This window comes from Bidens hawaiensis, unplaced genomic scaffold (genome assembly GCF_021521415.1).
Source record: "Bidens hawaiensis isolate Kalapana, Puna unplaced genomic scaffold, B.hawaiensis_p1.1 tig00006604_1, whole genome shotgun sequence".
In the NCBI taxonomy this organism is placed as follows: Eukaryota; Viridiplantae; Streptophyta; class Magnoliopsida; order Asterales; family Asteraceae; genus Bidens; species Bidens hawaiensis.
In genome coordinates, this window is record NW_027491445.1 from 826,133 (window position 1) to 898,221 (window position 72,089).

The window sequence follows — 72,089 nt, forward strand, 5'->3', positions numbered from 1 at the left end:
ACAAAACGGTCGCAACAACGCAACTGCAACTGTTTTCCGACCGAAAAGGCTGGTCGCAAATGCTTCATTTTCTAGTAGTGAATTGAATGCAGATACTAAGGTGTAATCTATGGTGAGTATAGGGGTGTCACTTGGTTGACATGCTGCCCAAGTACAATTCTAATTCATACGCCCAATGTGACATCTTGCCAATAGTACGTTGCTTTCTGTGCATGCTACTTCCCAGTTCCCAATCATATTTTGTTACAAGATTCTTGTATGAAACCCTCCAAACTATAGTTTTGATCGTCTGTGGGTATGGAGACCACCCTCTGCCCTCATTGCAAAGCTAGGCAGTGTTGCATGTTTCACATGGATGGTAAGCGCCTTTGAGTTTAAGGTGTAGATGCATGCCAAGTCTGAGTCCAAGCCTGAGTAGACACGAGCTTAACTCTGATTTGACTCGCTTATTATTTGTTGATTAATTTACCTAGATTTGTAATTTGTTTTCATATGGACTTTTAATAAAATTTTTATGCATAACAAAATATATGCCATTCGGTTACTTTTATAATAGTTTTACATGTAATAATTTTATTACATAGAAAATATATATCTAACAAATCAAGTAAAAATTCCAATGAGAATTGTAGCATTGTGGTATCGTGAGAGCGTCAAACAAACAAACGATCAATGAGTCTAAAAAAGCGTCAAATTAGAACATACACTATAATTAGTATTAGTGAAAGGACAAATTTATAATGCTCAACGACAATGTAACTCTGCGATCTCAAGACAATAAAGTTATTGTGAGTTCATGATAATGTATGTTACAACACACAATTCGGTCTTCAATCTGCTGTGGTCCACGTCATGTCATTCTCAAAAATCCAATGGCAAACTTCAATACTACCAGGACCCGATCCAAGTGCCACAAAAGCTCCATGACCCGGGCTCCATGATGATGTGTCTATATGGCATATGGCGACACCGGTGTTTATCTTTGCCTTGCTAGACACGTCAAGTATATCCGCCACATAGACCCTCACTTTCGGGACTGAATGACAGTAATAAATTAGATATGGGTAAAGACTTTGATGGCACGACACTGACTTCGTGAGTTTCCCACCGTTGACCCCTTTGACTTCCCCGATCATTACCTTTTTCTTTGACCCTTTAACATTCTCCGTGGTCCTAGCCACTACATCATGACCCAAAACCGAAACCGCAAAATCGACCATGTCCTCAATCGAGCCAACGCATCTCTTGGTCTCACCCGGGCTTGGTGCACGCTCACATTCTGAGAGTGTGTTGGTCAACACACGCTCCAGAACAGAGTGGTCTTGAGCCTGGAAAACTGCCTTAACGTCAGACAGTTTGTCAATGGCAAACGGTAAATTCAACGTGATGGCTCGAGGCAAAAAAGACCGTCTAGGACTCTTGTCAACGATGTCGGGCATCATCATAACCGTCCCTTTCTTTAACATTTTTTCTTTAAAAAACTTGCCTGGTTCAACCCGTTTATTTACTAAACTGCCACCGACCTTCATCGAACCGTCTTTCGAGTTAGGCTTTGTGTATCGACCAAATGTAACACCGGTTTTGCTATACTCTTTGAATGTGGTATTCAAAGCGTATATGCTAAAACCGGTTCTTTGACTTGTTGATCCTTTACCGTACTCCCTAAAGGAGTCAGACCCTTGGTTGAAAGACTTCCCATAGTTAACAAAAATCGTCTTACCCGAATCCGCTTTACTATCGTAGGAAACAAACGTATCGGTACCCGTGTTTGCTTGGTCACGATAACTAACAAACGTATCCAACCCGCCGTTTCTTCCACTGCCACCATACGCTCTAAATTCGTTTGTCGGGTTATTCCCATCGGCTGCATACGCTTTAAAACTATCATTCGCGCCATTACCAAACTCGCTGTAGTGCGAGAAAGTGGACCCAATTACATTCGACTCGTTACCATAGCTAGTGAACCCGACTGGGGTATTGTCCGCGTTCTTGCCATAGGTCGAAAACTGCTCGTTCCCAGAGTTCGTGTCATTGACATAAGTCTTGAACGACATCGGGTGGTCGATCCCATTACTAGAGTAAAACGTGAACCGAAGGTCTGGCACATTGACACTTTGCATGTACGAGGTGAAGTCACCGTTGCCGCCGGTGGCATCGGAGGCGTAGCTAGTGAAGTTGGTGGTAGCCACATTGGTATGGGGGTCATAGGAGGTGAAGCCTTCATGGTGGTCCATTGACTCGCCGCTGTATTTAGTGAAACTGTTACCTGCAAAGGTAGGGTTAAATTTCATCATCAGTTCTTTTATTGCATTAAAAGTCAAACAGACAACAAGCTGCGTCTCTAATAGCCAGGGTTAACTACAAAATTAAGGTTAAATTTCATCATTATTTCTTTTACTGTATCAAAAGTCAAACAAACGGACAACAAGCTGGCTAGTCATTTTGACGAAGCAAGAGTTAACTAAAAAGTTAGCGTTAAATTTTGTCATCAGTTTACATCTAAATAGGCAGCAGGCAAACAGACAACAAACTGCGCCGCTAGCTCTTTTTGCCTTTTTGGTGAAGTTAGGGTTACCTGCAAAGTTAGGGTTGTTTTCTGCATCCGAGTAGGTTTTGAAAGTGTGTTGGCCACCGGTGTGGTTGGTGCCGTAGTTGGAGAATCTTTTGCCGTCGTAAACGGCAAATTTGGCGTCTTTGGATGGGCCGTGATTAGGGATGGTGGGACCGGAGAAGCAGAATAAGTTGGCGGAAGAGCAGAAGGAAGCAAGGTGAGATGAAAGAGTGTGGTTGGAGGCTAGTTTTGTAAACAATGAGAATTGGAGATGCTTTGGATAGAAGAAAATCAGGGATTGGAAGTTTGTTGTAGATTTGGGTCTTCCAGTAACGGATTACATAAGATTTAGGTGAAAAAGGGTTTGTTTTGGTTGATAAATGTTGTGTTGTTTCTGATAAGATAACCTGCAAGTAATAACATGTTAAGATAAATTGCATGAAGATGAAGATGAGGAAGGAGACAATATTATATGGAACTTACAGTTAAGGATGACACAAGTAATAAGAACAAGAAGTAGCAGAGGTTGAGCTTGACTCTTGTGTCCATGTTTGATTTGTGTGTGTGTGTGTGTGTGTGTGTGTGTGGTGGTGAGATTTATGGAGGGAGTTGAAATGCTATAAATTAAGATTTATAAACATAAAATTAATTTCACTAGTATATTGATATAACATACCAAACCATTTCACTCGTTTTAAAATCTAAATAATTTTAAATTTATAAATGGTGTCGTGTAAACTTGACTTTTAGAAAAAAGTTCATATAAAGTCGGTACCACGACTAAAATTGTATGTTTTGTTTGCGAAATATATTGATGTACATACACGTACATCCAGGGAAATAATTTATAGATGATTTTTCTTATTAACTGCAAAGGCATGCCGCTTTCTAACTCAAAATCTTGTAATTAATTTGTTATCAAGCAAATAGCCGGTTTGTGTAAATGCGTGGTGTATATGTACAAAAAAAACTTGTATGTACAAAATTTCCAAATAAACCAAGTATATTTTGGTATCTTAGGAAAAGGTTTGAGTGATTTGGACAACCCATTTTCATTTCAATGTGTAGTTGGGAATTGTATAATATGGCATAGTTATGACTCACTTCCAAGTTTTGAATACAAATTAAAGCTACAAATTAGAGGACCAATAAGGGTGCTTCTTGTGACACTTTATTTCACCTTTCCCTTTTTAACAACACCTTCAAGGACCATGCTTTAGTTTTATATTAACTGACCCTAAAATTAGTTGACAAGTTAACATAGTTACATTACTTATATTTAAGGTTGTTAACAAACCTTACTTTCTTAGATTGTTAGGTGAAAATTGCAAAATTAAAACAAAATAATTTACTTCTTTATCTACGCTTCTTCTCTAATATTATCTCCTCTCTTACATGTTTACAAATACGTATAAGAATGAATGGTAGGTTTTAGTTCATGCGAAAAATGATATTAGTGTGAGAAATGAATATGAAACACTAGCTTTATTTTAGTTTTAAATGTTTAAAAATAAATGAAAAAAAATGTAAATGCATCATATCTTTTCAATTAATGTAACTAATATAACCTTAAAAAATATATCTATCTAATTAAATACCTAACTAATTTAACTATAATAATTAAAAAGATAAAAACACTATTTAGTTTCATAATTTATTTGCCTCCTCTTCATTTTATTTAACAAAAATACAATTTATTCATTTAATACTATTTCTTTATAAAAAAAACAATTTCTTTCCACTCAATTTATTAGTATATATCAACACGTAATTTTTAATAATAAATATCAAAACATATTTTTTTTTCAATTGATACACATAGAAAAATTATTGTGATAAATAATAAAAAAAAATATCATACAAATGTGTCCATTAAATATAAACAATAAATATACGACCTACACAAATTTATATAACCTACATTTGTTTTGAGCAATAAAAGCGTACAACATACAAAAAAGTATACAACTTACATATGCAATTCGACATTAACGATTATATAAACCACACAAAGATGCACATTTCCTATACGTGTGTAGGTTATGTTTTCGTGTGTAGGTTATATATTTTATTATTCTTAGAACAAGTGTAGGTTATATGTTTTTGTACATGTTGTGTATTTTTTATCGACATTTAATACAAACATGTGTAAGATAGTTTTTTTTATTATTCATCATAATGTAACTACGTGTTGATGGGTACTGATATATTGAGTTGGAAGAAATTGGTTTCGGATAGAAAGAAATTTTAATGTATGAATAAATTGTTTTGTGTAGGATAAATTTTCGTGTGTATGTTATATGTTTTTCATGTCTAGGTTATACGTTTTCGTGTACGTGTGTATTTTATTGATGTTGAATTTTGTGTGTAGGTTATATGTTTTTCGTGTATAAGTTATATGTTTTTGTGTAGCTTGTATATTTTTTGTTGTTTTTTAATACAAACACATGTAAGATAGTTTTTGTACTATTAATCACAATATAACTACGTATTGAGGGATATTAATATATTTAGTTTGAAGAAATTGGTTTTGGATATAAAGAAATTTTAATGTATGGATAAATTGTCCTTGAGTAGGATAAAATTTCAAGAGAGAAAAATAAGTTAAAAAATGTAACATCTCGAAAATACCCCATTCAAGTATTGGGCTAAAGTGTCATTTCTGGAACTTTGGGGGGTGAAAAGTAAAATTTTTGGTTTTTCGGACCCATCGCGCGACGCGATGGGCAGATAAACAGGATCAACGCGCTATGCGATGCAGATTCCCAGAAGCTAAGAAAAAGGGGGCGCCGCGCTACGCGACGACCCAGGATCAAGAGGGCATCATGCTACGCGATACCCCATTAAGTAACCAGAGACACGTGGCCAACCACGTGTCACCACGTGGCAGTACCTTAACAATTACGGCGTCCCCAAAACTTCGCCTATAAAAGGGGGCTATGGGATTTAACCCCATTCATCACAATTTCACCACCATAATCACACACTTAACATTGGAGATCGTGCCCGGCTGTCGTGAAGTTCGATTTTCTTGAAGTTCATGCAAGAATAGGAGTTCTGACGCGTCGTAAATCAGTTAAGCGAATAGGAAACAAGGTTCTGCCAATCAAGCCGTCATTCTGTATTAGTATTAACATTTCCGAGTATTTATTAAGGTATGGGTTCTACCTAAATATTATTATTATACTATGTGGCTTAGACCATAGTCAGGGGTATAGCCCAAAACCTTGATCATTATTATGATTATAAATGCAAAGGTTATAGTTAAAATAATGTTTTTTTCATGATTAAGAAACATAAGCTTTTACATACAAGCAGATATAGTAGTTTATTCATAATTAAGAAACGTAAGATTTTACATACCAGGGTTATAGTCAATTCAATGTTTCTTCTTGACGAAGAAACCTATCAATAGATATTTATTTATGAAGAATAAACTTAACATATGATTTGTAAACAAATGAAAAGACTACGAGTTTAAATATATTATTCAAACAAATGATCAGTCAAGATTTATAGCTATCAAAACCAGACTAAAGGTTTGTAGCTGGATCAAGAGACGATCCGGGTATTTATATAAACTTATTTTATTATAGATCAATCATCAATCATTCACAAGGGTTTTCAAACGAGATCACCACATCATTCAGAAAAGACAATCACAATCACAATCACAGATGAATACGTTAAATCTTTTTCAGTCAGTCAGATAAATGGGTCGTTTATCTTAAACAGTCGGTCAAATATGAGATTACGTTATCTCTAATTTTTAAGGGATTACGTGATCCCTAAGTCACAAGGTAGATAATAAAAGCAACTCAGACCGAGTACACATGTGTCTGGATCCAAACATATCTGTTAACCTATCAATCAAGGCTACGTGGCCGTAGGCTAACAGACATAACTAAAGTTCTCCAAGAAGGCATCAGTTCTTGGAGAACCATAATTGTGTGTGTATGGCAGTGGCACAAGTTCCCAGAAATAAGAGGCGTTTATGCTGAGTTAGTTACAAAACTATCTTTTCAGTCAAATGTTTTCAGAGTCAACGATTCACCAGCGTATCGCTAACGTATTTTCCCCCTCATTACTGGAAAGCAGGTATAGCAGATATAGCAAGGAATTAGTGTCATTCTTGAATATAGAAGCTCGCAGATGGAAATGACTCGATTTTAAATAAATAAAATAATGTAAACAAAGGTTTGTAAACCAAAAATACTCACTACAAACAAAATGCCATTTAGTGGCACACGTTTTTAATGACAGTTAGCTTTTGTGCCACTATTTTAGGTTTTAGTGGCACTTGGTGTATGCCACATTTGGTAAGCACACACTTTCAATGGCACATAGTATTTGTGCCACTAATACTTAGGCATTAATGGCACTTAGTGTATGCCATATTTGCTTGGCACTCACTTTTTATGGAACTTGGCATTTGTGACAGTAAATTATAGGATTTAATGGCACTTTGCATATACCACCTTTGCTTGGCACACACTTCCAATGCTACTTAGCACTTGTGTTACTAAAATAATCGGGCTGATTTTACTTGATTCCGAGCAAACCCTAAACTAAAAGCATGAGTTCGGTAATTGTTTTTTTTTTTTTTTGGATTTCTTTCTCGTGGCGACTTCGGCTATCTACCCGTGAAAACATACAAAATTTTATCTAACCTAAGTGTTGGATGTAACATTGCTGGGCATGGGTGGGTATACATTTTTTTTATCCGAGTTCACGAAAACCCACCGAGTAAACCCATAACTCATAGACATAATATAAAGTGAATCCGTAAATGAAAATGATATTTGTTTTAGTGTTACGTTTCTTAGTTTGTCAACAAATAGGTCTTAAGTGAGTTCTCCAAGTAATTTCCTTTTTTATAAAATGTAACTGTATTTTTTGGAATGGAGAACATAATAGAACCGGGGTTTATGGAGTAAGAGTAACGTGATACAACATATCTGGGTTCTGAGGCTGAGTTGTCGGACGCCGCCCACCCTCCGCCGCCGCACCGAGAACACAATATTTAGGTAAATTCTCATCCTCAATTCGTAAATTATGAATCTCCTACTCTATTCGTCAATTATTTTCTCTGTGTGTTTAATATGCATTTTTGAAACCCACTGTTTAATTATTTTAGTTAGGTTGAATGCTAGTAATAATTGATAAGGTGATTGTTGGTGTTGTAAATATTCGATTAATATCAGATACGCATGCTTTGCAACAAGAGAGGGTATTTTCGGTATTATTTCACAGTGTGAAGTCAACCCAAACCATAGAGGACTAAATTACATATCGACTTCTGTGGTTAAACAACCTATTTCCTAACAATCAATGGATGAACAAGGTATTATGAGAATTTGGGGAATTATAGAAACAAAGGTGCTACTAGTGGGTCTTGTATCTATACTTTGGATTTAGTAAACTTTGGAATAGGATCAATGATATTTATAGTTGGGGTAATTTCTTTTTTAAGCTTAATTGGTTTAGCTGTGTTGAATTTCATACTCTGTTTAATGAAGCCATTTAATTGATGGAAGTGTTTATAGTTCATAGACTGAGTTTTGAGATCTTATCTGCAATTGTTTCAATCTTTGATTTGCATTGGTGTAATTTTTAGTGGAGCACCAAACGGTTAATTAATTTCATCTGCACAAGCTAAATCTCAATATCTTGGGCAAGGGCAAATCTGTCATTTGGAGTCTTTCATATTTGAATTTATCAAGTGATGGCTGTAACAAGGAGTAAAATATGAAAAATGGAATGGTTTCGCTTTATAGAGGGCTTGCAGCTATATATTATGCCTTAGTTTTTGCATGCTTTTGGGTGTTGTCAACTCTTGCAGTTATATATTATGCCTCACTATTTGTATAAACAGTCTCAGTTATTAGGTACTCTTGCAGTGGATAACGTGAGGATTTTTTAGTACCATCCTTTTTATTTTTTCAATTTTTAAAATGAATAATGTAAACAACCCCATAATACGGGGATAAAAGCTAGTTAAATATAAAAAGATATAATGTGTATATAGTTTAATTTATAAAAATATACAAATCCCATAATGATCTATAGAAAGACATATAATTTATATGAATAATTAATTGTTCCCTCCTAATTTTTATAGAACAAAAATTAAAATATTAGAATTTCCCACCTTAATTATTTCCCCCCTAAATCCCAGTATATGGCTATATGCAACCCCATAATTCAAGCATCGTATTTTTAGGTTTAATCAAGCATCTGCAATCATCTGATGTCCGCCTGCAATCATCCGACCTGCTACCATCATCATTGAAATTACGTATCTCCTCAATTTTGTCTTTCCGTTGATCTGCAAATCGTTCGGTGATTGGGGAGATCAGAATAAGGTTGGTCGTTGATCATTTGGTCTCATTTACAAGTGAATATGCCAATAACATAAAAAATTTTGTTTACAGTTAACATGTGAACAAAGCTTCAACATGATTTTATTAATTGTTTATTGGGGAGATCGGAATAAGGCCGTTACATTAATTATTGATTTTGTTTTCTACTAACAAGTAAATCTGCCAGTTACATTTAAAATTTTGTTTGTGGGTTGGGGATTTGGTGAATGCTATCCTAAAGAAGAATCTAATTTGCTGTGAATTTTGATATTGTTTGTTAATGGTTTATGAAGTTGAGCATGTTTTATGTCATGTACACCAAGTGTTTGATAGAATGTTTGAGCGAAAGCCACCAGAACATGTTTTCTTCAAACTGTTTCGGTACAAGCCATAATCACAATTTTGGTACTTTGGCGTTTTATTCTAAGTGTCTCCTTGTCACTTTGTCACAAAATAGTTATTTTGGAAACTTATAATCAATGATCGAACATGGAAATTTATTATAATTTTATGATCCAAAAGTAGGATCATGCTCTCCTAAATAATTTTTCATTGCACCACCTGACAGCCCAGTCTCATTTCTCAACTTGTTTGATGCACCATCAGCCACTGTTATGGCAGGACCGCAGTTGCGATTTAGGTACTGTAGTTTTTTTCTTTTTTTTTTGTTGGTGAATGCATTAGGCTTCCTGTTCTTATGACTTTCAATTAGGATGAACTGGAGCCTGAATGTACGATTTTGAGTCACAATAAGGCCTTAAAGTTTCTATGATGTGGATATTGTCGTTGTTGATGATTACTCTCTTTGACAAAGGTTGAGAAAGCTACATTAGACCATGGAGTAGGCGATAAATAAAAAGGGCAGTAAAGGGCCTCCAATTTGAGTTTTTAGAACAAGATTAGTTGTATGTAATCTGAACCTATTTCTTGAAATTGAGTTTTACTTTTTAGCTTGTGGTGTAGGAGCATTAGACCAGTTGATTTTTAGGGTTTTTAATGCCTATGTTTACTTCAGTTGAACCAATTGTATGTAAAATTATTCTACTACCGAGTAGGAGGCTTTAGTTCTTCTAAATTTGGATAATCTTTATTTTATTATTGCGATTGTCTTTATTATGGTTATGAGATACGAATGATTAGAGTTCTTTTGTATCTATAAAGATAATTTATGGTACTTAACACCTTATGAGGATTTCATTATTCCATGGATTATAGAAACTAATAATTAGAGTAAACTATGAGGATTTCTTTTGGTAATAAAACTTTATTTTATTTTTAAAAAAATAATCGAAGTTTTATATAATTTACTATAAAACGATTACAATAAAGTGGCAGGCAAACGGGCAACAAGCTGCGCCGCAACCCCCTTTTGAACAGCAAAGCCAATCCTGCTAAAAACGAAGCTTTGGGACCTAGAAGCTGAAGAGGTTCCGTGTACGACGCGCTAAACCCTACTCAAAAATTTCACAGCCTCTGGAGCCAGAAAACCAAATGTATCAAAGGCAAATGGTAGAAAGACATGTTGATTATATAAACAAACTTTCTCGTGTTTAACAACTTTGCCCGATTCAGCCTTCAACGCAGCCTGACCCACAACAAACCCACGGTCCCTGAGCCCAACAAGAGGAGACACTCCTGTAAGATCCACACAGGCGTGTTTCCCCCCTGCCCACCCGAACACAAGAATATCAGCTGGTCGTAAAGTAGACATCCCTTCAATAGGATTCGTGAGAAAGTTAACAGGGGCCTCCTTTTTAGCAGAAATCCCTGCCCGTTTAAGAACATCACACAGAACATCCCTAACCAGATCATGTCTGTATTTAAAGCCACGCAATTCTTTGCAATGCACCGCATGGTCACCAAAAGAATCCAAACTGACCTTGCGACAAATTGGGCAAGGTTCATCCGTCGGGAACATAGGGATCATTAACCGATACTTAAGGATAGCCCGATACTCCAAACCCGACATACGTTGGCCTAATCCTTCAATGGGGATAGCCGTTAGAAAATCCTGAGCCCGAGGAGCCCGAAGGCATTCAAACACCGCCTTTTGGCGAGGGGATAGATCAAACTTTATTTTATGTTAGTTATAAATCTTGATCCACTAATATGTTCATCACCTCACAGGATTGTCTTGAATTATTGAACAATCTCATTCGTAGTAATGCATCCAACCAGGTTTTGGTTAATTCTTTTTGTCATAATATTTTGATTGGGTTTAAGACTTGTATATATTAATAGTATTATGTCATGTTTAACCATGCTATAGGTGTTGCTAAGGGAGACTATAGGGTTTGACTCTATAATATTCATTTTGAGATAGATACAACTTTTCTCAACAAAAGGTTAGTCTATATTGTTTAATATTTGTTTTGACAAATCTTTTATATTGATGGCTGTTTGATTACTTGTTTTATTTAATATAAACGACGGCAGTAGACGGTATATCAGCTTTGCGTTTTAGATTACTGATAAATGAAGGTCCCAAAGATGATCCCACGAAACAAATTAATAAATCAACTAACAAAACAGTTATTGATTTGTTATATATATATATTTATTTTCACTTTTATCAGTTATTGATTTGTTATATATATATATTTATTTCTATAGTTTTACGTATTTCGTTTCTAATAATGCAGATAAACGTTTTGGACCATCTGCTAATGCTAGGAGTTGAAAGTCAATGGGCTTTGATTGTTGTTCATTGCGCAGTAAGTTAATGAAGTTAAAATATCTTTTTGCTTTATCTTACTTGAAGACATGAATGATATTAATATGTATTTCTTGTATTACATTTTTAGGCTTCTAGATGCATTGGTGGTTTTCTTTTTGGGCATCACCAGAACCTAGACACACTTGCAAGCAAATTTGTTGGTGACGAGCTACAAGTGAGCCCGATCTGAACTCGCTTTTGAGAATTATTTTATAGACTTCTAGCATGCAAGAATTCATTGCAGCTGATTATGTTTTTAAAAGCTTTTGTGAGGTTCTTATTTTAAAGATCATATGTGAACACTACTATTTTTATTGTATATATACTGATTTTGTAGGATGCTAAAATGAATTCATTTGCTACATTTTGGTTGAACAAGGAAATGCACATGGTCAGAAGATGCTAACATCCACCTTAATTCCTTAACGTTTGCCAATGACAGCGACTTGGCACCCTAAGATAAACAAACTATCCACGTTTGATTTATTTGTCTTAATATTGAATTGTCTTGTTCAGTTAATATACCTTTTCTATTCAATCATATGATATTATTATATGTTATATATATCTGTTTTAGTTTAATGATTGAGTGACTGGAAATTTAACAAAATTAAAGGTTTTTATATGATTTTCAACACCCCCTTTGTGCTTTTGAGTTAAAAGGTTTCAGTTTATGTAAAAAAAAAAGGAAAAGTGTGTTTCAAGACTATGTTTCTTGAATTTGACACCTGATCTCAAGAAATTGGTGGTTTCCATTAAAATCCACAATTTTTATTTTGTGTTTCAGTATTTGTCATTAAACTGAACATAATATTGTTTCATATGACATGGATTATTGTTATTTTGGGTAAAAGAAAAATTGTTGTTCAAGATTAGAAGTTTCGTTTTCTTTAATTTTACACTTCATTTTAAAGAAAATGTTGTGTTCAACTTTTCTTCTTTGGGTTTCATTATTGATTCATTGTTGATCAATCTGACACGGTTTGCTCTAATGCATTATGCGTTCTTTTAATTTTGTATAAAAAATTTATCTTTATACGTTAATCATGTTACAGGTTGATTTAAAACAGGATACATTAACACTGCTATAACTTTTGGTTTGTTGCTTGCAAGAAGGCTATCTTTGACCAAGGCAATGTTCTACACTGTTATGCAGACCCTTGAAGCCATATGTGTTGCGGGTGTGGTCAAGGGTTTCATGGGATCCGGTTCAACACATTTGGACAATTGATCTTTAAAATTTTGTAGACTTGCATTTAAGGTAATATGTTGGTTTTTTGTCTAATTGTTACGTGTTCGGGCCATTTTCTTACACATGTTTTTCTTTCGAATCAAGAACAATAACTTCTATTAAAAACAAACTTTTAGATTTTTTTTTAAATCAATGCTAACAATTGTTTATATGGTGATGATGGCAGGAGAAATATCATGAGAAGCTTTGGAGTTAAGTTTTTTGAAAGTGAAATTCCCACCCAAAAGAAAGTTTAGACTTATCGTGTAAACAATTGAAATTTGGAATATATTACTTGTTACATAGTTTTTTTCAAGCACTTGGAATATGTTTATGACTGAACTTATTATTGAAGTTATAATATTATGATTTCTACATTTATAATTTTATCGAAATTTTATTCTTACATTTCATATCGTAAACACTGTGATTTATATGGAAAAATTATATGCAAATTAAAATAATTTATTTAAATAGAAACAATTTTTAGTGACACAAGATTTGTGACATAAAAGTTGTTTTTAGATTGTGGCAAAAAGAAAGTGCCACTAAAACTAATACGAATACGTATCCAGGTCTGTTTTATAAAGGCACAAAATTGTGTCACAAAAGTCTTTCTTTATATTGTGGCAAAAAAAATGTCACTAAAAGCTCAAAAACTTTATGCGGCACATTGAGAAAGTAACACTAAAATGCTTTAGCGTCACCACTTCTAGTAGCACTTATTTTGTGTGCCGCACATTCTTGCAGGAGTCTTTAGTGGCACTTTTTTGCTTTATAGTAGCAATTTTTTTATGTCACAATATGACATTTTTTTGTAGTGACTTGGATATTATTTATCCAAAAGATTTCACAATAAATTAATATTTTATTTAACCAAAGACTTCCGCTAATAACCCGCAACTCTGATATATTTTCAAAACAGGTACCAACTACGGGGGTCACGCTTAGGCCCTAAGTCAGGGTGTGACATAAAAATAAATGAGTTATTAATATTTTCCAATTATAATAGTTTGATTAGTTATATTAATTGAATAGATAATTACTATGATTTAGAAAAGACAAAATAGCAAAACTAGTCTTTTATGTTTGTACCTTTTTTCAATAGACGTCATTTAGCAAACTTAAAAGCATAAAACATTCTTTATATTCAAAAATTTTTTCACATTTTGTCCTTTGACCCTAACCTAGTTAAGTTTTCTTGTTAAATCTGGTCATAAAGATATTTAAAAATAAAATCTCTCTCTCTCTCTCTCTCAATCTTCATCCTCATCTCCATAACACTTACAAAATTTTATTCTCCCACCTTTCAACCACCGCTCCTCCGGACAACACCTCCAGCATCCACCCTAACACCACAAGCGGACGTTGGCAATGTGGCCGGCCACCACCATCGCCCAACCCAAAACCGTAACCCTAGCCGCTACACCACAACCTCCATCAGCCACCAAATAACACCTTACTTTCTTCATCCGTCATCAACCACCTACAACCAGCCTCGAATCACAACCTCAAACACTGCATCACAATCTTAGATAAAGCCATCTAAGAAATTGAAGCGAGGGTCAATTTCTTCATCGATTTCCGCCGCCATCAAGTCTTTGTTTCTACCAGTTAATTGAATAAAATGAAACCCTAGAACTTGAATCGGAGATTGAAGGTTTTGATATATGTTAATCTTAATTTTGAATTGAAACCCTAGGTGGCTCTTACTCGCCACAACTTGTATCCGGCATTGTTGCGGTGGTGGTTTAGTCATCTAGCGGTGACGGTGATGGTCAGGGTGGCCGGATTTAATGGTAGCCGGAGATGGGGGTTTGGGGGATGGATTTGATGGCTTGCAGTGGCCATGGTGACACATGTTGGCAGTGATAAGCGGTGGTGGTGTTAGGGTGAGTGGTAGAGGTGATCGCCAGAGGAGTGACGGAAGAAATGATTGTATGTGTGTTAGAGATGAAGATGAAGATTGGTGGGTTAAAAAAGAGAGAGGGAGAGAGAGAGAGATTTTATTTTTAAATATCTTTATGTTTTTATTTTATTATTAAGTAAATTTACAAAACTACCCTCATATGTAATGTACATGACCAGATTTAACGAGAAAACTTAACTGGAAAGGTCAAAGGACAAAACGTGATAGAGTTTTTGAATATAAAGGATGTTTTATGCCATCAGGTTTGCTAAAGGACGTCTATTGAAAAAACGTGCAAACATAAAGAACTAGTTTTGTTATTTTGTCTATAATTTATTAATTATATTAATTAAAGAGGGAGAATGCATTTATATTTTTTTTATTTATCTTTAATCATTTAAAACCTAAAATAAAACTAGTAGCCCATATTCATTTCTCGCATTTCTCGCAGTAATATCATTTCTTGCCTGAACCATCCCTGAATATGTAAATATTAACTTTTTTTTAAATAAAAATGTTATATTTTAATGAATGAGAAAGAACAAACATATAATAAAAATGGATATTATGTGCATTTTAAATTAAATATTTGAGTTGGAGGTGGTCAAAGATGTTGTGGTTGCGGATCGGCGTAGGGGGATTGACGGGAGGGCTAAAGTGAACTTGAGTTAGAAACGGAATTCGTTGTTACCGGCTGAGTTGAACGAGATGCATTTGTGTCAAAATTTGGTGCGTGATGTACCGACTATAGGCCGACCTAATGTTTAGAGATGCGTGGTGAGCGGGATGGGGGTTTCTTGGTTAAATGTGTTCGGAAGTTGTTTTAACTACCTGGGCCCATCAAATGAGCGGTTAGTGATTCCATAGAACAAGTCACTTCCAAGAAAGGTTAACATTTTTTTTTGTTGGAAGGCTTATTTGAATAGGCACCCTACTAAGGATGCCTTCCAGCGAAGAAATGTGTCAGTAGGACTAATTCTAACTCAGGAAATGTTATATATACCCCCAACTTTAAGTGTATTTTCCTCCGGCAATATAATGTTGATCGATGTCGAAACTTCAATCAAAAATATTTATAAAAATTACCTTTACTAGCTAAGGCAAGTAAGGTGTCGAATCTACAGGGAATCAGTGGAAAGCGCCAATCAAGTTCATTGTTTATTTATTAATTAACTAACGCGGACAGACGATGTCAAGCAGTTTAATGAATTGTTTTAATGAAAATACGGTCACTTCTTAGTTGTAAAGCAATATCTGAAAAGTGTGACTACACTTTATGTTCAGGTAATGCAAAGAACTGTATAATTGTAACCCCTATCTCATAGATAACCACATAGACATAGTTCGTTAATTAATTTTGATAAATAATTACCAGACACATTGGTTTGGCTATGATGATTCACGGAACTTAATCCGACGAATTGACACAACTAAACACGGTATGTCTAATTACCAGTTTATTAGTATAGGAACCCATATAAATTAGTGATCAAAGGTAGATGGTTCAATTACTATAAGAACTTAAAAATATTGATGAACACAAACCAATTGATTGATAAGAAACAGAAATTCCAGAAAAACAACTGTTTAATCAATTTAAATAAACGCAAAGCTATATTAACCGAATGATTATATCAAAACTTAATCCAATCATAGACAGAAGTCACAAAAACCATTAGTTCACATAAACCCGACACCTAAAGTGGTCACGAGAGGGTTAACCTTGCCTCTGCATCATGACAAAAATCCTCCCAGAGTTGTAGAGAGAAACCTTCTTATGAGAACTCTGCATTGCCATCAAAAGATAACCTCTAAAACCATACTTGTCATCACCTTTTGGGTATGTTTAGCAAAACTAGCAGGTAGCTGTACTTGGAAGCTGGTGGCTGGTGGCTGGAAGCTGGTAGCTGTAGCTTTTTAGATATATTTAAATGTTTGGCAGAGTAGCTGGAGCTTTCAATAAAATGTATAAAATGACCAAAATGGGCATAACTAAAAATAATAATATTAAATATACTTATTTGGAAGGTTATTTAAAAAGTAAAATACTAAAAACTTGTAGCTCTTTCTAAACACTACTAGTTGGAGCTTCAAGCTTTAAACTTTTTTTCATGACCTAAAAGCTTCAAGCTCCTTTAACCAAACAAGTCTTTTAATTGAGTGTGAGCTTTTTTTTAAAGTTTGAAGTTTGAAGCCCCTAAAAGCTCCTTGCCAAACATACCCTTTATCTATAATTCCTAACGAGGCCTTAGGCTGCAATCTGAGTTTCTTGTGGGCCAATCTCATAACATTTATGTAAGGCCCCGTTCCCAGAAGCCTTACTTTGGTGTTGGATTTACTCATAAACACAGTTCTAAATATCAGAGTTAATTAAAACTTCACGGAATAATTTAAAACTTCAAACATCACATTACAAAACATTCTTTTTTGTCTTAAAATACAATTTGTCTTTCATAAACATTAATTAAAACAGTCATGGCACTTCATCGTGGATGCCAGTCTCTTCAGTTCATGCCATGTGTCCCTCCTCAAGCCAGCTGCCTCAACCTTTTGCTTGCGTGCATACTAAAAGTCAGCTACGCTGAGTAAGTTCTAGTTAATCAATTAACATGCATTACATTCATATTCTCACCCATACACATCTGAAGATACGTATTCATATCTTACTTACTATTACTTCCTTCATGCATACTTTACATTCATGCATACGTACCTACATACTTTCTTTCATAAAACCCTATGGTATACCATAAGCTATTCTATCCTAAACATCACAGATATTATAAGGGTCTGGTCCCTAACATCTCAGATATTGTAAGGGTCTGGTCCCTATCATCTCAGATATTATGAGGGTCTCGTCCCTAACATCTCAGATATTGTAAGGGTCTGGTCCCTAACATCTCAGATATTCTAAGGGTCTGGTCCCTATCATCTCAGATATTATGAGGGTCTGGTCCATATCATCTCAGATATTATAAGGGTCTGGTCCCTTCTGTCTCGAATATCCCTACATTTATGATACGTGCATACTTTACGTATCTTCTAGTTATAAATACATACATACTCGTTCATACAATCATTATGTAATAATACATTCAATACAACCACACACGTATCATACACTTGCCAATCAAGTTAGTGTATTATCTATCACATAGGAGTATGCACACAGCCCCGAAAACATAACAGATAAAGGGGGCTAGAACTCACCTGGAGTCGGTTTCTCTCGCCGTTAATGGTAATGCCCTTCCTTAGTTGTGCACGGCTAACTGTACAATACATTATGCGTGTCAACTATCCATTACTACTACTTCCTACATCTAAGTTAATGAAACCCTCAGCTAACGGGGGTCCGGGAATAGCGCCCCTAGTAGCGGGGTCTAGGGGCGGCAGCCCCTAGCAGGGTCCAAGGGGCAAAGCCCCTGGCCAGGGTTGAGCTGCCAGGTTAGTTTGAAAAAATTTTATTTTCATTAACAATCCTTTAACAAAAATGCATCAGAAAATGGATTTTAATGAAATTTCGCCTACCCTTTTCGCATGGAATTTCACTTGGAATTTCGCATGGAATTTTGCTTCGCATGGGAAGGTTTCGCTTCGCATGGCCATTTCACTTAGCATGGCCATTTCGCTTCGCATGCTTATTTCGCTTCGCATGGCGTGCGATGCGAAATTCTTGGATTTCGCATGGCATGCGATGCGAAGCCCTATTTCATGCGGAAAACCCCTTTTTACTTCGTTTTTACCATTTTAAGGCCATTTTCCTCCGAGATTCTTCCTTAGGACCCGATTCTACTCTTTTTATGGGTTTTGGGTTATACCAACTTTGTATACCCGTGTTTTCAAGGTCCGGATAACACCTTTTGTTCTAAAACACACCCGTGAGGCTAAAACTCACCAAGTTTATGTTTTTCTTACATTTCACAACCCGATCTATCATTATATCGGCTTGCATATCGATTCTAACCATAAAATTTAACCCTTTGGCCGAAGCTTACCTTTTGCTCCAGGTTCGGTTCAGATCTGGACAACCCGAAGATCTGGACGTGTTTCTTGGTGTTTGATGACGTTTACTATAAGGCCCCGTTCCCAGTGACCCTACTTTGGTGTTGGATTTACTCATAAACACAGTTCTAAAATCAGAGTTAATAAAAACTTTCGCGGAATAATTAGAACTTCATGCATTACATTACAAAACATCAAATCATGTCTTGACATACAAGTTGTCTTTTCATAAACATTAACATAAAATAGTCATGACACTTCTTCATAGATGCCAGTCTCTTTAGCTCGTGCCATGTGTCCCTCCTCAAGCCAGCTGCCTCAACCTATTTGCCTGCGTGCATACTAAAAGTCAGCTACGCTGAGTGAGTTCTAGTTAATCAATTAACATACATTACATCCATACCTTATTTACTATCACTTATTTCATACGTACTTTACATACATGCATACGTTCTTACATACCTTCTTTCATAAAACCCTATGGTATACCATAAGCTATTCTACATTAAACATCACAGATATTGTAAGGGTCTGGTCCCTAACATCACAGATATTATAAGGGTCTGGTCCTTAACATCACAGATGTTATAAGGGTCTGGTCCCTTCTGCCTCGAATAACCATATAACCATACCTGTCTCGTCAATCATCCATACATTTATCATACATGCATACTTTACCAATCTTATGTATATAATATATATATATATGCTCATTCATACAATCATCATATAGTAATAACATTCAATACATAGTCATACGTGTATCATACACTTATCAATTAAGTAAATGTAATAACTATCACATAGGAGTATGCACACAGCCCCGAAAGCATAACAGATAAATGGGCTAGAACTCACTTGGAGTCGGTTTCTCTCGCCGTTAATGGTAATGCCCTTCCTTAGTTGCGCACGGCTAACTGTACAATACCTTACGTGTGTCAATTATCCATTACTACTACTTCCTACATCTAAGTTGATGAAACCCTCAGCTAACGGGGGTCCGGAGGCAACGCCCCTGGTAGCGGGGTCTAGGGGCGGCAGCCCTAGCAGGGTCCAAGGGGCAGAAAATGGATTTCATGAAATTTCGCATGGAAGAATTTCGCTTCGCATGGAATTTCGCTTCGCATGACTTTTTCGCTTCGCATGACTGTGCGATGCGAAATATTGATTTCGATTCGCATGGCTGTGCGATGCGAAATCGACTTATGCGAAAATACCTCCTTTTCTTCATTTTTTGCCATTTTAAGCCAAATTACTCAGTGACTCTTCCTTAGGACCCGATTTTACCCTTTTTATGGGTTATGGGTTGTACCAACTTTATATACCCGTGTTTTATGAGGTCCAACCATCACCTTTTGTCCTATAACATACCCGTGGGTTATAACTCACCAAGTTTATGTTTTTCTTACATTTCACAGTCCGGTCTATCATCCTATTAGTTTGCATGTCGAAACTGACTAAAAACTTAACCTTTTAAACCGAAACCTACCTTTTGCTTCGGGTTTGGTTCGGATCCGAGACGACTCGAGGATCTGGACGCGATTCTTGGGGTTTGATGACGTTCACACACGAGGTCCTTTCTTCTTTTAGTTCGGGATTGGTTTCGGGTGTTAGAGAGAAAGTGTGTGTGTTTCTTGAGTGTGGGAGTTGTGTAAAGAAATGAAATGGAGAAGAAGATGGGATATATATAGGGGGTCTAAGGGCCCCACCACCCACTTCCCATTCCAACCAAATCTTATTCCAAACCTAAACACGCACATAATTAAACTAACGACACACAGTTAATAATAAACTTTATGTTATTTATTATTTAACAGAAGTTGGATGTTACATTTACACACGAGGTTCTTCCTTCTTTTGGCTCGGGATTGGATTCGGGTGATAGAGAGAAAGTGTGTGTGTGTTCTTGAGTGTGTGTGATGGTGGAAAGAAATGGAATGGAGAAGATGTTTGGGGTATGAAGAAACGTGGATCTACTCACTGGTAGCAGATCTACTTTCCTCGGGTGTGATTAAACTATTTCACCGATGGTTCTTCTGGATCCGAGTTCTTCCACCTACAAAATGAACAGCGCCGTTACTTACCCCTCAGAAAGGGACAGAGGGGTCCTCTTTGGGGTAACCCTCCGGCGTGAGAATCAGTATCTTTTGGAGAAGATAATAATGTTTGTAGGTAAGTCAATCTCAAGAGTATTGCTGAATCGCTGAATACCCTTGATGATGTGACTGTGTGTTTTTCTGTAACTGACTGTGAGTGAATATAATTCAATATGATTGAATGTGATATCACTGCTTGTAACTGTCAATGATTGAGTGTGAATGAATGTGTCATCAAAGTGGAGTTGATGCTGTATTTATAGTGCTAGGGTTTCCACTGGTTGGGCTCAGCCTCGTTGGCCTCCTCCAACCGCACTGCGCCATGTGTCCTCTGGGACACCTGGCGCTTTCTCGTTGGTTGTAATCATGTGGTAGCACATGTGTCATGCTGAGTTGTCGACCTTTCATTTGGCAGCTGTCAACATCAGCATATTCTTACTCCTTAAAAAGATGCCTTCTAGAAGATTGTCTGACGTGCACAATCAAGGTTGCCCTAACCCTGATTTGGATAAGGACGAGGTTGATTATGTGCACGTGTGATATGCGCCCATCCTGAGGATGCGCGAAGTCTTCTTTTTATTCTCACGCGCAGATATTTCATGCGCAGGTGTGATATGCACGAGCGTGTGATATGCGCCGCGCGCTGGTGTGCCACGCGCATATGTGACGCGCGAGCATATGTGATGTACAAGAGCATGCGATATGCGCCGCGCGCATATGTGATGCGCGAGCATATGATGCCTGAGCATGTTTTGTATGCGCCATGCGCCTGGGTTTTGGCTTTGTGCCTTCATAATGTCTTTATCTTGTGGGTTGACCCGCCTTGCTTGGTGTTGAGGCGGGTACATACCTCTTCAAGCCCCCCCAGTCTAATGTGTGTCTTATCTCGCGCGAGCGCGGTAAGATAGATATTAGACTCACTGAATTGTCCTTTTGTAGGGGGTTTTGTCGTTTTCTTGGTTGTTTCCATCGTCGCGCGAAGTTCTATCCATTTGGTTGAAAACGAAAGGTCCAAACACGTGGTTGGTTGGTGATGACGTGCGCCGTAAACGTGTCAGACGTTTCGTGTGCTCGAGGTGCTACAGTTGCCTTTCACGTCCCCTCACAGCTGTCTTGAACACGTGTCGCACTCGCATTGGTTTGTACCTGCGAGTGAGGGCGCGTGTCTGTTCCGTGGCAGGTCGGTTACATCTTTTTGTCCCCTCACACAGCTGTTAGGGACACGTGTCGCGCCTTCGTTGGGTTGCCCCTGCGAGTGGGGGCGCGTGGAATCCGATCAGCTGCCACTTTTCTCTCTCCTGGTCCTATAAAAGCAGGCCCTTAGGAAATTTTTATCTTCATCTTCATTGTTTCTAAAATTCAAATTTCTGCTTTCAAATTCTGATTTGAGTGTTTACATCGATTGTAATCCTCGATTATCGGCTATTACAGTTGTATGTCTGATAGTTCATACTCGTCTAGCCCTTCAATCACCTCCGTTGCCTCTCGAAGACGCCGTGTGAAATCTGTGGTGATGTCGACATTGAAGCAAAAAGGAAAGGGGAAGAAGGTTGTTGAAACCACATCGGAGGAAGTAGGGAGGACCAAGGCTACCAAAAGGTGGAATGAAATCCCCTGCAAATTGAAGCAGGCCGATCTCGACAACCTCATCGCCTCTCAGGGCTTTCCCACCCTGTTTGGCTGCATGTTGCCTAGGTCCGGGCAAACGGCGGCGGACCCGCCTGCCGGCTATATATCCCTATATAGCCACTTTTTCACCCACTGCAACCTTCGTCTCCCGATGACAAGGTTTGTGGGTGCACTGTTGAAGTTCTATGGGATTCACATATCCCAAGTCCATCCGTTTGGACTCGTGCGCGTGACTCACTTTGAGTTCATGTGCAAATCCCAGCGCGAGGAACCCACTCCTCGGCGCTTTCAATATTTTTATAAGGCCAAGATCCAAGACAATTGGATCTCTTTTATTCCTCGCAGTCAGAAGGTGAAGTGCTCCACTGCTTCATTCAAGAGCCTTCATGACTGGTCTGAGAGGTTTTTTTACATTAAGGCCGGTGTGATCCCCATCCGTATGACCATGCGCTCTATCACTTCTGCGCCTGCGGATGAGGATGTCCTCAAGAACCCAACTGGCGCATGGGTTAAAAAGCTGACCGCCGAACCATCCCCCGCGAAGAAAATTTGCGAGGAGGCGCTGGTTGGGGTCGGCATGAGCAGGCTCTGGGCCGACAGCGCGCTTGAGCCCGTTATCCAAGTCGACGGGTTGTGTAAGTGTTTTTTTTTTTTTTTTTTTTTTTGTTGCGCGAACATCGTTCTTTTGCTGATATCATTTAACTTGTCTTTGCGCAGTCACCAAGGATTACATCCTTGCCGCTTATGATGAACATGTGGAGGGCGGCTCCGTCGAACTTGGCGTTGGGGAGGTTGGTTTCCCGGATCGCTTCGATGACATGTTCATCCCAGTGGATCTGGATTTTGACTTTGACGGTGACGCGCCTGGTAAGCCTTCGCACTCCTGCTCATTCCTTTAGAATACCCAAGTTTATTAACAGTTCTGTCGCTTGTTTTTGTAGATGCGCTTGAAAACTACGAGCTAGAGCTCGCGGAAGAGGAGGAGGAGGAAGAGGAGGTGCCTCTACTAAAGCGCAAAGCTAAGGGGAGATCTGGCGCAGGGGCCAGTAAGAAACAAAGGAAAGATGACACCCCTGTCGCTCATCCCCATGCTCAAACAAAGGGACCAAAGGAAACCCAGGTGTTTACCACCAAGGTCTCTTTATCTTCCCTCCCTGTGAAAGTGGGCAGGCCTCCTGTCCACTTGAGGTATGGTGCCGTCGCCTCCTCCGTTCGCGCTGCTGAAGAGAGAAGCCGCGCCGCGCCTGCAACAGGTATACTTTGCTTATCTTCATCTGACTGAGTTATTATTAAACCGTTGGTTATTTGAATGATTGCAGAGCCGGCGACGGTAACAGATCAGCCGCAGGCGCCACAAGGTGCTACGGCTGCGCCGGGGACTCCATCGAAGTCCCCTGTTCTACCCTCTGAAAAGGGTAGAATGAATTTTATGGCGATGTTCGACGCGCGAACAGAGTTGCGCCAAGGTAAGTGTTGCACATTTGTCTTCTGAATTTTTCCTTTTGGACTTAGTCATAAACCATTCCTTGTTTATTTGTTCATAGGAGTTGTAGCTGGTACAACAGTTGCTGATGATACTCCTGGCGCAGCTGCCGGCGCCGCTGGTTCTGGTCCTGCTCCTGCTAGTGCTGAGTCTCCCCTTGTTGGGATAACCAAGGAGCAGGAAACCTTACTGCGCGCCGAACTTGCGGCGTCGAGACCTCCTTCGCCTCCTCCCGCGCGAAGCCCTCCCCGCGAGGCTAACTTGGAGCCTTTCAGGTCGCAGGAGAAGAGGCCTGTTGAAGAAGATGAGGGGGACGAGGGGGTTCAAGTTGAAGACTCCTTGGGAGATCGCGCCAGCCCTGCGATGCCGCAAGTGTTTGCAGCGCAGACATCCGGTGGGGCTGGCGCAGACTTTCCTGCTTCATCCCCGCAGGTATGTATTGATTTGTTAGTCCGCTGCGCGTATCTCCATATAAGTATGTTTTATGACTTAGAACTTTTCTTGTGTTTTTGCAGGAAGGTGACCACGTTTACCGCCCGAGATGGAATATTAATGAAGAAAGTTCCTTTCAATCCATGGGCGTATGCGAGGACTTCTGGGCTCATGCCGTGCCTCCTACTGAAAGGAGGTATCAAGAGGAGCGCACTCGCGCGGACTTGCTGAACGACCATGTTTTCGCTGGGTCGGCTTTTTTCGCTGCTTCCCAAGAGCTTCGTCGTGATTATGTTAAAGTACGCGACGCTCTTGTGGAAGCCCAGCGAGAGGCTAAGGTGGCCGCCTGGAACCTGTCTGATGCTCGCGCGCGAGCTGAGAAACTCCAGGCGGAGCTCAGTGAAAACCGAGCAAGTGCCAACACCGCATACATCAAGCGCGGGCATGAGCTCCAGGCTGCACGGGAGAAGCAGCAATTGGCGGAGGCCGAAGTTGCCAAGTACGCGCGCAGAGTGCGTGTCTTGGAACAGCAGGCCGAGGCGCGTGACCAAGCTATCATCCAGAGTATTACTGAGAAATCATCGTTGGAGAGCGAGGTTGCGCGCCTTAAAAGGGATTTGGCGGCCGCGCAGGCCGATAGAGATGAGGCCTTGGCCACGGCGGCGTCCAGCCAGGAAGCACTTGGTGCTGCGCAGGCGGAGAAAGAAAAAATTTTGGCGGCAGCAGCGTCTGACAAGGAGGAACTAAAAAAGGCTAAGGAAACTGTTGAGTTATTAAACTCTCAGGTTCCTGCCCTCGAGACGTCTGTTGCTGGCCTCGCGCAGGATCGCCAATGGCTGGTGTCACAGGGCATGGCTCGCTGCGCTTTGGCGATGAAATATTCCGCCGAGTTTCAAGCCCTTGTGATGGACTGCAATGCCGCCGCGCGTTTGGTGGGCCGAGCTGAAGGGTTTACGGATGGGTATGAGTATGGCATGTTGAGGAAGAACCCATCCGAGTACCCTTACAAGTTCGATGCGTCCTGCGCGGACATGGCCGCGGTGGGGGAAAAGTATATGAATACTCCCATCCCCATCCTTATGCAGGTACCTTGATCTTAATGAGTTTTACTTTACTAACTTTTCTAAGTGTTTTGTACTCATTACTTTTCTAATGATTTGCAGATAGCTGCGCTTGCTGACCAGCCCGACCTCGGCGCGCTAAAGAAGTTGCTTGATGATTGCGAGAGGGCTAGCGGCGATGATGGTGGCGCGGGGGATGTTGCCCCTGCCAGCGGCTCTGGCGCGGCGAAAGAATCTGCTCGTGACACCGTTGTGATCGAAGACTCCAATGAGGAGGAAGAACTCGACTATGGTCAGTTCGGGGATGAGGAGCAGACCGCGCCAGATGCTGCGGGAGATGATGAGGGTGATGAAGCGGCTGACGTCGACGTGGAGACTTGAGAAGCCCTTCATCAAATTTTGTATATGTATTTTTTATACTTGTAATTTGTAACTCATCATACTTGTAAATTTCGATCCAATGAAATGAAACTTGTTCTCTCCTTTTCGTATCTTGCGCATTTCCATTCATCTCTTCATGTTTGGTTGTATAGATATAAGATATGCTTGAACGTTAAAATAAGAACAAGGTTGTAAGGAAATTATTCACTTAACCTCTGTTCTATTTTGTTTGTGGTTCTCGCAGTATGTTGCTCATGCTGACATGCGCGCTAATTTTTCGTTATTTCTTTTTCGCGCGTTGTTGTCATGCGGTATGGAAGTATGAGTTTAGCCATTACATGTCAGCTTGTGTTACTCAGATATCCACTATGGTTCCGCGCGCGGCCTCGACCTGAGACCTTAACATGATATGGCATGTAGTTTGCCTTAAGGATTTTTATGATCAGGCTGCGCGGGGTGTAAGATGGATGTATGTGAGTGTTTTGAGCTAAGGCTCTTTGTTTTGGGCTAAGGCCCTGACGATTTTAGAGTTAAGACTCATTAACGTGTTTGAGCTAAGGCTCGTAATTTTGGGCTAAGGCCCTGACGTTTTAGAGTTAAGACTCGTTAACGCGTTTGAGCTAAGGCTCGCGCATGTATGTTTTACTTCGCTTTATTTTGTTTTGAAGTCAATATAGTGTTGTCATATTGTTCCAATTTAATAAAGGAAGTGTGAAACATGTATGCAAAGGTAAGAGAACCAATATTGAAAGATAGCGCGACAAATATTGAAAGATAGCGCGAATCATCATTAATGATGGCTTAAAAGCCTTGATTACAAATTTGAACTTTTTACATGAAGCATTTTCTAAGTTGTGCCGCGTTCCACGCGCGCGGTATCTTTTTTCCGTTCAAATCTTTTAAAGCGTACGCGCCTTTCCCCAGATCTTCTGAAATTTGATAAGGTCCCTCCCAATTGGGGGACATTTTTCCTGGGGGTATTGCGCGACTAGCTTCATTGTTTCGAAGGACAAAATCATTTTTCTTGAAGTGGCACTCTTTAACGCGCTGATTATAATATTTTTCCAGCTTTTTCTTGTATCTGGCTTCATTAATGATAGCCGCTTCTCTGCGCCCTTCAAGCAAGTTAAGGTCCAACCTTCTTTCGCGGTCGTTATCAGTTTTGCCCATCATGAGTACCCTATGGGATGGGCATCCAATTTCCGCTGGGATCATAGCCTCTGTCCCATAGGTTAGGCTGAACGGGGATTCGCCATTGCTAGTTTTGCTTAATGTCCTGTGCGCCCACAGGACATTAGGTAACTCTTCGACCCAAGAATGGGATTCTCCCTCCAATCTTTTCTTCAGCCCATTTAGCAAACTTTTATTCGCGCGCTCCACTTGGCCATTCCCTTGAGGATGGTAGACGGACGTGAAGATTTGGTTGATGTGCAATTCTTTGAGCCAGCTTGATATCTTCCTGTCAGTGAATTGTTTGCCATTGTCGCTCACAATTTCCAGAGGAAGGCCAAAACGACAAATGATGTGGCTCCAGATAAATTGCTTCATCGCCTCAGCTGTGATTTTTGCTAGTGGCTTGGCTTCAACCCATTTTGTGAAATAGTCTATCGCCACTACCAAAAATTTCACTCGCCCTTGCGCTTGCGGCAGGGGCCCCACAATATCAATGGCCCATTTGTGGAAAGGCCATGCTGAGGTGACTGGAATCAAGTTGTTTTTTGGACGCATGGTGTTTGGCGCGTAGCTCTGACATGCCTTGCATTTTTGGATTTCTTTTAGCGCATCCAAGTACATGCCTGGCCAATAGTAGCCCGAGCTCATCGCCTTGGTAACCACCATGCGCGGACCAGCGTGAATTCCACAGATTCCTTCATGAATCTCCCTAATCACATAGCTTGCTTCTTCCGCATCCAGGCATTTCATGAGCGGTCCAAGATAAGAGCGCCGATACACTGTACCATCAAGTAGTTCATAGTTCTGCGCCTTGTGTCTTATCTTTCTCGCCTGTGCGCGATCATCCGGTAACTTCCCCTCTTTCAGGAATTCCATTATTGGAGTTATCCAGGATGAAGGAGTTGTATGAATTACCAGGACCGATTGCGTTTGCACTGACGGGCTGCTCATTATTTCCACCCTGACATCTTTGCCAAAGTGATCAAAATTAGTTGATGCCATTTTACTCAACGCGTCTGCGGACTTGTTTTCGCTTCGCGAGATGTGTATGATTCTGAAGAAGTCAAACTGCTCAACGAGCTTTTTTGCCTGCTCTAGATACAGAGGCATTGTGTTCTCCTTGGCGTCATATAGGTCGTTGACCTGAGCAGCTACCAAGTAAGAATCAACATGCGCCTCTAGTCTTTTAACCCCAAACTTGCGCGCGATGCGCAGACCAGCCAGCAGGGCTTCATACTCAGCCTCATTGTTGGTACTCTTGAAGTCCAACCTGATAGCATAAGTATATTCATGATTATCAGGGTCCACCAGTTTGAGACCTGCGCCAGACCCTTCGCTGTTGGAGGCTCCATCAGTGAATAGCCTCCAAACATCTTCTTCATCATTTGGTCGCGGAGGGTCTACCTCGCGCTGAGCTTCTTCAATCTTTCCCTCTGGGATTTCCGTGATGAAATCCGCCAAAACTTGACCCTTTATTGCTGGACGGGGCTTATAAGTGATCGTGTGTTCACCTAATTCCAGCGCCCACTTTGTCAGCCTTCCGGAGAGCGCGGGACGTCGCAAGACTTGCTGGATGTTGTAACCAGTCAGTACTTCAATAGGATGACCATTGAAGTATCTATGGAGCTTGCGCGACGCGTGTGTTAGCGACAAAACTAACTTTTCCATGATGGAATAGCGCGTCTCAGGGTCTGTGAGCACCCGACTCACATAGTATATCGGCGTTTGTATCCCCTTGCGATCCACCAATAATACTGCGCCGATCGCGCGGTCTCCAGCTGACAGGTACAATGTAAGGGTCTCGCCAGGAAGTGGAGCTGTGAGCGCTGGCAATTTAATGAGACATTCTTTTATCTCAGTGAAAGCTTGCTCAGCCTCAGGCGTCCACTTGAATTGGCTCTTCTTCAAACAGTTCCTCAAGGTGTTAACGAATGGAGTAGATTTGCTGGCGTGGTTAGCTAGGAACCTGTTGATTGACACCAATCTACCATTCAGCTTCTGAACCTCTTTCATGGTGGCTGGTGAAGGCATGTCAAGGATGGCTTCCACCTTCTCAGGATTCACCTTGAAACCATCCTTAGTGACCATTACACCAAGAAATTTCCCCTCTTCCGCGCCGAAAGTACATTTGCTCGGGTTGAGCTTCATGTTAACTTCCGTTAGGCGCTGAAGAGTTTCCTCGATGTCGTTGAGCATTTGTCTCTCCTCCCTGCTCTTGATCACCAAATCATCAACGTAGACTTCTAGATTCCTTCCGATTTGTTCATTGAAAACAGAATCCATAAGTCTCTGATAGGTGGCGCCCGCATTCTTTAAACCAAAGGGCATTTTTGTGTAACAAAAAACACCCTTGTCGGTTCTGAAGGCCGTCTTGTCTTCATCCTGTGGTGCCATTTGAATCTGGTGATAGCCTTTGTAGGCATCCAAGAAACATTTGAGTTTGAATGGCGCCACGGAGTCCACCTTTGCGTCGATGTTTGGTAGTGGGTAACAGTCTTTCGGACATGCTTTGTTGAGGTCCTTGAAGTCAATACACATCCTCCATGACCCGTTGCTTTTCTTTACCATCACAGGATTGGCTACCCACGTCTGGTATCGGATCGGGCGGATAATGTTTGCGCGCAACAGGTCCTCAACTTGCTCATTCATGGCCTTCGCCTTTTCATCCCCCATGATTCTCTTCTTCTGAGCAATTGGCTCCACCGACTTGAACGTGTTAAGAGAATGTTGCGCCAAGTCTCGCGGTACTCCCGTCATATCGGAGTGTTGCCACGCGAAAACCGACGTGTATTTTGTGAGCAACTTTTTCATTCTCAATCTCGTTTCGTCTGAAATGGTAGCGCCAATTGTGACCGTTTGCTCTGGGAATTTTGGGTTTAAAATCCACTTCTCTGGCGCATTGTCAGCCATTGTAAGTTTCATTCTCCCTTCCCGCGGCGTGCTTGTCACTGCGCACAAATGATCGCGGTAAACAAATGCTACGCCTGTTGGTGTAGGGATCCCCAATGCGCCGTGCGCTGGCGACGGTACAGCATTAAATTGGGCAATCGTTCCCCTACCCAGGATCATATTGTGGCATGACGTGGTGGGCAAGACCAAGAAGTTGACAACTTCGGCTCGCTTGTGCTCATCATCCCCCATAGTTAGTTCAAATTGAATCTGGCCTAGGGGATGTATGATTTCATTTGAGACACCACAGATTGGTGCGTTCACAATTTCGAGCCGAGCTTGGTCTGCCGGGTCTAACTTTCTGAAACACTGCTCATACATAATGTCAGATTCGCTTCCAGTGTCCACCAGGACCTTTGACACTTCGTAATGAGCAATGTGTGTGGTAATAACGAGAGGACTGCTTATTGAAGGGCCTCCCCTGATTCTTGGGAAGATGACTTGCTGCTCGCGCCAATCTCCGTGAATTTGCGCGCTTCTCTTTCTTGACGTCTGCCCTTGTCGTCCCCCCTCAGCCACACAGATTCTTTTGTACTTCTTGCTGGCAGAGGCTCCCTCCGGTTGCTCATCTTCTATTCTTTGGTTTTTTACCAAGTGAGCCAGCCTGCCAGACTTTACATCCTTCTCGATCGCATCCTTTAAATGATGGCATGCGTCGGTGTTGTGGCCCGGGGACCTGTGAAATTCACAATATTTACCACTGTTTTGCGGCCCCTTGTAGTGTAGTTGCTTGGGAGGCTTGAATTGGACATTCTCAGTACTTAACACCTGTGAAGGTGTTTTAGTGAGGGGAGTCCATATTCTTGGCAGAGGTCTGCTAGGATCTCTGCCGCCCTCCCTCTTGTCACCCTCCCCGTGTTTACGAGCATCCTTTTGGGGCTGGGGTGAGCTTGGTTGCGCTTGTTTTTCCGCGGAAGAAAAACTTGTTGGCTGCAACCTGGACCATACAGAGTTCTGTTTGGCCCTCTTCTCTTTGCTGCGCGGTGATTCAGCCTGATGCGCTCTTTCTCTTGCCCTATCTTGGGCAATCTGTTTCTCATTTCTCGCGAAAACTCGCGATGCCTCCATTAACTTGGCCCACGTGGTGGGCATACCATCTTTGCTTACGAGAGCTCGTCGTAACTGATCACTGCGCGCGCCTTGTATAAAGGCCACGCGCAGGAGCTGCTCAGTTATGCCCCCGATTACCAGGGACTCCTGATTGAAACGAGTGATGTAATCTTCAATCGTTTCATCATTCCTGCGGATGCAGTGCATGATGTCATCAGGATCGCGCGTGTGCCTGCGCTGCTGTACGAAGTGGGCCTGGAACTTTTCTAATAGTTCCTCGAACCCATCAATTTGCCCTGTCGGCAAGCTCTCGAACCATACTCGCGCTGCGCCCGTGAGGCAGCGGGCAAACATATGACACCATGTTGGCATCGTCCAGCTCTCTAGGTTTCCCGTGTTATAGAAACCTTGCAAAAAGTCATCTGGATCTGTCGTGCCATCATATTTCCCCAGACCACTTGGCATCTTGGTCTTGTGCTGGATGGGAGCCTGCGCGATGCGCGCAGTAAACTTTGAGTGTTTTACCAGGATGGCTGGTCTGTAGGGTGTGGTTACGTCCACTTGCCCTCTGACCGGTGGGCTGTATGGCATGTGCAGATCCGGATCTGCTCTGGCTCCTGGCGCCATGTTCACAGGCGCGCGAAGCTGCGAGCCTCCTGCATGAGTATCCCTTGTCTTTCTCATGCTATGCACCTCTTCATCACTGAACTCTGTGTGCGCAGTGTGAACAGAATGCCCTTCTTCCGGCGCGCGCGGCCTTTTTGTGGGCTGCTTCTCCATCGCTTGCCTTTGTGTTTGGTCGGCTAGCTTCTTCTGTTTGATCATTTCAGTGTACTTTTCCATCAGACGCCGCTGCTCATTTATGAGCCATTCATTCGGATCGTCTGCTTCATCTTCTGGACCCATTGGTCCCTTCAGCTTCGCGCCGGCCATATTTTGTAACGTGTGATCGTCTGGAGGAGTTTCAGTCTGGCCGTGAGGGGTTGTGACGAAGGGACGGTTGCTGGTGGTACGCGTATAATCACGCGGAACCCTCAGAACCTGCTGTCCGTCGTTAACACCCTCACGTTCAATATCCTCCAGAGCTTGATCAACGTTACGAACTCCAGAAACCATGGTGATTGAATTTTTTAGATCTGGATGAGATCTGATTGCCGTTTGTAACAGTGGATGGCGCCAATGAAGAAACGTGGATCTACTCACTGGTAGCAGATCTACTTTCCTCGGGTGTGATTAAACTATTTCACCGATGGTTCTTCTGGATCCGAGTTCTTCCACCTACAAAATGAACAGCGCCGTTACTTACCCCTCAGAAAGGGACAGAGGGGTCCTCTTTGGGGTAACCCTCCGGCGTGAGAATCAGTATCTTTTGGAGAAGATAATAATGTTTGTAGGTAAGTCAATCTCAAGAGTATTGCTGAATCGCTGAATACCCTTGATGATGTGACTGTGTGTTTTTCTGTAACTGACTGTGAGTGAATATAATTCAATATGATTGAATGTGATATCACTGCTTGTAACTGTCAATGATTGAGTGTGAATGAATGTGTCATCAAAGTGGAGTTGATGCTGTATTTATAGTGCTAGGGTTTCCACTGGTTGGGCTCAGCCTCGTTGGCCTCCTCCAACCGCACTGCGCCATGTGTCCTCTGGGACACCTGGCGCTTTCTCGTTGGTTGTAATCATGTGGTAGCACATGTGTCATGCTGAGTTGTCGACCTTTCATTTGGCAGCTGTCAACATCAGCATATTCTTACTCCTTAAAAAGATGCCTTCTAGAAGATTGTCTGACGTGCACAATCAAGGTTGCCCTAACCCTGATTTGGATAAGGACGAGGTTGATTATGTGCACGTGTGATATGCGCCCATCCTGAGGATGCGCGAAGTCTTCTTTTTATTCTCACGCGCAGATATTTCATGCGCAGGTGTGATATGCACGAGCGTGTGATATGCGCCGCGCGCTGGTGTGCCACGCGCATATGTGACGCGCGAGCATATGTGATGTACAAGAGCATGCGATATGCGCCGCGCGCATATGTGATGCGCGAGCATATGATGCCTGAGCATGTTTTGTATGCGCCATGCGCCTGGGTTTTGGCTTTGTGCCTTCATAATGTCTTTATCTTGTGGGTTGACCCGCCTTGCTTGGTGTTGAGGCGGGTACATACCTCTTCAGGGTATATATATAGGGGTCCAAGGGCCCCACCACCCACTCCCTTTTCCAACCAAACATTATCCAAACATAAACACGCACACAATTAAACTAACACCACACAGTTAATAATAAACTTCTCTTTTATTTATTTATCTCAAAATACGGATGTTACCATTTAACATCCAACCAAACATTATTTATCTCACTAGGATGCCTTTTCTTCCTCTCAAATCCGCCTTCATCCCCCCATCCCTCTTCTGCATCACCCACGAATGACACCAAAACCACACATTTGGTGACGATCTAATACTAAGGAATCATAATAATTATGAAATTAGATGATGATGTTTAACTTGATTACTATGAGTTTCTAAAATGGAAAGTTTTAAAAACATCATTACTTAAACAGATTGGCCCTCATTCCTCTCACAACCAATAATACTCTCCTCCCCTGCTCACAAAATCCATCTAAGGTTATCCTTGGACGGATGTCCATCCCGTCACTCTTTTCAAATTGGTGTTATATCCTAAAAAACATCTTATTTAAAATGCTCTAAAATATTTTAAAAATATTTTATAGTACAAAGTAGAACGTATTTTATGGACCATTACAATCAATATAGATGCATGATTTAGGGGGTGTTTGGGATTGCTTATTTTCACCAACTTATAACTTATTAACTTTTTAAAAAGTAATAAGGTGTTTGGGATTGCTTATATTATGAGAGGAAAAGTTTTATAAGTTACAATGGTGTAACTTATTAACTTAATAAAAAGTTATAAGGAGGTAAAATAAGGAATCCTAAACACCCCCTTAAATTGTTAGATTCTTCATATATGCTATTTTATAACTTAAAAAAAGAAAAAAAAGAAAGAAAAATACAAACCATTCCCATTTTATAATTACGAGGGAACATGATTTATTGAACACTTAAAACTTACCAGTTACAAGCTACCACCTCATTCCATTTAATTCTATCATTTCATAACTAAGGTGTTGTTTGTTTTTCTTAAAAAAAAAAAGTCTGTGCGGGTTCTTTTGTTTATAACGCGCAGACATTGCCATCTGCAGACTGTTTGTACTTTTGAAAACGTTTCATTAAAACGTCTGCGCGAACTCTTCTTAGTACAGACTTGACTCATCCACTTCTAAGATCTGCAGTGTAACATCTCGGATTTTTCGTATTTGTATTTGTTTATGTTTACCCGACTCGGGAATGTTATTCAGATCTTTCGTATTAATTAAATATTGCATTCATTAGTATTTCATTTTTTTTAACTTATTGTATATCCTCATAACATTCAAACTCATCAAACAACTCTTAGAACCCTTAAAATCGCTTATTTTAGCTTAAAAAACGTATTTATAGAAGTATAGGGACTAAAAATGATAAAATTAGAAAATCTGATGAAGCTAACATATTATGAACAACTAGTTTGAGACCCGTGTATTACATGGGGAATTAATGAAAATTACAATATTTAAACGTTAAACAAAATACAATCAATAACACAATTATCATATATTTTTAATACAATTACAACTTTCATTACAATTACAGGAATTACAAAACAAACATTACGCAAGTAGTCTACAAATAAGAAAAAATTTCCTTGTACTCGACATTTGTGGTTGTATTGGTCATATTACTTTGTTTATAAAGAATCAGAATCTTGAGCCCAAACCTGCTTGTAACTCTTGACAAGACGACGTATAGCTGTCCATGTGAAAACACGAGTTCTTTCAAGTACAAACCAACCCTAGATAATTATTAACCTCGGTTTTGTTTATGGTCATCGCAAAACATACCGCAAGGGGAAACTTTAAATATTGGACAAAAAGTGTTTATTTGTTTCAAAATATACGACTCAATAGGACACAAATGTTACTGAAACATGCCTGGAGGGATTCAGAATCGGTTGTCATCAAGTTGGTAATCTTCCCAGATGCAATCTTTTTGCGACTCTCATTAGTTAGCCTTAGTGTCTTCCGGAAAACTGCAGCAATCTTGAAAGAAATCACAGATTCAAACAAAAAAGCAAGAAAGATAGCATTTATAAATAATGATAACAGAAGAAGGGTATGTCAGAATTAAAATGCAACACCTTCCCAAATTATTTTTTTGATATTTTAATTGGAAAATAATGACTCTAATACATATAGAAAGTTATAGAACTTGTACCACTCCAACAAAAATTAAGAATGCATAGATGTAACCAATCTGAGCTAGATCACGTCCTTGCATAGCCTGAAAGTATAAACAGTTAGAACAGAAATTAGGGGAGCTAGTTAAAGATATGAAATGAAATTACAGTAGCTAATAATTTAGATACAGAGATTCAAAAAAACCTAACTCAATTTACATCAGCTAATAATTTAGATACACTGTTTCAAAAACACAAGCTATCTAACTTACCAATAACAGCTTGTTCAAAATCAGTGGCCCAACAAATTGCAAAAGATCATTGCCAATCTGCACAGAAAAACACCATGTATAAGCTCATTGTATTACATTCACAAAACCAAAGAAGAACCATTATTATTTTTATCATATATAATGTTCATTGCTCGGTTCAATGATAAGGACTCGCACGAGACATTGAGTTCAAAAGATGTCCATATTGCACAAAACTCATCAGAGAGCCAAAATTCATGATCTTCAACAAGTTTTTATTTTCGTAGATTTATATTATTAAGTCAACAATAAATATGTTTCTATATATATTAAAAACATATGAGATTCAAGACTATGAAAAGATTCATAGGATACCTTCCAAAAGCCTTCCCACCAAAACCTGTAATCAAACAAACATGAAATATTCAAACGTTCTTGATATTATAAAAAAAATATGTAAAATGGCCTACAAAACTTTGTAGCAAAATGTTATTATAACAACCTTCCTCTAAGACTACGATGTAAAGCCCTTAAAAGCCATGGTTTAGGTTTACGAAGCTCTTCTACCCAATAAATAGCATCAGTTAAAAAAAATGTAAGCAGAAAGCAAACTCGAATAATAATAATAACAACAACAACAACAACAACAACGATTACGATTACCTCAACAGGAGTAGGCTGGAAGTAGATGAAGAAATAATATCCCATCCTAAGTAGTCAATAGCAGTGGGATAACGGTTAGCGGACCTTTGCAAAATAGGGGTGCCAATAGCAGTGCAGAATAGCGGAACCGCTATTAGCGGCGTCATTGCCCGCTATTTGACCGAACTTTTATTCCTAGATAGCGGTATAGCATCGATTTTCAAGGTTGGTATATTTAGGCTAAATTAAGAAAATACCAAAATAGCTCAAACTTCAAATTTGATCTTTTATTTATTTATAACCAGTTTTTTTTATCCAAACCCTATAAAAATCATGTTCTCACTCTTTCGTCTACCAACGATTCCTTGGTTGATGTGGACTCGGAGAAAGATTTCATTGCTTATGATTGATGCATGATATTAAAATTATCGCTTTGTCACCACTATCCCACTGCGATAGCCTATATCTCAAATAGCAGCCCTTGTCTGCTAACCGATATTTTACCGCATTAACTGCATAGATCCCATCAACATTCCAATCGAGACTCCAATTCCAAATCCAAACGTACCGGCAATATTGTAGAAGACGGCAATGGCGATGACGGTAGGCAACGGCGGTGGCGATGACGGTAGGAGACGGCGGCATCATAGGTGGTGATGGCGGCAGAGAAAATACATGGATTGAACAACTGAAAGTAGGAGACGGAGGTGGCGATGGCGGTATCGTAGGTGGCGATGGCGGTATCGTAGGCGGCGGTTGGGTTGAACGGGAATTAGGGTTTGACATCTCTTTTGGTGTTGAATGAAAATATTGAAAGAATAATAAAAATGGATCTAGTTAGTATTATTGGGGCAGGTTAACCCGAAAGAGATACCATTTTATAAAAATTGGTTAAAAATTGTGAGAGTTGATAAGAGGTTGACAAGTGGCATATAGGAGTAATTATTTATTAGAATAGTAAGATGTGAAAGAAATGTTATTAACATGCATGACATTATTTTGAATCGGTTTGTAAACAATGGACATGAAATTACGAGAAAGCATGGTAGCGTGTTACACCCCAAAAATGTTAAAAGTATGAAAAAGGGCTATGAAACTCATTTGACAAAGCGATAGCTAAAAGATAAGAATAACACTTAAGCGAGTGAACCGGACGAGTTCGGTTCTACTAGCGATCCTAAAAAATATATAACATTTATAGGTTCAATGATATGAATCAAGAAAACTACAAGACGAACAAGGAAAAGAAGAGTTCGGTTCATTGTTTGGAGTTTTAAAGAGTTTTTAACAAAAACATATATTTCACGAAAATTAGTTTAGATTTCCGATCGAAATAGTTATAAGTTACTTGTTTTTAGTTTTCGTTAAAAGACGGTATATATTTCACTAAAAACATCGTTTGTGTTTCTTGACATCTAGCCACGGAAACATAAGGAAACATGTAAAGTTATTTTTCGAATGTACTTAATTTTGTTTAATAACTACCACTAAATATAATATGCAACCAAAAATTAAATAAGGGGGTCCCATTCGAGTATGAGAAAGATATCAAACACATATGTTATGTAATGGAGTGAAAGAAAGTATTGGCGTAACGTGTAATTATGTTAGGTATACTGCTCGTGCCTGCTGCGTTCCAGCGAGGCAAAGACACAGAGTTTACGTATATCTTATAGCAATAGTGCCATAGTGGGCCTCTTTTCCTTTTCTTTTACTTTTAATATATAATTTCGATGACAAATTCTACTTTCTTTAAATTAGAAAATTAATTTTTAAATACTAAAACCTATAAATTCTCTAACTGGACAGAATATAAAATAAAATAAATTACCAACTCTTATTACAAATTATTTTATACATTAAAATGTATGTTATTTTAAAATTATGATTATGTATGTATTGATTATTGTTGAATCAATTATCTTACTTATTAACATGTAGGGTATGTTTGGTGGAAGCTGGTATCTAGAAGCTGGTAGCTATTAGCTGTAGCTTTTTAGATATATTTAGGTGTTTAGCAGAGTAGTTGAAGCTTTTTAGATATATTTAGGTATTTGGCTGAGTAGCTGGAGCTTTTAATAAAACTAATTGGGTGCCAGCGCGGTGCGGCGGAGTGCGCGCGCAACCTGAGATCAACCGCATAATCAGTGTCGGTACGTGATTTACTTGATATTAGTGCACGCTTAACCTGAATGCAGACGTGTACTTCGTGCAAAGGCAACAAGCGTGTAATCGTGACGAAAATCAAGAAACAAAGCTAAAATATACAGTAATTTCAAATATATAGTTTTTTAAACCAACCTCTTTTGATTTGAAACCCTTTCCGACCCGACACCGTTTTAATCTGAAACATATTCTGACCTGACCCCTTTCGACCCAAAACCGTACCGACACGAACCGAACTAAATTAACCCTTTTTTATCGACTCGTTCCAACCCTAATTTGGTCTTACACATGACCCGAGCTCGTCTGACTCGACTTGTTGCCAATCATAACCGGTAAAGAAGTATATAAATATCATACTCAGATTAAAGAGAATAAAATGCTCTTTTTTATGATGTAATGTGTTTAAAAAAAATATTAACGTGTGAAAAAGTTATGGACTTTTAAAGAGTCATGGGGGTAGTTAGTTTTGAAAAAGGGTAAAATATATAACTATTATATAAATTAACAAAAGTTGATGAAAGTTCAAGTACCAAAATTGTAAATTTAATTGTAAAAAAGAGCTTTTTCTCTTAATATAAAAGCTTCAAGCCCATGAACCAAACAAGGTTTTTTGTTATGTATGACCTTTTTATTAAAAGCTTGAAGCTTGAAGCCCCTAAAAGCTCATTGTCAAACATACCTATAGAGCCTGTTTTAAAAATCAGATAGCGTTACAAATAATTTAGCTTTTATTATAAGTTTAAAATATAAAGGAAAATATGAATGTTAAAGTAAACAAATATGAAATATGAAGTATAAAATATTGAATGTGAAGAGGTATGTACCCGCCTCAACACCAAGCAAGGCGGGTCAACCCACAAGATAAAGACATTATGAAGGCACAAAGCCAAAACCCAGGCGCATGGCGCATACAAAACATGCTCAGGCATCATATGCTCGCGCATCACATATGCGCGCGGCGCATATCGCATGCTCTTGTACATCACATATGCTCGCGCGTCACATATGCGCGTGGCACACCAGCGCGCGGCGCATATCACACGCTCGTGCATATCACACCTGCGCATGAAATATCTGCGCGTGAGAATAAAAAGAAGACTTCGCGCATCCTCAGGATGGGCGCATATCACACGTGCACATAATCAACCTCGTCCTTATCCAAATCAGGGTTAGGGCAACCTTGATTGTGCACGTCAGACAATCTTCTAGAAGGCATCTTTTTAAGGAGTAAGAATATGCTGATGTTGACAGCTGCCAAATGAAAGGTCGACAACTCAGCATGACACATGTGCTACCACATGATTACAACCAACGAGAAAGCGCCAGGTGTCCCAGAGGACACATGGCGCAGTGCGGTTGGAGGAGGCCAACGAGGCTGAGCCCAACCAGTGGAAACCCTAGCACTATAAATACAGCATCAACTCCACTTTGATGACACATTCATTCACACTCAATCATTGACAGTTACAAGCAGTGATATCACATTCAATCATATTGAATTATATTCACTCACAGTCAGTTACAGAAAAACACACAGTCACATCATCAAGGGTATTCAGCGATTCAGCAATACTCTTGAGATTGACTTACCTACAAACATTATTATCTTCTCCAAAAGATACTGATTCTCACGCCGGAGGGTTACCCCAAAGAGGACCCCTCTGTCCCTTTCTGAGGGGTAAGTAACGGCGCTGTTCATTTTGTAGGTGGAAGAACTCGGATCCAGAAGAACCATCGGTGAAATAGTTTAATCACACCCGAGGAAAGTAGATCTGCTACCAGTGAGTAGATCCACGTTTCTTCATTGGCGCCATCCACTGTTACAAACGGCAATCAGATCTCATCCAGATCTAAAAAATTCAATCACCATGGTTTCTGGAGTTCGTAACGTTGATCAAGCTCTGGAGGATATTGAACGTGAGGGTGTTAACGACGGACAGCAGGTTCTGAGGGTTCCGCGTGATTATACGCGTACCACCAGCAACCGTCCCTTCGTCACAACCCCTCACGGCCAGACTGAAACTCCTCCAGACGATCACACGTTACAAAATATGGCCGGCGCGAAGCTGAAGGGACCAATGGGTCCAGAAGATGAAGCAGACGATCCGAATGAATGGCTCATAAATGAGCAGCGGCGTCTGATGGAAAAGTACACTGAAATGATCAAACAGAAGAAGCTAGCCGACCAAACACAAAGGCAAGCGATGGAGAAGCAGCCCACAAAAAGGCCGCGCGCGCCGGAAGAAGGGCATTCTGTTCACACTGCGCACACAGAGTTCAGTGATGAAGAGGTGCATAGCATGAGAAAGACAAGGGATACTCATGCAGGAGGCTCGCAGCTTCGCGCGCCTGTGAACATGGCGCCAGGAGCCAGAGCAGATCCGGATCTGCACATGCCATACAGCCCACCAGTCAGAGGGCAAGTGGACGTAACCACACCCTACAGACCAGCCATCCTGGTAAAACACTCAAAGTTTACTGCGCGCATCGCGCAGTCTCCCATCCAGCACAAGACCAAGATGCCAAGTGGTCTGGGGAAATATGATGGCACGACAGATCCAGATGACTTTTTGCAAGGTTTCTATAACACGGGAAACCTAGAGAGCTGGACGATGCCAACATGGTGTCATATGTTTGCCCGCTGCCTCACGGGCGCAGCGCGAGTATGGTTCGAGAGCTTGCCGACAGGGCAAATTGATGGGTTCGAGGAACTATTAGAAAAGTTCCAGGCCCACTTCGTACAGCAGCGCAGGCACACGCGCGATCCTGATGACATCATGCACTGCATCCGCAGGAATGATGAAACGATTGAAGATTACATCACTCGTTTCAATCAGGAGTCCCTGGCAATCGGGGGCATAACTGAGCAGCTCCTGCGCGTGGCCTTTATACAAGGCGCGCGCAGTGATCAGTTACGACGAGCTCTCGTAAGCAAAGATGGTATGCCCACCACGTGGGCCAAGTTAATGGAGGCATCGCGAGTTTTCGCGAGAAATGAGAAACAGATTGCCCAAGATAGGGCAAGAGAAAGAGCGCATCAGGCTGAATCACCGCGCAGCAAAGAGAAGAGGGCCAAACAGAACTCTGTATGGTCCAGGTTGCAGCCAACAAGTTTTTCTTCCGCGGAAAAACAAGCGCAACCAAGCTCACCCCAGCCCCAAAAGGATGCTCGTAAACACGGGGAGGGTGACAAGAGGGAGGGCGGTAGAGATCCTAGCAGACCTCTGCCAAGAATATGGACTCCCCTCACTAAAACACCTTCACAGGTGTTAAGTACTGAGAATGTCCAATTCAAGCCTCCCAAGCAACTACACTACAAGGGGCCGCAAAACAGTGGTAAATATTGTGAATTTCACAGGTCCCCGGGCCACAACACCGACGCATGCTGAAGAAACGTGGATCTACTCACTGGTAGCAGATCTACTTTCCTCGGGTGTGATTAAACTATTTCACCGATGGTTCTTCTGGATCCGAGTTCTTCCACCTACAAAATGAACAGCGCCGTTACTTACCCCTCAGAAAGGGACAGAGGGGTCCTCTTTGGGGTAACCCTCCGGCGTGAGAATCAGTATCTTTTGGAGAAGATAATAATGTTTGTAGGTAAGTCAATCTCAAGAGTATTGCTGAATCGCTGAATACCCTTGATGATGTGACTGTGTGTTTTTCTGTAACTGACTGTGAGTGAATATAATTCAATATGATTGAATGTGATATCACTGCTTGTAACTGTCAATGATTGAGTGTGAATGAATGTGTCATCAAAGTGGAGTTGATGCTGTATTTATAGTGCTAGGGTTTCCACTGGTTGGGCTCAGCCTCGTTGGCCTCCTCCAACCGCACTGCGCCATGTGTCCTCTAGGACACCTGGCGCTTTCTCGTTGGTTGTAATCATGTGGTAGCACATGTGTCATGCTGAGTTGTCGACCTTTCATTTGGCAGCTGTCAACATCAGCATATTCTTACTCCTTAAAAAGATGCCTTCTAGAAGATTGTCTGACGTGCACAATCAAGGTTGCCCTAACCCTGATTTGGATAAGGACGAGGTTGATTATGTGCACGTGTGATATGCGCCCATCCTGAGGATGCGCGAAGTCTTCTTTTTATTCTCACGCGCAGATATTTCATGCGCAGGTGTGATATGCACGAGCGTGTGATATGCGCCGCGCGCTGGTGTGCCACGCGCATATGTGACGCGCGAGCATATGTGATGTACAAGAGCATGCGATATGCGCCGCGCGCATATGTGATGCGCGAGCATATGATGCCTGAGCATGTTTTGTATGCGCCATGCGCCTGGGTTTTGGCTTTGTGCCTTCATAATGTCTTTATCTTGTGGGTTGACCCGCCTTGCTTGGTGTTGAGGCGGGTACATACCTCTTCAAGCCCCCCCAGTCTAATGTGTGTCTTATCTCGCGCGAGCGCGGTAAGATAGATATTAGACTCACTGAATTGTCCTTTTGTAGGGGGTTTTGTCGTTTTCTTGGTTGTTTCCATCGTCGCGCGAAGTTCTATCCATTTGGTTGAAAACGAAAGGTCCAAACACGTGGTTGGTTGGTGATGACGTGCGCCGTAAACGTGTCAGACGTTTCGTGTGCTCGAGGTGCTACAGTTGCCTTTCACGTCCCCTCACAGCTGTCTTGAACACGTGTCGCACTCGCATTGGTTTGTACCTGCGAGTGAGGGCGCGTGTCTGTTCCGTGGCAGGTCGGTTACATCTTTTTGTCCCCTCACACAGCTGTTAGGGACACGTGTCGCGCCTTCGTTGGGTTGCCCCTGCGAGTGGGGGCGCGTGGAATCCGATCAGCTGCCACTTTTCTCTCTCCTGGTCCTATAAAAGCAGGCCCTTAGGAAATTTTTATCTTCATCTTCATTGTTTCTAAAATTCAAATTTCTGCTTTCAAATTCTGATTTGAGTGTTTACATCGATTGTAATCCTCGATTATCGGCTATTACAGTTGTATGTCTGATAGTTCATACTCGTCTAGCCCTTCAATCACCTCCGTTGCCTCTCGAAGACGCCGTGTGAAATCTGTGGTGATGTCGACATTGAAGCAAAAAGGAAAGGGGAAGAAGGTTGTTGAAACCACATCGGAGGAAGTAGGGAGGACCAAGGCCACCAAAAGGTGGAATGAAATCCCCTGCAAATTGAAGCAGGCCGATCTCGACAACCTCATCGCCTCTCAGGGCTTTCCCACCCTGTTTGGCTGCATGTTGCCTAGGTCCGGGCAAACGGCGGCGGACCCGCCTGCCGGCTATATATCCCTATATAGCCACTTTTTCACCCACTGCAACCTTCGTCTCCCGATGACAAGGTTTGTGGGTGCACTGTTGAAGTTCTATGGGATTCACATATCCCAAGTCCATCCGTTTGGACTCGTGCGCGTGACTCACTTTGAGTTCATGTGCAAATCCCAGCGCGAGGAACCCACTCCTCGGCGCTTTCAATATTTTTATAAGGCCAAGATCCAAGACAATTGGATCTCTTTTATTCCTCGCAGTCAGAAGGTGAAGTGCTCCACTGCTTCATTCAAGAGCCTTCATGACTGGTCTGAGAGGTTTTTTTACATTAAGGCCGGTGTGATCCCCATCCGTATGACCATGCGCTCTATCACTTCTGCGCCTGCGGATGAGGATGTCCTCAAGAACCCAACTGGCGCATGGGTTAAAAAGCTGACCGCCGAACCATCCCCCGCGAAGAAAATTTGCGAGGAGGCGCTGGTTGGGGTCGGCATGAGCAGGCTCTGGGCCGACAGCGCGCTTGAGCCCGTTATCCAAGTCGACGGGTTGTGTAAGTGTTTTTTTTTTTTTTTTTTTTTTTGTTGCGCGAACATCGTTCTTTTGCTGATATCATTTAACTTGTCTTTGCGCAGTCACCAAGGATTACATCCTTGCCGCTTATGATGAACATGTGGAGGGCGGCTCCGTCGAACTTGGCGTTGGGGAGGTTGGTTTCCCGGATCGCTTCGATGACATGTTCATCCCAGTGGATCTGGATTTTGACTTTGACGGTGACGCGCCTGGTAAGCCTTCGCACTCCTGCTCATTCCTTTAGAATACCCAAGTTTATTAACAGTTCTGTCGCTTGTTTTTGTAGATGCGCTTGAAAACTACGAGCTAGAGCTCGCGGAAGAGGAGGAGGAGGAAGAGGAGGTGCCTCTACTAAAGCGCAAAGCTAAGGGGAGATCTGGCGCAGGGGCCAGTAAGAAACAAAGGAAAGATGACACCCCTGTCGCTCATCCCCATGCTCAAACAAAGGGACCAAAGGAAACCCAGGTGTTTACCACCAAGGTCTCTTTATCTTCCCTCCCTGTGAAAGTGGGCAGGCCTCCTGTCCACTTGAGGTATGGTGCCGTCGCCTCCTCCGTTCGCGCTGCTGAAGAGAGAAGCCGCGCCGCGCCTGCAACAGGTATACTTTGCTTATCTTCATCTGACTGAGTTATTATTAAACCGTTGGTTATTTGAATGATTGCAGAGCCGGCGACGGTAACAGATCAGCCGCAGGCGCCACAAGGTGCTACGGCTGCGCCGGGGACTCCATCGAAGTCCCCTGTTCTACCCTCTGAAAAGGGTAGAATGAATTTTATGGCGATGTTCGACGCGCGAACAGAGTTGCGCCAAGGTAAGTGTTGCACATTTGTCTTCTGAATTTTTCCTTTTGGACTTAGTCATAAACCATTCCTTGTTTATTTGTTCATAGGAGTTGTAGCTGGTACAACAGTTGCTGATGATACTCCTGGCGCAGCTGCCGGCGCCGCTGGTTCTGGTCCTGCTCCTGCTAGTGCTGAGTCTCCCCTTGTTGGGATAACCAAGGAGCAGGAAACCTTACTGCGCGCCGAACTTGCGGCGTCGAGACCTCCTTCGCCTCCTCCCGCGCGAAGCCCTCCCCGCGAGGCTAACTTGGAGCCTTTCAGGTCGCAGGAGAAGAGGCCTGTTGAAGAAGATGAGGGGGACGAGGGGGTTCAAGTTGAAGACTCCTTGGGAGATCGCGCCAGCCCTGCGATGCCGCAAGTGTTTGCAGCGCAGACATCCGGTGGGGCTGGCGCAGACTTTCCTGCTTCATCCCCGCAGGCATGTATTGATTTGTTAGTCCGCTGCGCGTATCTCCATATAAGTATGTTTTATGACTTAGAACTTTTCTTGTGTTTTTGCAGGAAGGTGACCACGTTTACCGCCCGAGATGGAATATTAATGAAGAAAGTTCCTTTCAATCCATGGGCGTATGCGAGGACTTCTGGGCTCATGCCGTGCCTCCTACTGAAAGGAGGTATCAAGAGGAGCGCACTCGCGCGGACTTGCTGAACGACCATGTTTTCGCTGGGTCGGCTTTTTTCGCTGCTTCCCAAGAGCTTCGTCGTGATTATGTTAAAGTACGCGACGCTCTTGTGGAAGCCCAGCGAGAGGCTAAGGTGGCCGCCTGGAACCTGTCTGATGCTCGCGCGCGAGCTGAGAAACTCCAGGCGGAGCTCAGTGAAAACCGAGCAAGTGCCAACACCGCATACATCAAGCGCGGGCATGAGCTCCAGGCTGCACGGGAGAAGCAGCAATTGGCGGAGGCCGAAGTTGCCAAGTACGCGCGCAGAGTGCGTGTCTTGGAACAGCAGGCCGAGGCGCGTGACCAAGCTATCATCCAGAGTATTACTGAGAAATCATCGTTGGAGAGCGAGGTTGCGCGCCTTAAAAGGGATTTGGCGGCCGCGCAGGCCGATAGAGATGAGGCCTTGGCCACGGCGGCGTCCAGCCAGGAAGCACTTGGTGCTGCGCAGGCGGAGAAAGAAAAAATTTTGGCGGCAGCAGCGTCTGACAAGGAGGAACTAAAAAAGGCTAAGGAAACTGTTGAGTTATTAAACTCTCAGGTTCCTGCCCTCGAGACGTCTGTTGCTGGCCTCGCGCAGGATCGCCAATGGCTGGTGTCACAGGGCATGGCTCGCTGCGCTTTGGCGATGAAATATTCCGCCGAGTTTCAAGCCCTTGTGATGGACTGCAATGCCGCCGCGCGTTTGGTGGGCCGAGCTGAAGGGTTTACGGATGGGTATGAGTATGGCATGTTGAGGAAGAACCCATCCGAGTACCCTTACAAGTTCGATGCGTCCTGAGCGGACATGGCCGCGGTGGGGGAAAAGTATATGAATACTCCCATCCCCATCCTTATGCAGGTACCTTGATCTTAATGAGTTTTACTTTACTAACTTTTCTAAGTGTTTTGTACTCATTACTTTTCTAATGATTTGCAGATAGCTGCGCTTGCTGACCAGCCCGACCTCGGCGCGCTAAAGAAGTTGCTTGATGATTGCGAGAGGGCTAGCGGCGATGATGGTGGCGCGGGGGATGTTGCCCCTGCCAGCGGCTCTGGCGCGGCGAAAGAATCTGCTCGTGACACCGTTGTGATCGAAGACTCCAATGAGGAGGAAGAACTCGACTATGGTCAGTTCGGGGATGAGGAGCAGACCGCGCCAGATGCTGCGGGAGATGATGAGGGTGATGAAGCGGCTGACGTCGACGTGGAGACTTGAGAAGCCCTTCATCAAATTTTGTATATGTATTTTTTATACTTGTAATTTGTAACTCATCATACTTGTAAATTTCGATCCAATGAAATGAAACTTGTTCTCTCCTTTTCGTATCTTGCGCATTTCCATTCATCTCTTCATGTTTGGTTGTATAGATATAAGATATGCTTGAACGTTAAAATAAGAACAAGGTTGTAAGGAAATTATTCACTTAACCTCTGTTCTATTTTGTTTGTGGTTCTCGCAGTATGTTGCTCATGCTGACATGCGCGCTAATTTTTCGTTATTTCTTTTTCGCGCGTTGTTGTCACGCGGTATGGAAGTATGAGTTTAGCCATTACATGTCAGCTTGTGTTACTCAGATATCCACTATGGTTCCGCGCGCGGCCTCGACCTGAGACCTTAACATGATATGGCATGTAGTTTGCCTTAAGGATTTTTATGATCAGGCTGCGCGGGGTGTAAGATGGATGTATGTGAGTGTTTTGAGCTAAGGCTCTTTGTTTTGGGCTAAGGCCCTGACGATTTTAGAGTTAAGACTCATTAACGTGTTTGAGCTAAGGCTCGTAATTTTGGGCTAAGGCCCTGACGTTTTAGAGTTAAGACTCGTTAACGCGTTTGAGCTAAGGCTCGCGCATGTATGTTTTACTTCGCTTTATTTTGTTTTGAAGTCAATATAGTGTTGTCATATTGTTCCAATTTAATAAAGGAAGTGTGAAACATGTATGCAAAGGTAAGAGAACCAATATTGAAAGATAGCGCGACAAATATTGAAAGATAGCGCGAATCATCATTAATGATGGCTTAAAAGCCTTGATTACAAATTTGAACTTTTTACATGAAGCATTTTCTAAGTTGTGCCGCGTTCCACGCGCGCGGTATCTTTTTTCCGTTCAAATCTTTTAAAGCGTACGCGCCTTTCCCCAGATCTTCTGAAATTTGATAAGGTCCCTCCCAATTGGGGGACATTTTTCCTGGGGGTATTGCGCGACTAGCTTCATTGTTTCGAAGGACAAAATCATTTTTCTTGAAGTGGCACTCTTTAACGCGCTGATTATAATATTTTTCCAGCTTTTTCTTGTATCTGGCTTCATTAATGATAGCCGCTTCTCTGCGCCCTTCAAGCAAGTTAAGGTCCAACCTTCTTTCGCGGTCGTTATCAGTTTTGCCCATCATGAGTACCCTATGGGATGGGCATCCAATTTCCGCTGGGATCATAGCCTCTGTCCCATAGGTTAGGCTGAACGGGGATTCGCCATTGCTAGTTTTGCTTAATGTCCTGTGCGCCCACAGGACATTAGGTAACTCTTCGACCCAAGAATGGGATTCTCCCTCCAATCTTTTCTTCAGCCCATTTAGCAAACTTTTATTCGCGCGCTCCACTTGGCCATTCCCTTGAGGATGGTAGACGGACGTGAAGATTTGGTTGATGTGCAATTCTTTGAGCCAGCTTGATATCTTCCTGTCAGTGAATTGTTTGCCATTGTCGCTCACAATTTCCAGAGGAAGGCCAAAACGACAAATGATGTGGCTCCAGATAAATTGCTTCATCGCCACAGCTGTGATTTTTGCTAGTGGCTTGGCTTCAACCCATTTTGTGAAATAGTCTATCGCCACTACCAAAAATTTCACTCGCCCTTGCGCTTGCGGCAGGGGCCCCACAATATCAATGGCCCATTTGTGGAAAGGCCATGCTGAGGTGACTGGAATCAAGTTGTTTTTTGGACGCATGGTGTTTGGCGCGTAGCTCTGACATGCCTTGCATTTTTGGATTTCTTTTAGCGCATCCAAGTACATGCCTGGCCAATAGTAGCCCGAGCTCATCGCCTTGGTAACCACCATGCGCGGACCAGCGTGAATTCCACAGATTCCTTCATGAATCTCCCTAATCACATAGCTTGCTTCTTCCGCATCCAGGCATTTCATGAGCGGTCCAAGATAAGAGCGCCGATACACTGTACCATCAAGTAGTTCATAGTTCTGCGCCTTGTGTCTTATCTTTCTCGCCTGTGCGCGATCATCCGGTAACTTCCCCTCTTTCAGGAATTCCATTATTGGAGTTATCCAGGATGAAGGAGTTGTATGAATTACCAGGACCGATTGCGTTTGCACTGACGGGCTGCTCATTATTTCCACCCTGACATCTTTGCCAAAGTGATCAAAATTAGTTGATGCCATTTTACTCAACGCGTCTGCGGACTTGTTTTCGCTTCGCGAGATGTGTATGATTCTGAAGAAGTCAAACTGCTCAACGAGCTTTTTTGCCTGCTCTAGATACAGAGGCATTGTGTTCTCCTTGGCGTCATATAGGCCGTTGACCTGAGCAGCTACCAAGTAAGAATCAACATGCGCCTCTAGTCTTTTAACCCCAAACTTGCGCGCGATGCGCAGACCAGCCAGCAGGGCTTCATACTCAGCCTCATTGTTGGTACTCTTGAAGTCCAACCTGATAGCATAAGTATATTCATGATTATCAGGGTCCACCAGTTTGAGACCTGCGCCAGACCCTTCGCTGTTGGAGGCTCCATCAGTGAATAGCCTCCAAACATCTTCTTCATCATTTGGTCGCGGAGGGTCTACCTCGCGCTGAGCTTCTTCAATCTTTCCCTCTGGGATTTCCGTGATGAAATCCGCCAAAACTTGACCCTTTATTGCTGGACGGGGCTTATAAGTGATCGTGTGTTCACCTAATTCCAGCGCCCACTTTGTCAGCCTTCCGGAGAGCGCGGGACGTCGCAAGACTTGCTGGATGTTGTAACCAGTCAGTACTTCAATAGGATGACCATTGAAGTATCTATGGAGCTTGCGCGACGCGTGTGTTAGCGACAAAACTAACTTTTCCATGATGGAATAGCGCGTCTCAGGGTCTGTGAGCACCCGACTCACATAGTATATCGGCGTTTGTATCCCCTTGCGATCCACCAATAATACTGCGCCGATCGCGCGGTCTCCAGCTGACAGGTACAATGTAAGGGTCTCGCCAGGAAGTGGAGCTGTGAGCGCTGGCAATTTAATGAGACATTCTTTTATCTCAGTGAAAGCTTGCTCAGCCTCAGGCGTCCACTTGAATTGGCTCTTCTTCAAACAGTTCCTCAAGGTGTTAACGAATGGAGTAGATTTGCTGGCGTGGTTAGCTAGGAACCTGTTGATTGACACCAATCTACCATTCAGCTTCTGAACCTCTTTCATGGTGGCTGGTGAAGGCATGTCAAGGATGGCTTCCACCTTCTCAGGATTCACCTTGAAACCATCCTTAGTGACCATTACACCAAGAAATTTCCCCTCTTCCGCGCCGAAAGTACATTTGCTCGGGTTGAGCTTCATGTTAACTTCCGTTAGGCGCTGAAGAGTTTCCTCGATGTCGTTGAGCATTTGTCTCTCCTCCCTGCTCTTGATCACCAAATCATCAACGTAGACTTCTAGATTCCTTCCGATTTGTTCATTGAAAACAGAATCCATAAGTCTCTGATAGGTGGCGCCCGCATTCTTTAAACCAAAGGGCATTTTTGTGTAACAAAAAACACCCTTGTCGGTTCTGAAGGCCGTCTTGTCTTCATCCTGTGGTGCCATTTGAATCTGGTGATAGCCTTTGTAGGCATCCAAGAAACATTTGAGTTTGAATGGCGCCACGGAGTCCACCTTTGCGTCGATGTTTGGTAGTGGGTAACAGTCTTTCGGACATGCTTTGTTGAGGTCCTTGAAGTCAATACACATCCTCCATGACCCGTTGCTTTTCTTTACCATCACAGGATTGGCTACCCACGTCTGGTATCGGATCGGGCGGATAATGTTTGCGCGCAACAGGTCCTCAACTTGCTCATTCATGGCCTTCGCCTTTTCATCCCCCATGATTCTCTTCTTCTGAGCAATTGGCTCCACCGACTTGAACGTGTTAAGAGAATGTTGCGCCAAGTCTCGCGGTACTCCCGTCATATCGGAGTGTTGCCACGCGAAAACCGACGTGTATTTTGTGAGCAACTTTTTCATTCTCAATCTCGTTTCGTCTGAAATGGTAGCGCCAATTGTGACCGTTTGCTCTGGGAATTTTGGGTTTAAAATCCACTTCTCTGGCGCATTGTCAGCCATTGTAAGTTTCATTCTCCCTTCCCGCGGCGTGCTTGTCACTGCGCACAAATGATCGCGGTAAACAAATGCTACGCCTGTTGGTGTAGGGATCCCCAATGCGCCGTGCGCTGGCGACGGTACAGCATTAAATTGGGCAATCGTTCCCCTACCCAGGATCATATTGTGGCATGACGTGGTGGGCAAGACCAAGAAGTTGACAACTTCGGCTCGCTTGTGCTCATCATCCCCCATAGTTAGTTCAAATTGAATCTGGCCTAGGGGATGTATGATTTCATTTGAGACACCACAGATTGGTGCGTTCACAATTTCGAGCCGAGCTTGGTCTGCCGGGTCTAACTTTCTGAAACACTGCTCATACATAATGTCAGATTCGCTTCCAGTGTCCACCAGGACCTTTGACACTTCGTAATGAGCAATGTGTGTGGTAATAACGAGAGGACTGCTTATTGAAGGGCCTCCCCTGATTCTTGGGAAGATGACTTGCTGCTCGCGCCAATCTCCGTGAATTTGCGCGCTTCTCTTTCTTGACGTCTGCCCTTGTCGTCCCCCCTCAGCCACACAGATTCTTTTGTACTTCTTGCTGGCAGAGGCTCCCTCCGGTTGCTCATCTTCTATTCTTTGGTTTTTTACCAAGTGAGCCAGCCTGCCAGACTTTACATCCTTCTCGATCGCATCCTTTAAATGATGGCATGCGTCGGTGTTGTGGCCCGGGGACCTGTGAAATTCACAATATTTACCACTGTTTTGCGGCCCCTTGTAGTGTAGTTGCTTGGGAGGCTTGAATTGGACATTCTCAGTACTTAACACCTGTGAAGGTGTTTTAGTGAGGGGAGTCCATATTCTTGGCAGAGGTCTGCTAGGATCTCTGCCGCCCTCCCTCTTGTCACCCTCCCCGTGTTTACGAGCATCCTTTTGGGGCTGGGGTGAGCTTGGTTGCGCTTGTTTTTCCGCGGAAGAAAAACTTGTTGGCTGCAACCTGGACCATACAGAGTTCTGTTTGGCCCTCTTCTCTTTGCTGCGCGGTGATTCAGCCTGATGCGCTCTTTCTCTTGCCCTATCTTGGGCAATCTGTTTCTCATTTCTCGCGAAAACTCGCGATGCCTCCATTAACTTGGCCCACGTGGTGGGCATACCATCTTTGCTTACGAGAGCTCGTCGTAACTGATCACTGCGCGCGCCTTGTATAAAGGCCACGCGCAGGAGCTGCTCAGTTATGCCCCCGATTGCCAGGGACTCCTGATTGAAACGAGTGATGTAATCTTCAATCGTTTCATCATTCCTGCGGATGCAGTGTATGATGTCATCAGGATCGCGCGTGTGCCTGCGCTGCTGTACGAAGTGGGCCTGGAACTTTTCTAATAGTTCCTCGAACCCATCAATTTGCCCTGTCGGCAAGCTCTCGAACCATACTCGCGCTGCGCCCGTGAGGCAGCGGGCAAACATATGACACCATGTTGGCATCGTCCAGCTCTCTAGGTTTCCCGTGTTATAGAAACCTTGCAAAAAGTCATCTGGATCTGTCGTGCCATCATATTTCCCCAGACCACTTGGCATCTTGGTCTTGTGCTGGATGGGAGCCTGCGCGATGCGCGCAGTAAACTTTGAGTGTTTTACCAGGATGGCTGGTCTGTAGGGTGTGGTTACGTCCACTTGCCCTCTGACCGGTGGGCTGTATGGCATGTGCAGATCCGGATCTGCTCTGGCTCCTGGCGCCATGTTCACAGGCGCGCGAAGCTGCGAGCCTCCTGCATGAGTATCCCTTGTCTTTCTCATGCTATGCACCTCTTCATCACTGAACTCTGTGTGCGCAGTGTGAACAGAATGCCCTTCTTCCGGCGCGCGCGGCCTTTTTGTGGGCTGCTTCTCCATCGCTTGCCTTTGTGTTTGGTCGGCTAGCTTCTTCTGTTTGATCATTTCAGTGTACTTTTCCATCAGACGCCGCTGCTCATTTATGAGCCATTCATTCGGATCGTCTGCTTCATCTTCTGGACCCATTGGTCCCTTCAGCTTCGCGCCGGCCATATTTTGTAACGTGTGATCGTCTGGAGGAGTTTCAGTCTGGCCGTGAGGGGTTGTGACGAAGGGACGGTTGCTGGTGGTACGCGTATAATCACGCGGAACCCTCAGAACCTGCTGTCCGTCGTTAACACCCTCACGTTCAATATCCTCCAGAGCTTGATCAACGTTACGAACTCCAGAAACCATGGTGATTGAATTTTTTAGATCTGGATGAGATCTGATTGCCGTTTGTAACAGTGGATGGCGCCAATGAAGAAACGTGGATCTACTCACTGGTAGCAGATCTACTTTCCTCGGGTGTGATTAAACTATTTCACCGATGGTTCTTCTGGATCCGAGTTCTTCCACCTACAAAATGAACAGCGCCGTTACTTACCCCTCAGAAAGGGACAGAGGGGTCCTCTTTGGGGTAACCCTCCGGCGTGAGAATCAGTATCTTTTGGAGAAGATAATAATGTTTGTAGGTAAGTCAATCTCAAGAGTATTGCTGAATCGCTGAATACCCTTGATGATGTGACTGTGTGTTTTTCTGTAACTGACTGTGAGTGAATATAATTCAATATGATTGAATGTGATATCACTGCTTGTAACTGTCAATGATTGAGTGTGAATGAATGTGTCATCAAAGTGGAGTTGATGCTGTATTTATAGTGCTAGGGTTTCCACTGGTTGGGCTCAGCCTCGTTGGCCTCCTCCAACCGCACTGCGCCATGTGTCCTCTGGGACACCTGGCGCTTTCTCGTTGGTTGTAATCATGTGGTAGCACATGTGTCATGCTGAGTTGTCGACCTTTCATTTGGCAGCTGTCAACATCAGCATATTCTTACTCCTTAAAAAGATGCCTTCTAGAAGATTGTCTGACGTGCACAATCAAGGTTGCCCTAACCCTGATTTGGATAAGGACGAGGTTGATTATGTGCACGTGTGATATGCGCCCATCCTGAGGATGCGCGAAGTCTTCTTTTTATTCTCACGCGCAGATATTTCATGCGCAGGTGTGATATGCACGAGCGTGTGATATGCGCCGCGCGCTGGTGTGCCACGCGCATATGTGACGCGCGAGCATATGTGATGTACAAGAGCATGCGATATGCGCCGCGCGCATATGTGATGCGCGAGCATATGATGCCTGAGCATGTTTTGTATGCGCCATGCGCCTGGGTTTTGGCTTTGTGCCTTCATAATGTCTTTATCTTGTGGGTTGACCCGCCTTGCTTGGTGTTGAGGCGGGTACATACCTCTTCACATGCCATCATTTAAAGGATGCGATCGAGAAGGATGTAAAGTCTGGCAGGCTGGCTCACTTGGTAAAAAACCAAAGAATAGAAGATGAGCAACCGGAGGGAGCCTCTGCCAGCAAGAAGTACAAAAGAATCTGTGTGGCTGAGGGGGGACGACAAGGGCAGACGTCAAGAAAGAGAAGCGCGCAAATTCACGGAGATTGGCGCGAGCAGCAAGTCATCTTCCCAAGAATCAGGGGAGGCCCTTCAATAAGCAGTCCTCTCGTTATTACCACACACATTGCTCATTACGAAGTGTCAAAGGTCCTGGTGGACACTGGAAGCGAATCTGACATTATGTATGAGCAGTGTTTCAGAAAGTTAGACCCGGCAGACCAAGCTCGGCTCGAAATTGTGAACGCACCAATCTGTGGTGTCTCAAATGAAATCATACATCCCCTAGGCCAGATTCAATTTGAACTAACTATGGGGGATGATGAGCACAAGCGAGCCGAAGTTGTCAACTTCTTGGTCTTGCCCACCACGTCATGCCACAATATGATCCTGGGTAGGGGAACGATTGCCCAATTTAATGCTGTACCGTCGCCAGCGCACGGCGCATTGGGGATCCCTACACCAACAGGCGTAGCATTTGTTTACCGCGATCATTTGTGCGCAGTGACAAGCACGCCGCGGGAAGGGAGAATGAAACTTACAATGGCTGACAATGCGCCAGAGAAGTGGATTTTAAACCCAAAATTCCCAGAGCAAACGGTCACAATTGGCGCTACCATTTCAGACGAAACGAGATTGAGAATGAAAAAGTTGCTCACAAAATACACGTCGGTTTTCGCGTGGCAACACTCCGATATGACGGGAGTACCGCGAGACTTGGCGCAACATTCTCTTAACACGTTCAAGTCGGTGGAGCCAATTGCTCAGAAGAAGAGAATCATGGGGGATGAAAAGGCGAAGGCCATGAATGAGCAAGTTGAGGACCTGTTGCGCGCAAACATTATCCGCCCGATCCGATACCAGACGTGGGTAGCCAATCCTGTGATGGTAAAGAAAAGCAACGGGTCATGGAGGATGTGTATTGACTTCAAGGACCTCAACAAAGCATGTCCGAAAGACTGTTACCCACTACCAAACATCGACGCAAAGGTGGACTCCGTGGCGCCATTCAAACTCAAATGTTTCTTGGATGCCTACAAAGGCTATCACCAGATTCAAATGGCACCACAGGATGAAGACAAGACGGCCTTCAGAACCGACAAGGGTGTTTTTTGTTACACAAAAATGCCCTTTGGTTTAAAGAATGCGGGCGCCACCTATCAGAGACTTATGGATTCTGTTTTCAATGAACAAATCGGAAGGAATCTAGAAGTCTACGTTGATGATTTGGTGATCAAGAGCAGGGAGGAGAGACAAATGCTCAACGACATCGAGGAAACTCTTCAGCGCCTAACGGAAGTTAACATGAAGCTCAACCCGAGCAAATGTACTTTCGGCGCGGAAGAGGGGAAATTTCTTGGTGTAATGGTCACTAAGGATGGTTTCAAGGTGAATCCTGAGAAGGTGGAAGCCATCCTTGACATGCCTTCACCAGCCACCATGAAAGAGGTTCAGAAGCTGAATGGTAGATTGGTGTCAATCAACAGGTTCCTAGCTAACCACGCCAGCAAATCTACTCCATTCGTTAACACCTTGAGGAACTGTTTGAAGAAGAGCCAATTCAAGTGGACGCCTGAGGCTGAGCAAGCTTTCACTGAGATAAAAGAATGTCTCATTAAATTGCCAGCGCTCACAGCTCCACTTCCTGGCGAGACCCTTACATTGTACCTGTCAGCTGGAGACCGCGCGATCGGCGCAGTATTATTGGTGGATCGCAAGGGGATACAAACGCCGATATACTATGTGAGTCGGGTGCTCACAGACCCTGAGACGCGCTATTCCATCATGGAAAAGTTAGTTTTGTCGCTAACACACGCGTCGCGCAAGCTCCATAGATACTTCAATGGTCATCCTATTGAAGTACTGACTGGTTACAACATCCAGCAAGTCTTGCGACGTCCCGCGCTCTCCGGAAGGCTGACAAAGTGGGCGCTGGAATTAGGTGAACACACGATCACTTATAAGCCCCGTCCAGCAATAAAGGGTCAAGTTTTGGCGGATTTCATCACGGAAATCCCAGAGGGAAAGATTGAAGAAGCTCAGCGCGAGGTAGACCCTCCGCGACCAAATGATGAAGAAGATGTTTGGAGGCTATTCACTGATGGAGCCTCCAACAGCGAAGGGTCTGGCGCAGGTCTCAAACTGGTGGACCCTGATAATCATGAATATACTTATGCTATCAGGTTGGACTTCAAGAGTACCAACAATGAGGCTGAGTATGAAGCCCTGCTGGCTGGTCTGCGCATCGCGCGCAAGTTTGGGGTTAAAAGACTAGAGGCGCATGTTGATTCTTACTTGGTAGCTGCTCAGGTCAACGGCCTATATGACGCCAAGGAGAACACAATGCCTCTGTATCTAGAGCAGGCAAAAAAGCTCGTTGAGCAGTTTGACTTCTTCAGAATCATACACATCTCGCGAAGCGAAAACAAGTCCGCAGACGCGTTGAGTAAAATGGCATCAACTAATTTTGATCACTTTGGCAAAGATGTCAGGGTGGAAATAATGAGCAGCCCGTCAGTGCAAACGCAATCGGTCCTGGTAATTCATACAACTCCTTCATCCTGGATAACTCCAATAATGGAATTCCTGAAAGAGGGGAAGTTACCGGATGATCGCGCACAGGCGAGAAAGATAAGACACAAGGCGCAGAACTATGAACTACTTGATGGTACAGTGTATCGGCGCTCTTATCTTGGACCGCTCATGAAATGCCTGGATGCGGAAGAAGCAAGCTATGTGATTAGGGAGATTCATGAAGGAATCTGTGGAATTCACGCTGGTCCGCGCATGGTGGTTACCAAGGCGATGAGCTCGGGCTACTATTGGCCAGGCATGTACTTGGATGCGCTAAAAGAAATCCAAAAATGCAAGGCATGTCAGAGCTACGCGCCAAACACCATGCGTCCAAAAAACAACTTGATTCCAGTCACCTCAGCATGGCCTTTCCACAAATGGGCCATTGATATTGTGGGGCCCCTGCCGCAAGCGCAAGGGCGAGTGAAATTTTTGGTAGTGGCGATAGACTATTTCACAAAATGGGTTGAAGCCAAGCCACTAGCAAAAATCACAGCTGAGGCGATGAAGCAATTTATCTGGAGCCACATCATTTGTCGTTTTGGCCTTCCTCTGGAAATTGTGAGCGACAATGGCAAACAATTCACTGACAGGAAGATATCAAGCTGGCTCAAAGAATTGCACATCAACCAAATCTTCACGTCCGTCTACCATCCTCAAGGGAATGGCCAAGTGGAGCGCGCGAATCAAAGTTTGCTAAATGGGCTGAAGAAAAGATTGGAGGGAGAATCCCATTCTTGGGTCGAAGAGTTACCTAATGTCCTGTGGGCGCACAGGACATTAAGCAAAACTAGCAATGGCGAATCCCCGTTCAGCCTAACCTATGGGACAGAGGCTATGATCCCAGCGGAAATTGGATGCCCATCCCATAGGGTACTCATGATGGGCAAAACTGATAACGACCGCGAAAGAAGGTTGGACCTTAACTTGCTTGAAGGGCGCAGAGAAGCGGCTATCATTAATGAAGCCAGATACAAGAAAAAGCTGGAAAAATATTATAATCAGCGCGTTAAAGAGTGCCACTTCAAGAAAAATGATTTTGTCCTTCGAAACAATGAAGCTAGTCGCGCAATACCCCCAGGAAAAATGTCCCCCAATTGGGAGGGACCTTATCAAATTTCAGAAGATCTGGGGAAAGGCGCGTACGCTTTAAAAGATTTGAACGGAAAAAAGATACCGCGCGCGTGGAACGCGGCACAACTTAGAAAATGCTTCATGTAAAAAGTTCAAATTTGTAATCAAGGCTTTTAAGCCATCATTAATGATGATTCGCGCTATCTTTCAATATTTGTCGCGCTATCTTTCAATATTGGTTCTCTTACCTTTGCATACATGTTTCACACTTCCTTTATTAAATTGGAACAATATGACAACACTATATTGACTTCAAAACAAAATAAAGCGAAGTAAAACATACATGCGCGAGCCTTAGCTCAAACGCGTTAACGAGTCTTAACTCTAAAACGTCAGGGCCTTAGCCCAAAATTACGAGCCTTAGCTCAAACACGTTAATGAGTCTTAACTCTAAAATCGTCAGGGCCTTAGCCCAAAACAAAGAGCCTTAGCTCAAAACACTCACATACATCCATCTTACACCCCGCGCAGCCTGATCATAAAAATCCTTAAGGCAAACTACATGCCATATCATGTTAAGGTCTCAGGTCGAGGCCGCGCGCGGAACCATAGTGGATATCTGAGTAACACAAGCTGACATGTAATGGCTAAACTCATACTTCCATACCGCGTGACAACAACGCGCGAAAAAGAAATAACGAAAAATTAGCGCGCATGTCAGCATGAGCAACATACTGCGAGAACCACAAACAAAATAGAACAGAGGTTAAGTGAATAATTTCCTTACAACCTTGTTCTTATTTTAACGTTCAAGCATATCTTATATCTATACAACCAAACATGAAGAGATGAATGGAAATGCGCAAGATACGAAAAGGAGAGAACAAGTTTCATTTCATTGGATCGAAATTTACAAGTATGATGAGTTACAAATTACAAGTATAAAAAATACATATACAAAATTTGATGAAGGGCTTCTCAAGTCTCCACGTCGACGTCAGCCGCTTCATCACCCTCATCATCTCCCGCAGCATCTGGCGCGGTCTGCTCCTCATCCCCGAACTGACCATAGTCGAGTTCTTCCTCCTCATTGGAGTCTTCGATCACAACGGTGTCACGAGCAGATTCTTTCGCCGCGCCAGAGCCGCTGGCAGGGGCAACATCCCCCGCGCCACCATCATCGCCGCTAGCCCTCTCGCAATCATCAAGCAACTTCTTTAGCGCGCCGAGGTCGGGCTGGTCAGCAAGCGCAGCTATCTGCAAATCATTAGAAAAGTAATGAGTACAAAACACTTAGAAAAGTTAGTAAAGTAAAACTCATTAAGATCAAGGTACCTGCATAAGGATGGGGATGGGAGTATTCATATACTTTTCCCCCACCGCGGCCATGTCCGCGCAGGACGCATCGAACTTGTAAGGGTACTCGGATGGGTTCTTCCTCAACATGCCATACTCATACCCATCCGTAAACCCTTCAGCTCGGCCCACCAAACGCGCGGCGGCATTGCAGTCCATCACAAGGGCTTGAAACTCGGCGGAATATTTCATCGCCAAAGCGCAGCGAGCCATGCCCTGTGACCCCAGCCATTGGCGATCCTGCGCGAGGCCAGCAACAGACGTCTCGAGGGCAGGAACCTGAGAGTTTAATAACTCAACAGTTTCCTTAGCCTTTTTTAGTTCCTCCTTGTCACACGCTGCTGCCGCCAAAATTTTTTCTTTCTCCGCCTGCGCAGCACCAAGTGCTTCCTGGCTGGACGCCGCCGTGGCCAAGGCCTCATCTCTATCGGCCTGCGCGGCCGCCAAATCCCTTTTAAGGCGCGCAACCTCGCTCTCCAACGATGATTTCTCAGTAATACTCTGGATGATAGCTTGGTCACGCGCCTCGGCCTGCTGTTCCAAGACACGCACTCTGCGCGCGTACTTGGCAACTTCGGCCTCCGCCAATTGCTGCTTCTCCCGTGCAGCCTGGAGCTCATGCCCGCGCTTGATGTATGCGGTGTTGGCACTTGCTCGGTTTTCACTGAGCTCCGCCTGGAGTTTCTCAGCTCGCGCGCGAGCATCAGACAGGTTCCAGGCGGCCACCTTAGCCTCTCGCTGGGCTTCCACAAGAGCGTCGCGTACTTTAACATAATCACGACGAAGCTCTTGGGAAGCAGCGAAAAAAGCCGACCCAGCGAAAACATGGTCGTTCAGCAAGTCCGCGCGAGTGCGCTCCTCTTGATACCTCCTTTCAGTAGGAGGCACGGCATGAGCCCAGAAGTCCTCGCATACGCCCATGGATTGAAAGGAACTTTCTTCATTAATATTCCATCTCGGGCGGTAAACGTGGTCACCTTCCTGCAAAAACACAAGAAAAGTTCTAAGTCATAAAACATACTTATATGGAGATACGCGCAGCGGACTAACAAATCAATACATACCTGCGGGGATGAAGCAGGAAAGTCTGCGCCAGCCCCACCGGATGTCTGCGCTGCAAACACTTGCGGCATCGCAGGGCTGGCGCGATCTCCCAAGGAGTCTTCAACTTGAACCCCCTCGTCCCCCTCATCTTCTTCAACAGGCCTCTTCTCCTGCGACCTGAAAGGCTCCAAGTTAGCCTCGCGGGGAGGGCTTCGCGCGGGAGGAGGCGAAGGAGGTCTCGACGCCGCAAGTTCGGCGCGCAGTAAGGTTTCCTGCTCCTTGGTTATCCCAACAATGGGAGACTCAGCACTAGCAGGAGCAGGACCAGAACCAGCGGCGCCGGCAGCTGCGCCAGGAGTATCATCAGCAACTGTTGTACCAGCTACAACTCCTATGAACAAATAAACAAGGAATGGTTTATGACTAAGTCCAAAAGGAAAAATTCAGAAGACAAATGTGCAACACTTACCTTGGCGCAACTCTGTTCGCGCGTCGAACATCGCCATAAAATTCATTCTACCCTTTTCAGAGGGTAGAACAGGGGACTTCGATGGAGTCCCCGGCGCAGCCGTAGCACCTTGTGGCGCCTGCGGCTGATCTGTTACCGTCGCCGGCTCTGCAATCATTCAAATAACCAACGGTTTAATAATAACTCAGTCAGATGAAGATAAGCAAAGTATACCTGTTGCAGGCGCGGCGCGGCTTCTCTCTTCAGCAGCGCGAACGGAGGAGGCGACGGCACCATACCTCAAGTGGACAGGAGGCCTGCCCACTTTCACAGGGAGGGAAGATAAAGAGACCTTGGTGGTAAACACCTGGGTTTCCTTTGGTCCCTTTGTTTGAGCATGGGGATGAGCGACAGGGGTGTCATCTTTCCTTTGTTTCTTACTGGCCCCTGCGCCAGATCTCCCCTTAGCTTTGCGCTTTAGTAGAGGCACCTCCTCTTCCTCCTCCTCCTCTTCCGCGAGCTCTAGCTCGTAGTTTTCAAGCGCATCTACAAAAACAAGCGACAGAACTGTTAATAAACTTGGGTATTCTAAAGGAATGAGCAGGAGTGCGAAGGCTTACCAGGCGCGTCACCGTCAAAGTCAAAATCCAGATCCACTGGGATGAACATGTCATCGAAGCGATCCGGGAAACCAACCTCCCCAACGCCAAGTTCGACGGAGCCGCCCTCCACATGTTCATCATAAGCGGCAAGGATGTAATCCTTGGTGACTGCGCAAAGACAAGTTAAATGATATCAGCAAAAGAACGATGTTCGCGCAACAAAAAAAAAAAAAAAAAAAAAAAAAAAAAAGAAAAAAAAAAAAAAAAAAAAAAAAAAAAAACACTTACACAACCCGTCGACTTGGATAACGGGCTCAAGCGCGCTGTCGGCCCAGAGCCTGCTCATGCCGACCCCAACCAGCGCCTCCTCGCAAATTTTCTTCGCGGGGGATGGTTCGGCGGTCAGCTTTTTAACCCATGCGCCAGTTGGGTTCTTGAGGACATCCTCATCCGCAGGCGCAGAAGTGATAGAGCGCATGGTCATACGGATGGGGATCACACCGGCCTTAATGTAAAAAAACCTCTCAGACCAGTCATGAAGGCTCTTGAATGAAGCAGTGGAGCACTTCACCTTCTGACTGCGAGGAATAAAAGAGATCCAATTGTCTTGGATCTTGGCCTTATAAAAATATTGAAAGCGCCGAGGAGTGGGTTCCTCGCGCTGGGATTTGCACATGAACTCAAAGTGAGTCACGCGCACGAGTCCAAACGGATGGACTTGGGATATGTGAATCCCATAGAACTTCAACAGTGCACCCACAAACCTTGTCATCGGGAGACGAAGGTTGCAGTGGGTGAAAAAGTGGCTATATAGGGATATATAGCCGGCAGGCGGGTCCGCCGCCGTTTGCCCGGACCTAGGCAACATGCAGCCAAACAGGGTGGGAAAGCCCTGAGAGGCGATGAGGTTGTCGAGATCGGCCTGCTTGAATTTGCAGGGGATTTCATTCCACCTTTTGGTGGCCTTGGTCCTCCCTACTTCCTCCGATGTGGTTTCAACAACCTTCTTCCCCTTTCCTTTTTGCTTCAATGTCGACATCACCACAGATTTCACACGGCGTCTTCGAGAGGCAACGGAGGTGATTGAAGGGCTAGACGAGTATGAACTATCAGACATACAACTGTAATAGCCGATAATCGAGGATTACAATCGATGTAAACACTCAAATCAGAATTTGAAAGCAGAAATTTGAATTTTAGAAACAATGAAGATGAAGATAAAAATTTCCTAAGGGCCTGCTTTTATAGGACCAGGAGAGAGAAAAGTGGCAGCTGATCGGATTCCACGCGCCCCCACTCGCAGGGGCAACCCAACGAAGGCGCGACACGTGTCCCTAACAGCTGTGTGAGGGGACAAAAAGATGTAACCGACCTGCCACGGAACAGACACGCGCCCTCACTCGCAGGTACAAACCAATGCGAGTGCGACACGTGTTCAAGACAGCTGTGAGGGGACGTGAAAGGCAACTGTAGCACCTCGAGCACACGAAACGTCTGACACGTTTACGGCGCACGTCATCACCAACCAACCACGTGTTTGGACCTTTCGTTTTCAACCAAATGGATAGAACTTCGCGCGACGATGGAAACAACCAAGAAAACGACAAAACCCCCTACAAAAGGACAATTCAGTGAGTCTAATATCTATCTTACCGCGCTCGCGCGAGATAAGACACACATTAGACTGGGGGGGCTTGAAGAGGTATGTACCCGCCTCAACACCAAGCAAGGCGGGTCAACCCACAAGATAAAGACATTATGAAGGCACAAAGCCAAAACCCAGGCGCATGGCGCATACAAAACATGCTCAGGCATCATATGCTCGCGCATCACATATGCGCGCGGCGCATATCGCATGCTCTTGTACATCACATATGCTCGCGCGTCACATATGCGCGTGGCACACCAGCGCGCGGCGCATATCACACGCTCGTGCATATCACACCTGCGCATGAAATATCTACGCGTGAGAATAAAAAGAAGACTTCGCGCATCCTCAGGATGGGCGCATATCACACGTGCACATAATCAACCTCGTCCTTATCCAAATCAGGGTTAGGGCAACCTTGATTGTGCACGTCAGACAATCTTCTAGAAGGCATCTTTTTAAGGAGTAAGAATATGCTGATGTTGACAGCTGCCAAATGAAAGGTCGACAACTCAGCATGACACATGTGCTACCACATGATTACAACCAACGAGAAAGCGCCAGGTGTCCCAGAGGACACATGGCGCAGTGCGGTTGGAGGAGGCCAACGAGGCTGAGCCCAACCAGTGGAAACCCTAGCACTATAAATACAGCATCAACTCCACTTTGATGACACATTCATTCACACTCAATCATTGACAGTTACAAGCAGTGATATCACATTCAATCATATTGAATTATATTCACTCACAGTCAGTTACAGAAAAACACACAGTCACATCATCAAGGGTATTCAGCGATTCAGCAATACTCTTGAGATTGACTTACCTACAAACATTATTATCTTCTCCAAAAGATACTGATTCTCACGCCGGAGGGTTACCCCAAAGAGGACCCCTCTGTCCCTTTCTGAGGGGTAAGTAACGGCGCTGTTCATTTTGTAGGTGGAAGAACTCGGATCCAGAAGAACCATCGGTGAAATAGTTTAATCACACCCGAGGAAAGTAGATCTGCTACCAGTGAGTAGATCCACGTTTCTTCAGAATGGATTAATAAATGCGATTTTGAATGAATATATATATATATATAACCTATAAAACACATATAAGATGGATAGAATAGTAATTTTATAATTTTAAGATGCCTTAAATTAATTCAGGGAGAGACGCCGCTAAACTTAAATAACTTCACCTCCGGCGACCTTCTATGTCATCTCAAGCCACATCTACATAGTTATTATTGAAACCGATGTAATATCAATTAACCTCACCCACCGGTTACAATTCCACATACACTGCAAACCTTTCATATCGACTCTGTCAAATTAATTCTTGATGAATCCGCTCTCCCCTTCAATTGCAATCAATATGTGCAATTAATTTTGGACGGTATGTTTTGTTCTACTATCGATTGACGACCCAACAGATGATTCTTTAAGTATAATTCGTCTCAGCCACCACCCACAATCGCATCACCAAAGCCAGGTACGCATGCTTCTTCTCCGATTATACATTTTTTCCCGAGTCAATTTAGTCGATACTAAATCCCTAATTGAAAATAAAAACCCATCTTGCTCGTATACTCAATTTTGCTGTTAGTAAATCTCTAAATGAAAATAGGATTTTTTGTTCAAGCAATTTATGATTGTTGTGGTTGAAGCTGACACGTTAGAATTTTTTTTTTTTTTTTTTTTTTTGAATAAAATGACACTTTGTGCTTGGTTTTGATCCTTTTTTGCAGTGTCATTTTATTATTAATAGCTTGTATTGTGATAAACCGAAAGAAGGTACTAATTGTGAACCTTTCAGGTTATGCTGGACATTCAACATGTGACTTTTAGTCACCATGAAGAAGCTAAGCCTCATTTGATGACGCCTTTCAGTGTTTTAAGCAGGCTGCAGAAGAGGTAATATCCACTTTGCTTGTGCAGTTGTGCATACCACTTTCAAGGTTGAATATGCTTTCGACATACATATTAATTCTAGACTTGGAGTGTTTGAGATGAATTGTGTTGCCACGGTGTCGAGAAATGAACATCATATTCAATATTTGGCGTCTTGCGCGAAGGTATTTCACTAAATCTATTCACTTATTAGTGGATATAGGTTATGTGTCTTACTAAGTGAGTGTTTGGAATACGATTTTGGAGTGCAAGGAGAAACACAAAGGTATAATGGTCATATTGTAATTTATATATTCGACATTAATTTTATTTGCTGGGTGGGAAACCCCCTTGGTTTAAAAGGCAATAGTCGAGGCGAGGCGTTTCGGTCCAAAAATTAAAGCGGGTTTTTTAATGTAACGCCCGTCAAACTTCCGGTTCAATGATTTAGCGCGTGTAAAATATGTATAACTCTCGGGACTTAACCGACGTTTCTCGAGAACCTTTATGTAACACCCGCTACGTTAAAACACTTAACCTTCCTTACGAGTCGCCAAATCTTGCAAATTCGAGGGACTTGGATGAAACATATTTGTGATATATCATAAAACAAAAAAAAAAGATGGAACTCTAGCTGCTGTTGCGATCGGCAGGTTCTAGCCACCCCCTCCCTTCCTTGCTTCGACTTTTTGATCGATTCCAAGCTCCTAGAAGTAGTTCAAGGTATGTACTACAATCCCCAACACTCTTTTTGTTCACCCTTAATCGTTTTGATGCTCAATTTTGCCGAAACTTTTCGTTGGACAGATTTTCGGCCAAGGTGTAACTTCCCGTGGATAAAAATTAGAGTTTCCGGTGTAGAAAGATCCCCAGGTATGGCATTTACATCAGATTAAAATTTCGTGGTCATTGGAGGTGTTTAGGTCGGTCAATCGATTTTAGTACGAAAACTATGGTTTATCGGGTGTAGAATTGCAAATTGTTGAGTTTGATGCATTGATTGATCGGGTGACCGACCGAATCAGTTTGTACAGCCCTAGGGGGGTTTAAGGGCTGTGGAAAAATTAATTTTTTGATGCTCGGGGCTGTTGTGGTTAGTGCTTCGTCAATCGAGTCGGCGGTGCGCGAATTTTCGTTTATATGTTAAAGTAAGAGTTGTAAAAAGGAACCGTCAACCCTATCAACTCGGGTGACATAATCTTGATGAATGAAAAGATTTATAATGGAATTTGGTCCATTTGGGGATGATTCGTTTAACAAATGGTTTTAAGGTTTATTACACATGCATTCGACCCGATTTGATTACCCATGGGCCTTGGGCCAAGTGTTGGGCTTTGGGCCAAATTGTTGGGCCTTGAGCCAAGTGTTGGGCCTTGGGCCAAGTTGTTGAGCCTTGGGCCAAGTCTTGGGCCATAGTGTTGGGCTTGAACGGCCATAATGTTGGGCTTGAGGCGAGAGTGTTCTTATGGTCTAGTTTAGTAACGTGTTGTGTATAATTTACAGGCCCTTGCTTGTGATTGTGCACTTAAGGATTTTCCTAGCTCATTGCAGGTGTTCGATTGATTTCAGGTGAGTTCTTGATGCCCCGTTTAACTCTTTTTAAGTTTTGGGCTAGCATGCACACCTAAGTGTTTTTCTTACTTGATGAAATGTTTTGAATAGGTTTACATAGGCTTGCTAGTATTGGTAGGCCTTGGAATGTTATAGAATGTGTATGTATATATATATATTTAGAATGGCCAATATTTGGTGAATGTTGTAGTCGTCTCGACTACTGAATGTTGCGTATGCCTACCTTGTGTTTGCATGTGCCGAATGTTACGTGTTTGGGTTGTACGTTTGCTCGACCCTGAATGTTTGTAGTCGTCTCGACTACTGAATGTTGCGTGTGCCTACTTTGTGTTTACATGCGCTGAATGTTACGTGTTTGGGTTGTACGTTTTCTCAGCCCTGAATGTTATATATATATATATAGGAATGCACGCATAGAGATGCTCATACGTAAGAATGACTATTTATTGGATGTGGTGACCTAACCGATGTACTTCCGTTTGCTGTTTTAAAACCGCTGGAATGATTATTAAAACTGTTGCTACTTATTTAAAACTTGAACTCACTCAGCTTAAGCTGACTTTGTGTGCATGTTAGTGTGAGTTTCAGGTTAGGAATAGGATGTATTATCGCTTGGACGTGCACAGAGCTACTTGGACGGTGAAGGACATACTGGAATGAAGAATTACTTATGAACATTTTATTTCAAAAGACTTTTAAAAGTTATACTTAATTTTTGATTTTGGGAACTCATTCATCTATTTACGTTTTCCGCCAAATTATACTCTGTGATGCTATTTTAATGCAAAGAATTGTTTTTAAGTTTAATTATTTTTACGAGTGTTCTGGAATGAATACCAACTGTGGGGTTCCCGGGGTTCGGGGCCTTACATTTAAGCGCAAGGCCAAAGCCTTACATTCGTGAGGCGCTGTATGTTATATAATATTTATTAAATATTTTAAAATACTATTTTGTATTTGCCATGTTTTAAGTACCAAAAAATATATTTAACAAACTAGACAATTTATAACTATATATATTACCATAAATAAAGGTTTAAAGGAATTTAGACTAGGAATTACAAAATAAAAGTTAATTTCGATTCCAAAATTTTTTTTTTACAAAAGTATAGAAGCAATCTACATGAAGCAATGCCTCAAACGGAGCACCGCCTCCAACGAAAACCCCCGCTCCAGGTTGCCTCGTGCATTCCGTCGCACTACGTAAAATAAGGCATTTTTCTAATCGCCTCGACCGCCTTACGCCTCAGGCACGCCTTTTTAACCCAAGAAAGACTGTGCATCTTCTTGCTAATTCACAGCCTTCAACCCAAGCCGCTGCCAGCTCAGCAACATCGGCAACATCCGCTCTTCCATCAACGTCTGCCTCAGTTGCAACAAGTGGATCTCGGCCTTTTACTACTCCGTTCCCTGCTACGTCATCGCCTTTATTTTTAACACCTGCGGCTGCTGTAACTTCCACGTCTTCAAACTGTTTTCATTAAACCCGTCTGCAGGCGCTGCCGCATTTTAAATATCATTTGGTGCATGTAAATCACGCGTTCACGGTATTTATTTTTGTAATAATTGATTTATTATTGTTATCAACTTAGTGGTTATTTTTTTTTGTCTGAATAGGGGCTGCAACAGGATCAGGGGCAACCTTTAATCCTTTATCTGTAAGTGTGTTTTTCTTGGCTGTTCTAAACATGTCGAAACTCGGTTAACGAACCGGTGCACAATGATGTATTAGGTTGACAAATATGCTACACATAGTCTTTCTTCATAATAAGTTGCTTTATGTGAGAATTATATTTTAATCCTTTTATATTTTTTCAGTTAAACTAGATCATTTCATATATGCGAGTTATGATAAAATAGGACTGGAATAATTCTGTTACCACTTCCTTTTTGGTTGGATTATGACTCCAGGTAAATTTTGAAGTCAAATACATACATTAAAAATTGATATTTAATTTGGCTATTATTTGAATTGTTAGTGCAGCATAACGTTCTCTATGGATATATCCAAATCAGTGCCGCAAGTGGAAACAGGTAGTGCTGAACCTCCACCATTGATTTGTGAAAACTGAGATTTCTTGTTCTTACATTAATGGACAAAATGAAAAATGAATACACATACACTTATCTATTTGGGCTTTATTTACTTTGCTATGCAATACTTTATAAAATGATCATCTTTTGTTGAATTCAAATCTCTGTTGATAATGTTATGTTTAGTAAGACGCAACAATTTTGGTTGAGAAATTTGTCATTAACAAAACAAAAAAAAACATACAAGCTTAGTAATTGCAATTTTCCAGTAGCTTTATTTATGGTACGTTATTCATCGATTGTTTACTTCAAGTTACACAACGCTGGATTTTGTGTTCTTTAGTTTTCTGTCACATGGAATATTGACTTTTCATATTGTAAATATAACTTACTGATTGCTGACTAAATGATCTGCTGGTTAGACTTCTGGAAGCCATTTTTTTAATACATCTTGATGGTTTCGTGTTGTATTAGGGCTGGATATGCTGAATTTAATTTATATTTGTCTATAAGTAGTATTTGAGCTTGGATTTTGGATCGAGAGTAGCTATTGCCCTTGATATAATGAAAGTAAAAGCTGATTTCGGGTTTTGTTTTCTAAGGAGATAATAGTTTTTTCTAAAACTGCAGCTTAAGGACAAGAGTGTTTTGGTTGTTTTCGATAGGTTTGGTTATATAAACAAGATTTAAAGCTAAATGCGCTTTGATCATTTCTAGAATAATCTCTAACCAAGCAAGTTGTAATTGAATTATTTTTTATCTTCATCTTGATACACACTGAATGTAAACAATATACAATATTGTAAAGAATACACTATATTTTGAGTGTAGAATGGTTAGTTTATTAGACATGATTACCGATTACATAATCTCTTAGAAGACTCCACGCTTTATATAAGTTTATATATCAACTATCGCTCCCTCGTATATTCGGCTTCAACTTTGCCTACGTTAACGTGCTATTATTAAGTGCGTTTTGTACATACTCATTTTTGTATTGCATGTTGTTTTTAGATCGTCGTTCTTTCTTTATAAAATTCTAAATATATTGTCAACACCACGGTCACATACTTGTACCATTTATCTTCTGATATGAATTTTATTTAAAACTGAGTTTTCCCGCCGCAACGCGCGGGCACTCCTACTAGTATATATATAGATAGGAGAAGTATAGTTTGAAAACCCTTTTGAGTTGAGAAAACCCGTGAAAACCCTATGTAACATCCTTTTTTTTCTTTTTGTTACATGTAATATATGTTATTACATTTAATACAAAACATCGAAAACATAAAAAAAATGTTTTGCTATTTTTTTTTACATTTTTTAGTAATGGGAAACGTGGAGGGTCCATATGCACAAAAGTAAACTTTTTGACTAAATTCGCATTATTTACCAAACCATAAGGACGAAAATGACACTTTACTCAAAGTAGAATATTTAATTTTTATATTAAGTTGCATAGTTGTTAGCTTGACTATCAAAGTCAAATACTAATGTCTTACAATGTTTTGTAGTAACCTTGGGCAAACAGCATTGCAACAAGGAGTGGCTCGTGGGACACCGAAAATAAGTTAGGGCTTCAGATTCACACTTAATTAAGGCCTTCAATTCCAAAAAAACATTATATATAAATATATTATAATAGGTAAAGTAAACTCAAAGTAATGTACTGGTGTGGTGGTAGGCTTGGTTGTTACTAAAGTATAGGTTATGAATTCAAAACTTATAATAAACAATTTTTTTCTTAACATTATCATGAAAAGACCAAAAAATCTTATTTTGATTTAGGCCTCCACATTCGTTGAGCCGGCCCTAATTGCAACCCCTTGTTCACAAAAATGGGAGGTGGTTTCAATGGGAGGTGGTTTTCGCGTTAGTGGTGTATAAGAACCAAATGTGCAAAATAATAATCATGAAAGCTATGAAAACAAACCTTAAAGGCTTAAAATGCAAGCAAAAAATCCGTGAAATTAAGCTAGTTATCGTCCCTGAAAGAAAAACAAAAAAACTAGGGCTGTGTACGGTTCGGTTCGGTCCGGTTATTAGGCGAAACCGAAACTGAAGTAATCGGTTATTTGAATATGCAAATCGTTCGGTTTTCAGTTTTTTGAATTTTCGGTTTTTGGTTAATTTCGGTTTCTATTTGATTATTTTCGGTTTTTTTTCAATTATGTGTTGACATTTCCAAAAAAAATGAAAATGCATATTTTAAGCCTGTATAAGAACGTGTTAAAGTACCACAATCTACATATATAATGAATTCAAAAAACAAAAATAGGTACGTGTTACGTGAAACTATACGAATACAAAGTTTCTAAATAGAGTTTAAAATTAAAAAGTATTAAAAGTTTAGTCCCGATCTTCATTCATCATCTTATTTATTTATCTTAAAAGTTTAGTTTATTCCTCATCATCTTGATAATCTTTATCATCATCAATCGGTTCGGTTCGGTTTTTTTTGGATTTTTAAAAATGGATAACCGGATCGAAACCGAAATTTCGGTTTTTCAAAAAAAAAAAACAAAAAATTAACCGTCGGTTAATGCTTCGGTTTGATTTTTTTTATGCGGTTTTTTTGGTTAATTCGGTTTCGATTCGGTTAATTCGGTTTTTTTCTTACCCCTACCAAAAACCATACATTTTGAACCCACAAACCAAAACAGAAACGCTCGTATTCTATAAACCTTTTTATATGCTAGTTAAACATCTTTTTTTGGAATGATCACATTTTAAAACAAAGTGTCATGTAGCGAAGTTTAAATTTAAAAGAGTTTACATCATAAACTTTTACACATGTTTCTAACCAAACATTGTTTGAAGTTATGTAATGGGAGTAAGTGGTGAATAAAACATGTGATTTAAGTAGCTCAATAACATTCGAAGTATAGTGGTCTCATGTTTAATCAGTTTTTGGAGTTGAATCCAACACAAGGTCCTATTTTTCAACTTTAGGTTACTTGTATGAATGGCATAAGCCTGTATACATAAGTACATAGCACACTTAGGGTATGTTGACAAAACTAGCTGTTAGCTGTAGCTTTTTAGATGTGTATAGATGTTTGGCAAAGTAGTTGTAGCTTTTAATAAAACTAGTTGGATGCCTGCGTGGTGCGGCGAAGTGCGCGCACAACCTGACATCAACCGCATAATCAGTGTCGTTTAGGGATGGCAATGGATCGGGTTTGGGTTGGGTTTAGCCATTCCCAAACCCATACTCGATTATGAAAGCGTGCCCCAAACCAGTCGGGTTTTAATCGGGTAATTACCCGTTTGGTTTCGGGTTTTTTCATCAGGTTTCGGGTTTTCAATCGGGTTTTGTCAAGATACCCGGTGGGTATAGCCGCTGCCCAAAACCCATCGGGTTTCTATCGAATTTTGACAAAATATCGATTGCAAATAATAATTACCATAAAATAAAATGTCTCAAATAATTGCTATAACAAGTTTCAACAAATAATATATTTA

The 72,089-nt window shown here is 42.4% G+C and overlaps 1 pseudogene across 1 annotated transcript; it reads right to left on the minus strand.

Moving 5' to 3' along the window:
- Positions 1-829: 829 nt before the first annotated feature.
- On the minus strand, positions 830-36,385 carry LOC143633031 (polygalacturonase 1 beta-like protein 3; annotated as a pseudogene). The gene is made up of 7 exons (XR_013153614.1): positions 36,240-36,385; positions 35,952-35,976; positions 35,598-35,654; positions 35,364-35,429; positions 35,081-35,188; positions 2,576-2,958; positions 830-2,266 (listed from the first exon to the last, which is right to left on the minus strand). The product of XR_013153614.1 is annotated as a polygalacturonase 1 beta-like protein 3 (transcript).
- Positions 36,386-72,089: the final 35,704 nt, after the last annotated feature.